This window comes from Antechinus flavipes, chromosome 2 (genome assembly GCF_016432865.1).
Source record: "Antechinus flavipes isolate AdamAnt ecotype Samford, QLD, Australia chromosome 2, AdamAnt_v2, whole genome shotgun sequence".
Taxonomy (NCBI): Eukaryota; Metazoa; Chordata; class Mammalia; order Dasyuromorphia; family Dasyuridae; genus Antechinus; species Antechinus flavipes.
Genome location: NC_067399.1, coordinates 256687408 through 256742890, shown reverse-complemented (window position 1 = coordinate 256742890; position 55483 = coordinate 256687408). Strand labels below are relative to the sequence as shown.

At 34.2% G+C, this 55483-nt stretch overlaps 1 protein-coding gene across 2 annotated transcripts; it reads right to left on the bottom strand.

Moving 5' to 3' along the window:
* Positions 1–341: 341 nt before the first annotated feature.
* On the bottom strand, positions 342–53843 carry DNAJC5 (DnaJ heat shock protein family (Hsp40) member C5). 2 transcript variants are annotated; one of them, XR_007950508.1, is made up of 6 exons: positions 52835–53843; positions 17560–17677; positions 15384–15597; positions 8716–8887; positions 8531–8605; positions 8056–8138 (listed from the first exon to the last, which is right to left on the bottom strand). XR_007950508.1 is itself a non-coding variant. In XM_051976811.1 (5 exons), the coding sequence occupies exons 2-5, from the start codon at positions 17664–17666 to the stop codon at positions 8035–8037; spliced, it is 597 nt and encodes a 198-aa protein (XP_051832771.1). In that variant the 5' UTR covers positions 17667–17677; positions 52835–53843; the 3' UTR covers positions 342–8034. The 2 variants fall into 2 exon arrangements, 1 of the variants encoding a protein (XP_051832771.1); XM_051976811.1 differs by lacking the exon at positions 8531–8605 and having other exon boundaries at positions 342–8138.
* Positions 53844–55483: the final 1640 nt, after the last annotated feature.

Genomic DNA, 55483 nt, shown 5'->3' with positions numbered 1-55483 from the left:
AAAAAGGTATTAAATTATGTTATCTAGTGTGTTTTCCAGTCAGTTCTCTCTGGAATATAAGATAAGCAGTGTAAAGCAATTTGTAAACCAAAGTAGCACATAAATATAAGCTATTATTATTACTATTAACTTTCAGCAGGATTATTTCTACTTATCCAAAGGTATAGGCTAATAGGTCTGGGACATTTAACAGAAGAGAAACTGAGGAATGCCCACCTTATTATTTGTTCAACATTTACTAAGCATCTATTAGGTATAAGGAACTGCGCCACATGATTTCACTTACAACAGAATCTACATGTTCAATAATGTCAGTTTTAAACAAAGACCAAACACTGATATGCATTGAAAACATTTATTTTACAACAGTAATTTCAGATAGATAATTTAGCAATCTTTATTTTAGCGGATATTCAGACATACAATACATAAATTACCATGCTAAACCATAAAATAATTCCTTCGGCTTTAACCTTATGTATGTACAGGAGCTCAGTAGTATCAAGTGTAACAATCCAAAAAGTTCTGACAGCCACATCTACTTACATACAATTCAAATTATGGTCCTTTAGTAACATAACAAAATATATGTCTATATATATATATATAATTGCTTTCCAGATGCAGTTATATTTGGGTTGTTGTTTTGTTTTTAAACATGTTATCTTCCTCACACCTAGAAGTGAAATACAATTCAAAAGCAAAATAGTTTCCCATCACTTATTAATTTGACTCAGGGATTGCCTTGAACTAAAAAATTGAAGTTTTGAATATGTAAAAGATGATGCAACATCTATTTCCCTTATGTGGTCTCTTCCCAAAAGCTGGGGCACTGGACAAAAGGGAGGTGAAAGAACCAGGATTACTTGTTGGCCATCCCACCTAAATCACAAAGAAATTCCAAGCACTTTTATTAAGATGACAAGTTAATTGGCTCATAGATTGTGCCAAGAAAAACTGGTTTTTATGTTTGAGGTATGGGAAGAGGAATAATTGGGAAAAGGGAAGCAGTTTCTTCCCTTCTAGTCTCCCCTATACTTCACATCTTGTGGACCCAGAAAGCAATTTACTTATAACTCAAATGTGTTTTGTGCATGAATCTGTTCACACCAGGAGGAATCTTCAAGGCTTTGAAGCTATTCTGTGCTCCAGACTAAAAGAATAGTGTTAAGTGATAATGACTACTGTGCCCAATGCAATTCATTTCCAGTTCTTAAAGCCTACACTAAACATATTCCAAATAGTAGTTTCTTCCTGCAAGCAGACTAAGCAGCTGGACTATACAGTGAAAAAGATGGACCTGAGCACCTCCTGTCCTGAGATGCATCTATCTATTCTAATACTGGGAAAAAGCCTGAGGAATCTACATGTAAACTAACAGCATGGGCTCTCCAGTTTATCATGGATTTCTCTCACTCAAGCATTCTATTTACACAACAGGATTGACATAGCTGTTTCAAAGGATTCTAATTTTTCTTTTTTTCTTGAAGCTAAAAGAAACAACCTAAAGACAGTATCTTTGCTTCCATGTCAAATCAAAAGTTTGAAGGAATCATTTTAGAATCAAGTTTTATTGTTGCTTTATTACTTATCAGCAACAATATTGACATACCTGTTGTATAAACATATACATATACACACATGTACATACATGACAAAGACACACAATATCACAATCTCACATTTACAGCATGTGATTTGAGCCTTGCTTTTCAAAGACATGAAAAGATATTCATTTTTTTCCAAGTACCACAGGACTACGAACTGCAATTAAGGACATTTCTGTTTGTATGTTCACAGTTCTGAATGTTAGAAGTTGGATAAAAGTTAATTTTTTTATGTCTAGCCTCTCAATTCCATCATTCTAGGAGTTGCCTGCACTAACCATCCAGAATTCTTGTTGAGTTTGAATTGTCAGGGCAGCTGGTGATATAGTGGATAGAGCACTGGCCCTGGAGTCAGGAGGACCTGAGTTCAAATCCTTAGACACTGTCTAGCTGTGTGACCTTGGGCAAGTCACTTAACCCTGATTGCCTAAAAAAGAAAAGTTTGAATTGTCTCTATCTAAATGAAATCTTAAGTTTAGTAAATGTTTCAAGGGAGGCTAAGGGGGTTTAAAACTGGATGTAAAACACCAAAGGAAGCTTTATGCTGAGCATAAAGACACAAGAACAGAAAACAACACATACCCAGATAAATAAAATAGGAGAAAAACACTTTTTAATCTAGATATTACCATTCTTCATCATGTAAACTAATCAATATCTCCCTTCTCAGTATTAAGCATAAACCTAAAGTTGCACAGTTGGTAGGACATTGATCTTTTATTTTAAAGTGATTTTACATTTCCTAAAAGAAAAGTTTCTTTAAAATTGAGTTGAATTGATTATAGATAAACACAGCTCAGGTTCTTGAGTTCATAATACCTACTCTTTTGGGGACTGACAGATTGAAAAAGCTTTTTGTCTTTCCCACATTTTGCTTCAAATTGATAACAAGCCTAATTAATCCTTTCAAAATTGAGGCAACACTGATAAGACATATTAAGTTTCCTTTCATAAGTCTGAAAGATATGTGGATTTCATGAGGCTTCTCTGAGCACTTTTAGTGAAGTTCTGAAAGGTTTAAGGTCCTAGTTTCAAGCCTCACACAGAATCTAAATTGTAGGAAGCCCTAGTACACAGAAGCAATGCCTCTAAGTAAAAAGAGCTCAATCTCAGAAAAGTAGGAAAAGATAGGCAGATGGGCTTTGTAATGAGATATGGTTATTGATAAAAGTGGTCTTTCAGGGAAAATATGTTTTATCATCATCATCATCATGATCCAACCTTTATATAGTTCCAAGGCTTCAATCTTGCTCTCTGAGCAGATGACTGATTCTTGCCCCTTTCCTTCCCCCCACAGGGCCTATGTGTACTGTTAAATGTATCTATGTGATTTCAGAAAGCTTAAGAAAAGTTAAAGAACACAATGAACACAAACATCTAAAGCAGTTTATAAATATTACAAAGCACAAAAATAAAATAGGTTCAAAATATTCCTGTGCAGAAATAGAAAATGTGATCAGCTATTAACAAAATGTTCACAAGTTTTTTAGAAATGGAGAACAAATGGAGAATTTGATATTTTCCCCTATTTTATCAAAATGAAATACAAACAAAAACCCAAACTCCAAAATCTTGTTTTTATTAGGTGCAAAAACTGTTTACTTCAAGAGCAATTTTCTCCAAGATTTTCTTAAAAGCAATGAGATTTCTACTGTAAGAAGAATGAGACTAATATAAGCTACATCAACTTCATCACTATTATGTAAGAAAAATAGCCTTTAAAAAAACAGCTTGGTATACACTCAAGATCAGAATTCTCTTCTTGGTGCTGTTGTCACAGGCATTACAACATCATGCCTGTTATAACGATTATTATATGATCTCAGATCTAGTTCCTCAAATCTGCCAAAAGGCCCAGCAGGCTCATGAGTAAAACAAGTTGTCTAAAGAGTTGATTTTGGCAAGTTCTAATAACGGAGGGTAGGAGGGAGGAGGAGAAAGCCAAGTTCACCCTGTTCCCAAATTCTATTTACTATTGAAGAAATTTTTAATTTTCACCTTTAAGTATACTGTTTTAAAAAAAGAAAAACAAAAAATTAGCAAAGAAACAAAAATTAAATACTATTACTTTAGGGGACATCCCAGGAGTAAATGATCTCAAAAATGTATATATATGTATGCATCTATGTAAAGTGTATATGTGTGAGTTAAAGAAGTCAAATTCGCATCTTCTCAAATCTGACTTCATCTCTGTTTCTAAAATTTCACAAAGATATGCCCATGTCTCAGGAAGCACCCAAGAAACTGTGAGTAGGAAAGAAACTTTTAAAAAAATAAGTGAGAACTCAAAAGTGATGCTGGAGAGATGCACACACATACACAAAATTAGCTCTTATTTCCATTAAAGTTATAGGATTTTGAAGCAAGTATTTAACATGCTTAAGAGGGTTCTCCCCAATTAATGTTGCTGACTCTATCCTAAAACATAAATCTATCTGTGATGGTTCTGAGCTCAGGAATGCTGGGAGAATCTTGGCACACAATGTTGAAGTATAAAAGCCATTATTTCCTTAAAATCCTTTGCAAGGAAAAAAAATTTGGCTAGAAAGTTCTTCAGATATGCCTTCAACCCTGGGGAAAACTACATTTAAAGCAATATTCACATAACCTGAACATATATAAACCTGGCAAACTACTCACTTTGACACAGATAAGAGGCTTTTGAGTCTTCTCTAGCCTTCTTAGGATTATATTAAGAAAGAGAGAGAGTGAGAGAGTTTATGTGTATTTATTTTAAGGGTTGGCTTTCTGGGAAGGAGGAAAAAAGATACTTAAAAATAAAATGATAATAGTAACATTTAAAAAACATTAGTTTATGAGATTCATTTTTATAAGACCCATTAAAGATCATATCAAACATGGATCGAGAAACACAAGTTATCAGATATGTCTCATTATACACACAATGGTTTAGCTTTAACCAACAGGCAGAAAGGCTTGAGAATAGAAGGAAGAAGCCAATCTAAAACATTTTCCAAGTTGTCAATAATATTTTTAAATAAATAAAAGTACTTTCTCCCTCATTACTAGCAATTTGTGGGCTCAAAGAATCCACTTCCTTTGCAGTGCTGTCATCATGAACACTTAAAACAGGGCAGTTTCCTAGTATGAGAGTTGATTAACAATTTTTGAACTTAGTTTTTAGCAGCTCTGGAAGAAAATCACTTCTAAAGCGTTCTTTTTTGAAAACACAAATTTAAGACCATACACACTTGTTATCAACTAGGATTTTAAGTTGAATTAGTATTTTTAATAGCACAGATCACTCTGTTGTTCCACCACACTTTATATTTTCAGAGGGCATGAAATATGAAACAACCACAAAGCACTTTCCACCCCCTACAAGAGTGTTTTAGGGCTTGAATAAAGATGAATGTAAATTTAGGACGAGCATAGGTTTGAGCATTATCCCCTCTTTTATTGTTAATGGAAATATCTATAACCTCAGTGCTGATCACAAAGCTAGATGCCATACATTTCTTCTGCTACTTTCAATTGCTTCCCTCAAGGAGTGTCAGTGGCGTTATTAACAGCCAATAACTATGCACTGCAAACCAGTTCTAAATACAATATTGGCCAGATTTATATATCCTCAGAAATAAGTTTGTGTCTCATACCAGCTATTGATGATTTAAAAATGCAAGGTTGGAGCTTTTTATTAGGCCTCTCTCCTAATAAAGAAGAAAGGAAGTTTACCAAGACATATGGGGAAAAGGGGAAGAGGAGGTAAGCATGAAGGAGAAAAATGTTTAGATCAGAATTTTCTCCGTAATGCTGTTGTGACAGTCATTTCAACATCATGCCTCAATTCTGCCAAGAGAACCAATAGGCTCAAGGGTTAAACAAGTTGTCTAAGAAGTTGATTTTGGCAAGTCTTGGTGAGAAAAAACCAAAAACCAAAAACCAGGTTCACCCTACTTCCAAATTCTAATTAATGTTGAACAAATTTTCCATTTTAAGCATTAGATACATTGTTTAAAAACAAAAAACAAGAAACCATCAAAATAAAAAAAAAATACCTCCCAAAATCTAAAAAAGTTTCACAGATTCAACAAGGACAGTTACTACAATGGTTCTTTTAAATCAAGCTCTGGGGGAGAAAAGTAACCCTGGGCTTTGTAACCTAGTACATACCAGGCATGTAACTAAGGAAACCTATTGTATTTACTTTCCATAGAGAATTCCTTAGATACTTCCTGCAAATGGCACCAATTAAAATGTCTAGCAAAAAGTGATGGGAAATCTACTCCTTACATAAAACAAAGTTCATTTGAAAATATAATAATCAAGACCAATAATTACAAAGTATATGATTATTCATTATATGAAGTTCTTTGTTAATGAAGCATCAGGACCAAACAATTGAGAAACAGGAACTGAGAAGAGTAATTTATGATTTTGTTTGCTGGAACCCAATTCTTAGGTCAAAGTAGAAACAAATGTAATCTTTTCTTAATTCTATCAGTCTTGGTTTTAGCCAACAAAGGTCACTAAACAGGCTTCTCATTAACCTATGAACTCAATCTAAAAGATACCGATTTGCTTTATAAAATTTCAAAATGGGGGCAATGACATGATACCTTTACAGATTTCCATCTGTGATTGTGTCAAGGCTAAGCCTATTTTAAGGGAGAAAGAAAAACAGGATGAAAACAAGAGGGATAAAGGAAAAGATAAAGGCTTATGGGATGGAGGCTTAGTAAAGGACATCATTACAACTAATCCTAGATAACTATAATTTATGTATTGCCATTCTTGACCAAAGAGCTTTTAAGAAAACTTTGGACTGACTTGGCAGAATTACCAACTAGTCCCTTCATAAATCTAAAATCATTTACACAGTGGCAAAATTGAGAGTCGGGTAACTTTCCAGATGATTATTTAAGAATGTTACAATTTTTACAATATCTACGAAAGAGATATCGTATATCGATCAAGCTTTAATAGAAAAAATTCTGTGTGCCTTCAACACTAAGAATCTCAACCATGGAAAGACTTTGTAACTTTAACTGCTGAAGAGGGTCTCCAAAAGGAATGATGACTGAAGGAATGTCAAACAAGAAGCCAGAACAAAACTCAATAGGATAAAAAAAATGCAAGGTAATGAATACAGTGTGGGTCTAATTCCAGGGTACCTGGTTGGAAGTTGACAGCTATTCTGACTCTTTACTCTATTACCCTGTCTTACCCTCACAACCCCTATAGTTGCAGAGTGTGGGAAGAACGAACCACTGCAACCCAAACAATCTGCATCTTCCTTAGCATAGGATCTGTTAAATGCAAAGAAAAGCAAGATGATGATTACACTGTAGAGCAACTGATGGGATAACAGAAGAATCTTAAAAGTAAATTTTAGATACAGAAAACCACTGCCAACATGATTTGGTTTCAATAAAAAAATGAAATGTTTTTCATTTCCACAATAAATTTACCTGAGGAAGAAAAAAAAACAATGATGTAGAAAAACAAAGCTGAAGAAATCAGGTACAAAGTATATACCACATAAACGTTGGGATTATATGTTTTAAGTCATTTTCATATTTCCAGATTCCTTCATAATCACAGAATCTGAAATGGACCTCAGAGGGTCAGAGATCATGTAACAGAACCCCCTAATTTTACTGATAAGCAAACTAAGGCTCAGACAGGTTTAGTGACTTGCCTAAGGTCATATGGAAAAGAGGGGAGTTGGGACCAAAACACAGGCATTCTGATGATGGGCAAGGAGCGCTTCATTTCTGGGGCTCAAGAAAAAAGGGAAGTGTAAGCCGGTATATGAAGGTCAAAAACTGATCCAGAAGGATAAAATTCCTATTTGGAAATATCCTTCCATTTTATCCTAGGTCATCCATTGGCTTTAACCCAAGTAGGGAATGTGAACAAGTACTCTTGGTTGAGATCAATGAATTCCTCTTGCTATTTGTCAAGGTCCTCACAGCTAAACTGTATGGAAGCAAAAGTGGCTTCAGAGCAATTCTCACTTAAAACTTGTAGGATGAAAAATCTACTTAAGCTGGTATCACTGCTTAGAATACAGACTGCTTCCATTATTCACTTAATTCAGTAACTCCTCAATACATTTACAACACAGACATACATAAAACATAAACCCCATACATGCGATTCAAAAAAAACAAAAACAAAAAAAACCCAAAAAACAAAAAAACAAAAACAAAAAGAAGAAGGAAGACCGTAGCTAAACTGCTTTAAATACTGCATGCTACAGCACTTCATGTATCATCAAGATACGACACTGAAGGTGACAGAAAGGCGGAAGGGATTACAAAATATTCTTGGCAGGTCAGTGTCTGCCCTTTCCCTGTGGCAGGAGTTGTTCCCTCCCCGATCTCTATTTCTACTGTTCATGATTCTAATGTTGATTGGCCAGGTACTGATTTATCCATTCTAATTACAGTGTTTTCTTAACTTAGTTAAATCCATCGGTATGGTAGCTGGGATGGGAGTCAGTTGTGAGTTGGGTGGTCTCTGTGGCTGATGCTGGTTGTATCACAATAGGTGTATCTGTAGCCTCTGAAAAAGGGAAAACACACATACTTTTATTGCACTAAGAGAACAAAGGCACACACACAGCTTTTGTTACATGACTAAATTCCTAACCAGAAACACTCCATTCCCTTTATGAGGAAATGGAATAGAATGATCATTTCAACAAGTTACTATGACATATCATAGTAATCTTGCTGTTCTGAGACCAAAAAACTAGTCAATTGTTCCCACCCCAATAAACCTTTTTAAATTTATTGAGTTTTTTTTAGCTACCCATAAGTAGAAGTCCACCTTCTCCATCCCTCCCAACCACCACCAGCTTCCAAATTTTCAACCCCATAATTCTATTACTACAGAGTCAATGGGTGGGAGACAATTATTTATGTAAATCTGGTCATTCTTGTTTCTATTTTTACCTCAAATTTCCATGTTCACACCTCAAACGTCCCAGCTTCCACCAAAAACACTCCAAGCACAGTATCAATGCCCTCCTGTTTGACAAGATAGTTCAACACTGATTCAGGGATCATTCTAGCTATTACCCACACACACACTGGAGGCTGTATCTATTTCATGGTCTGTAACTGTTAAAGATACTTACCCCTCTCATCAGACTGTAACTGTGCCTCCAAGTCCTCTGGGGAGACGTAATATTCTTGGTCATCACCTTCAGGAGGTTTAGGTTTACACTTTCCACAGCAGCAGTTAAAGCAGCAGCACAGACAGCAGCAACAATAGCAGCCAGTAATGATCCCACAAAATAAAAACAGGGCCTGGGTAGAAAAGAGATTATGAATTGTTTCAACTACCAGATTTAACAAATCTTCCCATCTCACAAGAGACAAGAGTTTAATATACTTGCAAAATGGCATTTTAAGATGTAAAATGACAGAGCAGCTAGATGGCACAGTAGAAAGAATACCAGCCCTGGAAACAGGAGGATCCGAGTTCAAATCCGACCCCCCCCCCCACATTTATCCACTTATTTATTTATTTGCTTACTCGTTCATTTATTTATTTATTTATTTGTGGCTTTTTATTGAAAGAACATATGCATGGGTAATTTTTTTACAACATTATCCCTTGTACTCACTTTCTGTTCTGACTTTTCCCTTCTCATCCTCCCCTAGATGGCAGGCAGTCTTATACATATTAAATATGTTATAGTATATCCTAGATACAATATATGTGGGCAAAACCGTACAGTTCTCTTGTTACACAAGAAGAATTGACCTTCCATATTTAGCACTTACTACCAGTGTAATTCTGGGCAAGTCATTTAACCCCCAATTGCCTTGGGATTAAAAAGAAAAAAAAAATTAAGATGATCATCGCTATAGAATGAAAAGGGAAAAATTCCAACACATGCTACCATTCTATTCAAACTACTGCACAGTAAATCTCAAGTTATTATAAGAAATGATAAAAGAAGAAATTCCAAAGAAAGGGAAATAAGAAAAAAATCTCATATCAAGATGAGAATAACTGCTTATGTTTGACTCAAAGTCCATTCATAACATACTGAAAAACATATTTTCTTTAAGAACTCCAATGTTTACCACAGTGCCTGTTTAGTTTTTGATATGAAGATGATGACTCAGTTTTATACTGGTTCCCCCTCATGAGAAAACTCAAGTCTCATTACAGAACAGCTATCACAATAATTCTGAAGAAAATAAATCTCATATATAAAGATCCATTTTCAATTCTGAATATTTCAACCAATCTGTGATTAATTCCAGCCAGCAGTACCCAAAAAAAGCAATCTATACCATTTCATTCTGTGAACTGTACTGTCTCAGAAAACATGCCCATTATATTGGTGTCCTCCCTTAAGGTCTTTTTCCCATTTTGTGTGTTATTAGCAGAACACTTGGGTTGTGCTTGTGATCCTCATTTTTGCCATTTGCCATCACACATGTTATTCTTTTAACATACTCATAGTGCAATGACACTCAAGTCTGTGCCTACTATGTCTAACCATTACCTTTTGGTTTATCTATTACTTAAAAGTGGTGATGTTTTAAAAGATTTAGTGCCATATAGCATGACTAGGAAAATATTTGTGTTAAATATGGGTATCTGCACTGGAATGCAGTTTAGGACTGTAAAAGCATAATGGAATTTTCCCAAAACAATCTCTGTTCCACTAATTCAACTCTGTTGCCTAAGTTATTGTCCTAATAGTGCCTAGACTATTGGAATAAACTCCTATAAAGTCTGCCTACTACAGGTCTCTATCTTCATTCCAATCCATTCTTTAAATAACTGTCAAATAGGTTTTTCCTAAAGTGCAAATCTGATCATTTCCTTCTACTCAATAATCTCCAGAATTAAATATGAAATAAAATTTCTTTTTAAGGGTAGTTAAAGCCCTTTCCAACCCTGCCCCAATCTATCTTTTCAGCCTTATTCTCTGTTATTCCCAAGAACAATATGACCCAGTCATATTGACCTTCTTGCCTTTGCACTGGCTGTCTACCTGGAATGTACCTGGAATGTACTTCTATCTCTTATCTTCATCTCTCAGAATCTCTAGTTTCTTTCTAAGTTGCCTTTTCCTCAAAATCTATTGTGCATATACTCTGCATTTATTTATATCTGTACATCTCTTCTCCCTCTGAGAAAAGGGATGTTTTTCATTTTTGTTTAATAGACTTATTAATTGATGTACTGATCTACTAACTCACTGGGTTGGCCATCTACATGCATGTCACTGTCTGAAAAGTAAACAGTAAGGAATTTTATAGGAACTTAAAATATACACGAGATTTTCCTTGCTGGAAGAGAACCTTTGAGGACAGTCACTAAGCAAATGCTTATTTTTTCTTCTGCTATCAACTAATATATTGCAGGACCTTGTATTCATTTGCTGTACCATTCACCTGTGGCTAAAACGATGTTCTTTGCTGTAGAGAATACTATGCAAAAGCCATCTTGTTTCCCTCTCATTATACTGTCAATGTACCATATATGTCACTGTCATAAAGATGAGAAAAGAAGGCATATAGGTCTGTAGCTATTAACATATGTGCCTACATATCCAGGTAGAGATTTTGAACAGGCAGTTGGAGATGTAGAACCAGAACTCAGAAGAGAAATGAAAGCTTAATGAACAGGGTAGGTTGTCAATGGAATAAAGATTATAGCTGCTGAATCAATGTACGCTTATGACATCATCAAGAAAGTAGAAAGAGAAAAGAAAAGGCCCCAGGACAGAGCCTTGAGATATATTCATGGATAGGCATAAATACAGATCATGAACCTGAACTAAGAAAGATTGATGTGACAGATAGAAAGAAAATAAAAACTAAGCAGGGTTACAATAACTCAAGGAGCAGAGTGAATACAGGAAGAAAGAGTGACCAAACTGCAGAGAGGTCAAGAAAGATGAGGACTAACAAAAGGCAATGAAGAGACCATTGATGACTTTGAAGAAAGCAATTTTAATTGTGTGGCAGGAAAGTCAGATTTGAAGGTGCTAAGAAGTGAGCAGGAAGTAGAAAAGTGGAGAGATAATAAAGGCAGATAGCTTTTTCTAGGAGTTAAAAGGGAGATAGTTATGAGGTAATAGCTTGAGGGAATGGCAGTACAGATATTTTTTAGAGGTTGAGAAAGAATGAGTACATTTGGAAGCATCAGGGAAAGAATCAGAGGATAAGGAAATGTGAATTAGAGCAGTGATGACTGAAAAAGCACAATTCTGGAGGAAACAAAAAAGGTTTGGGATTAAGAGAAGATATTTGGGGGTAGAAGTGGAGAAGGGTTAGTGTTAGGAAACAGGGCTACTTCATCTTCTCCCTTGAGGAGAAAATGGAAGATGATACTGAGGTGATCACCTCATGAGGTACAGGAGTGGGAGGAAAGCTGGTAGTAGATAGCCATAAAAATTTCAGTTTAATGAGGCTTAAGTTTAATGAGTTGAGAGAGAAAGCTGAAAGAAGGTGATGTAGAAAGATTGAGAAAAGAAGACTAAGTTTAGTAGAGCTTCTGTGTGGGGTACATGGCACACAATAATAAAAGTCCATGTGTGAATAATAATGAGAATTCAATGGGTCTCCATCATTATGGTCTTATGACTTTTTTGGGGTAGTACTTAGCAATGTTTGAATAGTAGCAGAGAAGATGGATAATGGGGAAATGCAAGGCTGACTCATGGAAGAGGAAAAATGTTAAGATGATAAGGGGGCAAAGGATGAAAAGCCAAGCCAATTAGTTGAACTGGTCAAGACTTTGCAGAAAAGAAAGAAACAAGAACAGAAGTGAGGAAAAAAGAGAGGTAGATGAGGGCTTTAGCCTAGAGATGGTTTCTAAGGTCCCTTTTCAGTTAGAAATCTGACAGGAGATTATGGCTAGACATACAAATTTCTATAGATTGCAATGGTGCAACACTTGTGGGAGACTAAAAGAGCAAGAGTATCACCATCAATATGAGCACTAAGTATGAGGATAAAGAAAAGGAAATGTGGGAGAGCCTTGAAGGAAATTAGGAATTCTAAGAGGTAAAAATAAGATGGAAACACATTCTAGGCATTCCAGCTTCTGCAAAAGTACAAAGGCCACAGATGGAATACTGTATATAAGGAATAATGGGACCAGTTAGGCTCAAGTACAGTATATGTTAAGGGAGGATAATACATGAAGTATGGTAAAGTAGGTTGAACTCAAGATTGTATAAAGCCCAACTATGGAGTTTATATTTTATCCTAGAGGCCCTAGAGCTGCTGAATGAAGATTCTTGAGATAAGGATAGTAGTGACATGGACAGATCTGCAGTTTAGGAATATTGTTTTGGCAGTTAGGTAAAAGAAAAGGATAGATTTGATACTGAGAATCAATTTGAAGGTTAACTATAGTTCCAAGGAAGGGATAATAGTGGTTTGAATTAGAGCAAGGTCTGTTTGAGTAGAAGAAGAAAATCGGTGGAAAACATGGTATGGACAGAAATAATAAGACTTCATAACTAACTATATGTAAAAGTGAAGGAAAAAAGAAGAGTTAAGGGTTACTGAATTGAAAACTTAGGTGATTGAAATAAACTACTGATGATAGCACATTATGGGAGGAACAAGAATTATAGGAGTGGCTTTAGTGAAAAAGATAATGCATTTTGCTTTTGACATACTGAGTTTGTGATCTGACAGTGGAGTTCAGTAGAAAGAAGTGTAGATTTGAACCTGAACTGCACAGAGAGGAAAACTGAACTGATGGGAGTAGATAAAATCAACGAAAATGGAATGTAGAGAAGAAGAAAAAAACAATGATTATGATTGTTTTACTTGTTTTTGGAGAGAAGAGTGATAATCAAGTTTCACATCTTTTTCCATTCCCAGTTTTAGTCTATATAATTTTATTTTTTGTCAATTTCATTTTTAAAGGCAGCATGCTATAGTAGAAATAGGACTGGAGGCATCTTAACTTGCATATTGTTCCTCATACTATATGATTATGAATAAGTCATTTAATTTCACTGAGACTGAGTCTATCCAGATAGAAAACAGGGATCACCACCTATGACAGGATTGTGAAGATTCAAATGAAATCATCTCAGAAAAGTACTCTGCAAATCTTAAAGTATCAAAAGTATTGGTTGCTACATATTTAACATATATAGGACTGCTTGCCATCTTGGGGGGGGGGGGTGGTGGAGGGAGGGAGGGGAAAAAACGAAACATAAGCGAGTGCAAGGGATAATGTTGTAAAAAAATTATCCTGGCATGGATTCTGTCAATACAAAGTTATTATTAAATAAAATAAAATTTAAATTAAAAAAAATAATAATAAAATAAAAAAGTAGTGGTTGCTATTATTAATGTGGCATTAAGTTGCTATCAAAATATGTTGGTTTGGTTTCAAGAATCTTGTCAAGTTCTTCAAAAAATTTCTCTAGGTCTTTATCCCTTACAATAGGTGTAAGTTTATAAATGTCAATTACCTCCATTTTGGTATTTGTTTATATTTACCACAAACAATGAAAAATAACCTACTGTTCCAAAAAGGTTTTGTTTCTTATTCTCTTCAGACACACAAAGAAACCAACTTTCTTCAATTCTTTAGTCTCTTCAAAGAGGTTGCATGACTCATGTTCCTATTTAACAGTAACTTCCTTTGAAAAGGCTTTTAATTTCTTTTATCATGAGGATATCCATCATAGGATGGTAGTTTTTGAGCTGAAAAGGACTTTAGAAGTCATTTGGTCCAACTCTTTATTTTATAGATTAACAAACTGAAGTCCAAATGAAATTAGATTTGCCTAAATTCACCAAGGCAATAAGAACTAGCCTGGATTTGACTTCTAATCCAATACTCTTGAAGTAATCTAGCTGTTCACTGGACAAAGATTTAATATTTAGAATAGCTATGGTTGAACTAAAGCAAGGATTAGTTCCTTTATTTTAAAACATTTAAGAAACACCTCTTTTAATCAAAAATGGATTTGGCTGTCATTGGGCATTCAAATAAAAAGATAAATATATATATGTGCTTTTCATAATTGTTTATGCATTATTATGGAAAAAGCATTAAAAATTGCTGTAGTTTCTACTGAATTTCACTTGCAACCTATTTTTAATGAACTTTGTATTGAAAAAAAAAAAAAAAAAACACTTCTTGCTTTTAGATCATTCTCAATCCTAACAGGTCCTTCCTCTCTTTCCAAAGAGCCATCCCTTAGTAACAAAATAAAATAAAAATTTAAAAAAGAAAATAATAGACACTCAGTATAACTAACCAAGGCATCAACTGACTTGGACATTACATGCAATAATCCATACCCATAATGAATGTCAATGAATGTCAATCCCAGTCAATGAAAAACCCAAATTTAGGCCCAAAGAAGAAATATGAAAATTCACTTTTCTCCTTTCCTTTCAGAGGTGGAGATAGTGCTGCATTGTTGAATTCAGTTAATATGTTGGTCAGTTTTGCTAAAGTATTTTTCCCCTTCCCGCTTTCATTTTTGCTATATATAAGATGATTTTTCTGAATAAGGGCAGAAATAGATTGGAAAAAAAAGATGTAAAATCAGAAAGTGTAAACAAAAATTTTTAAAGGATGATATAGCATTCTGTTTCCTTTCCTTTCATCTTCCCATTTACGGTTTCCTGTATTCAGTTTTTATACTGTAAAATTCTTGCAATCCAATGTTTTTCAACTAACTATTACAACAAAATGCTAAATTGTACAAACACAATTTTAGAAAATCCCAAAGGACACCCTGAAAAGAAGAGTCTCTTTCACACTTTTTAAAAAGAAGCACTTTCTTCTCACCTTTGCCCACCAGCTGGATAGCACAAAATAGGTATTCACGTTCTCCTCCCCAAACTGCTCAGCTACGTAAAGGCCCAAAGAGCCATACTTGTCATATATGTTTCTTTTTGTGGCATCAGTCAATATTGCATGTGCGTTGTTGATCTCTTTAAATTTGTCTGCAGCTTCTGGGTTATCTGGATTCTTGTCAGGATGATATTTCAATGCAAGCTTTCTGCAAACAAAAAGAATTTTGTCCATTTAAATTTAATTTCTTGCTCTTTCACTTTTCCATTCATCCATGTGGAACAACAGTTAATATAGGAAAATTTTTTTCATTTTATAGTCTCATTCATTCGCACCTACATTTCTACCTTCATATTTTAAATTAAAAAAACAAAACAAAACAAAAAACACAATAAAAACCTCAAAACCACAAGAATTGGGATATAAGAACTATCCTATAATGACAAAGCTAACCACGCTCAAGGAAAGATCAACTGCATGTCTGCTTCGTTATATATACAATTTCTCTTACACTATATAAAATTTACTTATGACAACAGTGCCATAACTTCATTGTTATCAAATACTGGGAGACCTCTCTTTAAGAAACTATAAAGCCTACTACTGACCTCTAGTGTTCCATTTAACTTACTGAATATTGGGGTAAAAAAACCAAAAAAACTTTATACATCATGTTTGCTTGCCATTATCTATTCTAACACTTAAGATGACCAGATGTGAATATTAAGATGCTTGGTTAGTCCAAATGGTTTAAAGAATATTCCCACGGTCCAAGGAATTCGTTAGGTTTAAATGATTAAATAAAATGCACAAAAATTAAGTGACACAGATCAGGAATTTGCTGGCCAAGTAGCACTTACAACCCTCATAGATAAATGGGTCATGCATTTTTTTTTTTTTTTTTTTACTTACTATGGATGACAAAAGAAATCTTATTCGTTGTTTCTACTACTAGGACTATGATTACTATTCCCTAATAAAAAAGTGAGTTTACTTACTTTTTACTGAAAAGAACTTAGTGAAAACAAAATTTTTATAAGTAAAATATGTGAAAACGGAAGCCACATGGAAATGACTAATTTTTTTTTTTTAAAAGAAGCCTATTATGACTAGAATCAAGAGAACATTGTACATAGCAATAACAAGACTATGTGATGATCAATTGTAATGGACTTCACTTTTTTCAACAATGAGGTGATTCATGCCAATTCCAACAGACTCGTGATGGAAAGAGCCATCCGCATTCAGAGAAAAGACTATGAAGACTGAATATGGAGCACAGCAGAGTACTTTCACCTTTTCTATTGTTGCTTTTTTGCTTGTTTTTTTTTTTTTTCTTTCTCATTTTCTTTTCCTTTTGATCTGATTTTTCATGCAAAATCATGATAAATGTGGAAATGTGTTTAGAAGAACTGTACATGTTTAACCTAGATTGGATTACTTGCTGTCCAGGGGAGGGGAAAGGAAGGAAGAAAAATCTGGAACACAAGGTTTTGCAAGATGAATGCTGAAAACTATCTTTGCATGTATTTTGAAAAATAAAAACATGTATAAAAAAATTTTAAAAATAAACCTACTAAAATGATCACACTGTTAAAAGTATACACAGAACATTCTTCTTTTTCATTCACCCCATTCCTCTTTTTCAATGTTTTATTGATACTCTTTTTTTCCAAAGAGCACTCTTACTTTCCAATTATTGTCCCTTCCCTGAAACAAATAAGTACAGTTGAAAAAACCAAATCAATATATTGGTCATGTTTGTAAAGGTATGTGTTTGTGTTCCTCTCCTCAAAATCCTGCATATATATCAAAGGCTAAAAAGATATCTTTAAATATATTCACACTTTCTTTCTAAAGTACTAATGTAGAAATCAATAGTTTTGTATTTTATGTGCAAATTCTGTAAGGTGTTACTTTCCTATTAAAAAAAAATCTAAGAATAAAAATTTTAAATAGTCTAGGAAACAAGCACTTTTATAATTGGAAATACAAAATCTAAACAAAATTATGTCAGCTATAAGTTGCAAATTGTCTCTAAAGAAAAACTGGACATCTGAAGAGCTTTTCATTTACTGAAATGCTGTACCCATCAAAATCCAGATCTAAACATAATGAACAGCATCATGTGGCCATTTAAGTTAATTTTCAAAGGCTAAAATTTTCTTACCTATATGATTTTTTTATATCATCTGAGGTTGCATTCTTGTCCAACCCAAGAACATGGTACAATGATTCTCCAGAGGTAGAAAGTGAACGTTGTCTCTGGTCTGCCATTTTATGCTAATCTGCAAAATATATTTTATTAAAAGACAACATTAAGAAATCATCCAAGTAGTTTGTGATGGTCTGTTTTGTGACAAAGATTTATGTCCAGCTCACTTATAAGATTAAAATTTCAACTACTACAAAAAGCTGATAGAAATGGGTTTTTCTCTTAAGATAATAAAAAGATGTGAAGTCACTAGAAAACAAACTATAAACTTTCAACATTGAAGCTGATTATTTTGCAGTTCCCCTTTTTCCATAAAAAATTTGTATTTACTCCAGCATATCTAAAAGTTTAAGAAGTCATAAATTACTTGAAACCTATAATCTTGAGATAAGAATGCAATGTACAATACAATAAAACTAGTTTGTATCTGTTTAACTCTTTGGATGGCACAAAACTGAAACAAAATTCACATAGCCCTGAACTTTAATTGGGCTGAAGTTAAGCTAAAAGTAGAAAAGTAATATATTTATTTCCTGGAGTCAGAAAGACCAAAATTCAACCTAGGCCTTCAGATACCTAATAACTCTGATCTGGGCAAGTCACTTTTACTTCTGCACGTCTTAGTGTCTTACCTACAAAGTGCTTTGCAAATACACACACATACATAAACACAGGTGTATATGTACACACTATGTTATGATCATTATTATTACCATTATTTCAGTCTGAGTTATTGATATACTGAGAAGTTAAGTTCTTTGCTCAGGGTCAAACAGCTAGTGTGTAACAACAGTGAGGCATGAAGCCAGGTTTTCAGGACTTTCAGGCAAGTTTACTATTCACTGCTGCTTCAAAAACAAAATGGTCTTTGTTCTTAATGTAAAAAAATTTACTAAATTACAAATTCATGGTACATAGTTTTAACCTGGCTCTTTTCCCAATGAATATTTTTTCCTATTCTATCTTCACTAATTATGTCCTTTTATTTTCTATATTAATTGTTCTTAATCCCCCATCAAACCCTTAACCATACCTCACAACATTTAAACACTCAGCAGATAGCCAAACATCCTATTTAATAAGAGATTAAATTAAGGCCCCAAACAGGAAATTTTTCAATTTCCTTTCCCCAAACTTAATAGTATCACGGACTTATTCTCTTCCATCTCTTCTGTTTCAAAAGGGAAGTATTTCCATTCATCCATAGGTTAATTAGTCCTTTCTTCTCTGCTCTTGCACCATTTTTCTTCCCTCCTCTAAAAAGTTTCACCAAGTACAGCTGTCTTTTATAACGTTATTGTCCTCTCTACTAGCAGCTTCCTTTCCGTCTAGGAATGTGTCTACCAACTCCTTAAAAAAAGTTTCATTTAGCCCATCTAAACTGCAATCATACTAGTAACTCCAATCTAAGAAGCATTTATTAAGTACCAACTATATTCAAGGAAGTGTGCTAATCCCAGGAGATACCAAAAACAAAATTAAAAATATATCCCCCCCCAAGGGGGGGATATATTTTTTATATTCCTTAGCAACTGGCTGTCGTCTTCACTATTTCAAAGAAAATTTATAGCAACTTTCCTTGACCCCTCTTTACTGTATTTGGAATCAGGAAATTCTCAAAGTCAATTTTTTTTATTTTTCTAAAGTTTATTATAAATTTCAAAAGTTCATTTCTATATACTATAACTATCCTTTAGCTCCTTTATATTTTCCCCCTTAAATATTACCAAGGACTAAAATACCAAATTCAAAGATAATTGAATTGGTCTTTATCTTCTCCTTGCCTTGTCAGAACATTTAACAGTTGAATTATTCATCCTTTTGGGATATGTTTCTTCCTCAATTTTACTTTCCTTGTTCTTATCCAACCTTTCAAACCACTTGCTCTGGTTCCTCTTCCTGATTTTTTAAGATAAGTATTTTCTAAAATTGTATCCTCTGTCTTTCTCTTTCTGTATCCTGTCCCTCAGTAATTTCATTCAAGCATTACTTTTTTTGGGGATAAACTCAGATTCTGCACTGCCATATGCTTATACAAACAAGTTCTGCCTGCTAGCATTGAAAAACCAACACATTAAAAAACAATCATAACATATTTCCAAAAAATTTTTTGTTCTATTTTCTGATTTCACTATTTCTGTTAATGAAAGAATACAACACTACCTACTGCCCCATGTTTTGGAACTGTGTGTTCACTGATGCTTCATTCTTTTTCACTTCTCATAGCCAATAATTAAATCTTATTTAAGGCAGCCGGGATAGAGTACTGAGCCTGGAATGAGGAAGATTCATCTTCCTAAGATCAAATCTGGTCTCTCAGACACTAACTATGTGATCTGGGAAAGTTGCTTTAACCTTGTTTGCCTCAGTTTTCTCATCTATAAAATGAGTTGGAAAAAGAAATGGCAAACCACTTCAGATCTGTGTCAAGAAAACTCCCAAAATGATCATAAGGAATTGGACATAACTGAAACAACTCAACCAAAAAAATCCTATACACTTTGCACTTATGCCAACATCTTTTTGCTCTTCTCTACTATTCTTAATTTCCACCACCACTACTTTATTACATATTTTTAGGAAATGAAACTTACTTCACTGGCATAAAGTAGTCAGTCTTAATTATGTGCAAGGCATTGTGCTAAATGTTGGGGATATCAAGGAAAGGGAAGAAATGGTCTCTGCCCTAAAGAAACTCATCTTCTAATGGGGAAAACAAAATGCAAATAATTATAAATTTAAGATTATATATATATATATATATATATATATATATAGTGCAAATGGAAGGTAACTTCAAGAAAGGCATTGGAGTTAGGAAAAGAGAAAGACTTCCTGTAGAAGGTAGAATCTGAGCAGAATCCAAGACCAGTGTCACTGGATCAAAATATAAAACTAGGTAGATAAGAAAGGGGAAAGGACTTTAAATCTCAGAGCAGATTACATATGACCCTTGAAATGACAGGAGTCAATGAGCTGGTGTGGGGGGTGGGAAGAGGTAAATATAGATCTGTGGCTTCAGAAAAATTGTTTTGGCAGCAAAGTGGAGAGGGATCAGAGTGGGGTAAGACTTGAGGTAAGGAGATCAATCAAAAATCTAATGCAGTGACTATACATGTATGATCCATATCAAATTTCTTGTCTTCTCAAGGATGGGGAGATGGGAGGGAGGGAACTCAAAACAAAACAAAAAAAAGAATGCTAAAAATTGTTTTTTACAGTAATTGTAAATTTAAAAAAAAGGAGTGCAATAGGAAAGATGGGAAATAATGATACACTTTTAACAGTGGTGGATATGTGAACAGAATTAGGGGATATATAATAGTCTATGAAGGTAGAAATGATAAAACCTATAAAAACACAATAGGAATGTGGAATTACTACAAGAGAAGAATTGAGTAAGACTACTAAGTTGTGAGAATGGATAACATGGGAAGCTATTGGTGCCCTCAAAAGTATTAGGAAAGTTTGAAAGAGGAAAAGGTTTGGAGGGAATGATGAACTGTTCTGAATATGTTGCATTTCAGATGCCCACAGAACATAAAGTCTGAGATAGCCAAAGGACATCAATGATGTGAGATAAGAACTTAAGAGTTAGGGCTCAATTGCAAAAAGATGATAATTGAACCTGTTTCAGAGTTAATGAGATCATCAAGTGAGATGATATGAAACAGACGGTTAACTTTTTATTTTATTTTTATTTATTTATTTTTGCTGAGGCAATTGGGGTTAAGTGACTTGCCCAGGGTCACATCTAGGATGTGCTAAATATCTGAAACCAGATCTGAACTTCAAGGCTGGTGCTCTATCCACTCCATCACCTACTTGCCCCTAGTTAACTTTTTTGTGTCATGGATCCCTGTAGCAGTCGGCAGTACAGACTTTTTCAGAATGTTTTAAAATTAAAACAAAGATAGGCTTAAATCTTTCAACTAAAAATGTGCTCTATAAATTTACCAATGATCTCATTTGCTAACTATAATGGGCACTTCTCAATCTTTGCTGTTCTTGTCCTCTCTGCATCATTTAAGGTTAATTACCTTCTCCAGAATACTCTGTTCTTTTTCAGTTTTTATGACTGTTTTGAGTCCTTTTCTCTTCTCCTTCTTTGCTGATTAGTTCTCATGTCTGCTCATGATTCCCAAGACCTAACTATCCATCTGGGCAGTTAGGAAGTCAGGAAGAGTGGGCCTAGAATCAGGAAATCCTGAGTTCAAATCAGCACTCAGATATTTAACACTGTGATACGGGGCAAGCCACTTAACCCTGTTTGCCTCAGTTTTTCATCAAATGAGCTGGAGAAAGAAATGGCAACCCATTCCCATATCTTTGCCAAGAAACCCTAAAAAGTCACAAGAAGCAAGACATGACTGAATCAACTAAACAACAAAAAATTACTCACCTATAATCTTTCTCAATTTTCTGTACTGAATTACCAACTATTTCTTGGATTTCCTACAGCCATTTCAAAGTGCACATGTCTAAAAGACAACCTGTTCCTGCTAACCCCTTGCCCCCAACTCCACTAAATAAAACACTTGCTAATTGGTAGAAATATTAAGTATTAACTGTTTTAAAATTGTTGTTATTTTTTTTTTAAACTAGAGGTTTGGATAAGATGATCAGTATTAGAAAACTTATTTTAAAAAAATATTTGGAAGAATCTGATTGTTAATTTTCACCTGACTGTACTAATTTGGGACTTTTCACTTTCACACCAAGTCCTCCTCTTTTCTGCCTGCCCTGCTCTACTTCAACTTCCTTTTTGTGTTATTGTCCTTTATTGAACTATAAGCTATTTGAAGACATGGACTCTTCTCCCTCCATATTTGTACTCCTTGAAGAATCTGATTTTTAATTTCTCACTGGCTATACTACTTTGGGATTTCCTTCTCACTTTTCCTTCCCATTTCAGCTTAATTTTTGTGTGTTGTCTTTCCTCAGACTATATATAAGTTCCTTAAGGACAAGGACTCTTATTTTCATACTTGTATCCCTAGTTTTTAGAACAATGTATGGTACATAGCAGGTGCTTAACCAATGCTTATTACACTAACTGAATGAGTGATGAATGATGGAAATTTTCACCAATTTAAATGGGTATGGTAAATGACATGAGAGAAAAAAAAAGAGAGGCGGATTGAGACAGCTGCAGGAAGACCTGCGTTCAAGTTCAGCTTGTGAAACACACCGGTTGTCTGACCTTGAACAAATTACTTAACCCCTTGGTGCTTTAGAAAACTGTTTCTAAGGTTGTAAGCTATAGATAACATGCAGACCTGCTCTGGTGGAAGAAGTTTTCTCATCTGGAAGTTCCCTATAATAAGGAAATCACAGTACTAGTTCCTATTTCTTCAGTAATTTATAGGAGATTACTAAGAGTGTCCTAATAAAAAAAGGTGGTTGGTTTACAAATTAACGCTATAGTTTATTGGTTGAAACTGTAATCAAGAACTAATAGAACATCACTATGACAGACTTGACTCTTCTGAATAATTCAGTAATTCTGGGCAATTCCAATAGACTCTGAATGGAAAATGCCATTGGCATCCAAAGAGAGAACTATAAAGACTGAATATGGATTGAATAATACTATTTTCACCTTTTGTTTTTTTCTTTCTTATGGTTTTTTCCCTTTTGGTCTGATTTTTCTTGCACATCATGATAAATATGGAAATATGTTTAAAAGAACTGCCAATACTTAACATCTATCAGGTTACTTACTGTCTTGGGGAGGAGAGAAGGAAAAGAATGAGGGAGAAAAATTTGGAACATAAAGTCTAACAAAAATAAATGTTGAAAACTATCTTCACATGTATCTGGAAAAATAAAATACTATTGACTTTTTTTTTTTTTAAAAAGATTGTAATCAAAGGACAAGAAACTATAAGAATGTAGTAGAAAATGGTTTAGTTTATATTTCAATCTATATATGTTGCACTATATTTCATTATATTAACATCATTCAATTATCTTTTTTAAGAAAAATGTTTATTAAAAAACCTACAAAAAATAAATCCCTTCTCTACCACCGTTTTATTCTCAAAAATAAAAATAACAAAATGGATGTGAATGATTAAAATACAACAGAGCAACAAGTAGTGTTTTTTAAAGATAATAACTTTTCTTTAACTGAAAAGAAAATAAGGAAAAAAATTTCTGAATCTAAAACCAGTATAACACACAAAAACTCAACATAAAGGTTAATAACCTTATTAACAATCAGTCAACAATTTACATTAACAAAGGAGATTTAAATAAGCATGTCATTCTTGTCTTCCCAGTGTTTTAAAATCATACAAAGGAAAAATGGATTTGAGAATAACCACAAAGACAAGAAAGATGGTTTTATTTTGATACTTTGTAATACTACCTTAGCCTATAGTCTATCCCAGTAACTTTGTATTTCCCATATTTTAACACTACTGTTGAGAAATAGCAGAAAATAACGGGTAAACATAATATATCTATAGCTATACTCACAGTCAATAAAACCAAAATCAATCAAATTTCCCATTTCATATCAGTGAAATATGTCCAAAGAGCAAGAAGATTCTTACAATATGCCTACAATTCAATTTTCTGGACCATTTAAGTAATGGCTTTCTGAATACATTAACTGACTACAAAATATCAGTCTAGCATTTAGGAAAAGGGTAATTAGGTACCTGGACCATGATTTACAGAGTCAACTCATTGTAACCCAATAAGCATTTATTAGGTGTCTGTTATGAGAAGCACCATGGCAAGGCACTACTTTGAGGATATAAAAACAATGTGATTGATAAGCAGTTTACTATTTCTCAGGAGTTCACGAGTCTCTAATGGAAATATATATATAAAAAAGTGATATTATGACATGAACTATTTTTTTCAATATGAAATAATTACAAAACCAAAGTACATGCATTACTCATTATATCATTATATCCATAGTATTTCCTAGAAAGAGAAGTAACTCAAGATAGCATTAAAAAGTGGTGAGTTCCAAAAAAGAAAAATGAATAGTATTATCTTATCATACCAAAGCAACAATAAAAACAAGTATCTTCCCCAATCATAAAAACAGATTTAATAGGTTTGAAATTAATGTATTTTTTCATGAATCTAATAAATGTTTAAACATTGGGCTGTTGCCTTTTTTTGGTTAAATGTAGTTTAGTCTCAACTGATCTTCAGAAATATTTCAGATCTCATCTCAATGACATATAAGATGACTTCATTTTAAAATAATCCTATGATAATTAAATTTCTGTATTATCAACAGACTATCAGAAAAATAACACTGAAAAATAGAAGGCGGCTTAATCCAGTTGTGGAAATCTCTCCAGAACTTTTTTTTTTTAAAAACCAAAATTAACTTTAGAAAAATGCATTTTTCTTTTTGCAAACATTACAAAATATGAAAAGTAGATGACCTTGCTATAAAAGGGCTAGGTAACTGGGACCAAGAGTTGAGGTGGAAAAGGATACAGAAAATGTGGATAATGTAAAAAAAATCAAAAGTGATTAATATATATATAAAAAGTATGAAAATATTTACAATGGGGGCAGCTAGATGGTGCAGTGGATAGAGTATCTGCCTTGGAATCAGAAGGACCTGAGTTCAAATCCAGCCTTAGACACTTAAATACTCCCTAGCTATGTGACCCTGGGCAGGTCACAACCCCAAATGTCTGGCCAAAAAGAAAAGAAAATATTTACAATGTTCTACCATCCTAGCACTGCAAAGGAGATACAATCATCTCACCTTTTAATCTTTTTTGTTATTTGTAATTTTGCAACATTTGCAAATTGTTTTTGCTACTATGTATATTGTTTTTTATGGCTTTGCATATTTCAGTCTACATCAATTCATGTAAATCTTTCCATGCTATTCCATATTCATTTCTTACAGCACAGCAAAAATTTGTATAGTCATTCCCCAAATGATGGGCAACTATATTTCCAATTCTTTGCTACCATGAAACATGTTCAATTGAAAAGTATTTTTTAGCATTTGGAGAGTCTGTCAAAATACCCGTTTTTTAGCTTTCTTTATATTGTATAACTGGGCCCAACTTTATGAAAACTGCCTTGAGCTAGCAATAAAATAGATAACATATTAATACTGTTTTTAGTCCTTAGAAAAAACAGGCTAGACACAGCTATTCATAGGTATTATTATTCAAACACAAGTCTCTGTTATTACACTGAACTTTGGAGCAATCATGGCAGACTAGTTGCTGATAGTTCTCTATAACAATTACCATATTTATCCAAGTCAAATATACTATTTTGAAACAAAAAATCCACTCAGATTCAATGAAAAAGTACATTAATATCATATTTTACAAATGCAGCATATTTTTCTTATGACATCAACTGCTGCTTTTTTCCAGAATGAATGGCATAACAGTATCCAGGCTCTACTTTAGGGAATTAATTTAGTCATTTCAAAACAAAATTGTAGTGATTACATATTTGAAAGGTAAGAAATGAGCTAACAGCCGATACAAAATATCATAGAACGAAATATTTGTTAAATATCTCCCTAGACTAAAGTTTAAGATAATCCATATCTAAAAATAGTAAAACTTCACCTTCAGTTTTTCCCTTTAGATACAGAATATAGTTCATATATGTAAGCCCATAGTCACAGGGAGACAACTCAAATGACTCTTGGTTTTGGATACATACCATGCAAAGCATTCAGGCACTGCAACAAAAACCAGATGCAACATTGTGTACATAGTGTGTATACACAAGTATACAAACTTAACAAAAAAGTATTCAAAATGTAAATGAATAGTGGCAAGAGGCGGCACTGAAAATTCCTTTTTTGATTTTTAAATGCTTCAAAAATGTTTAAAGCAAGAGCGTAATGGGATCATGACTCTAGAGCCTACTCCGAGCATTATTACCTGTATGTCATATACAGGCACTTTGTGTTCTCTAATCCAAAAAGCACATTTTTTTCATTCTCCAAACTGTATTCTTGACTTCTGACTTCAAGATCATTTCTCAATTGCTGTCATATGCTATATAACTTTCTTCAGTGCCTAGAATCCCTCAACATGTATTATCTTGCCATCTCTGTGACCTTCTCATCCTCAAATATCTCTCAGCCAGGACATTTCCCTTCTCCCACTAGTGAGTTTATCCTAGAGCATCCATTTTGTAGAGAGATCCAGGCCAGCTAAGCTTTAATTCTTCTTTGGGTTCTACTTTTGATGTTTAAACTTCAAAACCACCTTGCTGTGCTGGGTATCTTTAACCAGATTAGCTGAATGAAAACTTATTCTGCAAACTACTGACTAGGTGGTATTTGCACAGATTATACCTACCTCCCACCCCCACCCTCAAAAAGCACTCCACTGTTAGTACTTGGAATCCCATAATGAATCTCTTACTACCAAGCTGGCTTTCAAGTAAAAACTCACAAATAATCAACTGGCCTTTAGAAAAGAATAATGTGGTCTAAATTGGCCTCATGGATAAGTATGAGAAGAAATTCAGTGTTTAGCATATTACTATACCAGAAGATCAATTCACTGTTCTAATGATACTGAAGAACAGAAAGATGTAAAAAGCGCTGCTGATTTTACTGATTTCAAAGACTAAGACTGTACAACTTGAGAAACACTTGGAGAAAGAGATGGAGCCAAGATGGCAGAATAAAGGCAGGGATTCACCATGCTCTCCCCCAAACTGATCCAAATTCCTTTAAATAATAATTCTAAAACAAATTTTAGAATATCAGAACACACAATAAGATGGGGGGAAACATGTTCCAGCCAAAGACTACTTAGATGGTTAGCAGGAAAGGTCAGCAGGAAAGTTTAGATGGTTAGCACAGGGTAAGAGTCCAGTGCAGTTCCAGTGCACCAGGCCAGCAAAGTATCATAGGCCTCAGGCCTCTGAAACTGAGGCAGTACTGGAGGTTTCTAGACCTCTCAACGCAGACACACTAAAGGTCAGCAGAAAGGTTTGTCAGTATGATGAGAGAGTCTTGGGAAACCAACAAATCAGGAATGAGCTGTGCTGGTGGTGGTGGTGGTGGCAGTACTTTCCAGAGGCCTCAGCTCACAGGAAATGTCTTTACGAATACTGAGGAAGGACTTTGTTGATTTAGCCCAGTAAATCAACAGTAGAGTGGGGATACTCCTCACATTTCCAAGACAGGTAAGAATGCACCCACCTCCCTGGAAATGGAACCCTACTTTAACAAAGAGTTAAAAGTTGAATAATAGTTTGAGGAAATTAACAGACAATAGAAAACAATTCTGACCATAGAAAGTTATGATGGGGACAAGGAATATCAAATACACATTCAGAAGATAAAGTCAAAGCTCCCACATCCAAACCTTCAAGAAAAATAAACGTTTGTCTCAGGCCCAAAAGAAATTTTGATCAACTGAGAGGTAGAGGAAAAACTGAGAAGAGAATTGAGACCGATGCAAAAGGAAATACAAAAAGTTGATGAAAAAGAATGCCTAAAAAAGCAAAATTGGCCAACTAGGAAAGGAGGTAGAAAAGCTTACTGAAGAAAACAATTCCTTGAAAATTAGAACCAAGCAAATGGAAACTAAGCTAACTTTACAAGAAATCAAGAAACAATAAAAATATAGAAAATAATGTGAAATATCTCACTGAAAAAACAACTGACCATGGAAACTCCAGAAGAAATAAATTCTAAATTATTGGTCTACCTGAAAATCATGATTAAAAAAAAAAGAGCCTCGACATCATCTTTTAAGAAATTATCAATTGAGGAAAACTGTCCTGCTATCCCAGAATCAGAAGGTAAAACAGAAATTGAAAGAATTTACTAATCTTAAGTTGTAAAACAAATACCAAGATGAAAACTCTCAGGAATATTATAGCCAAATTCCAGAATTGCCAGATTATGGAAAAAATATTGCAAGCATTCAGAAAGAAACAATTTGAATATAGTGGAGCTATAGTTCAGGATAACACAAGATTTAGCAGTTTCTAGATTAAAGGACTGGAGGGCTTGGAACATGATATTCCAGAGAGCATGGAGCTAGGATTACAATCAAGAATCACTTACCTAGCAAAAATAAGTATAATCCTTAAAAAAAAAAAAAAAAAAAAAAAAAAAAAGGTCGATATTCAATGAAACAGAAGACTTTTCAAGCATTTGTGATGAAAAGAACAGAGTTTAATAGAAAATTTGACTTTCAAATATAGGACTTAGGAGAAGCAGAAGGAGATAATCAGGAAAGGGATATCATAAAGGATTGTAATAAGGTTTATTTGTTTACATTCCTATGAGAGAGAGACAGAGAGAGAGAGAGACAGAGACAGAGAGAGACAGACAGACACTGACTGACTTGGAATTCAATAAAACTTATGTGCAATCTGCATGTGACTTTTGGTATTGGCTAAGAAATAGATTAGTTGATCAGTGGAATAGGTTAGGTTCACAAGACAAAAAAGTCAACTAGAAATCTAGTGTTTGACAAACCCAAAGATCCTAACTTTTGGGATAAGAATTCATTATTTGACAAAAACTGCTGGGAAAACTGGAAATTAGTATGGCAGAAATTAGGCATGGACCCACACTTAACACCATACACCAAGATAAGATCAAAATGGGTCCATGATTTAGGCATAAAGAACGAGATTATAAATAAATTAGAGGAACATAGGATAGTTTACCTCTCAGACTTGTGGAGGAGGAAGCAACTTGTGACCAAAGATGAAGTAGAGATCATTATTGATCACAAAATAGAAAATTTTGAATATATCAAACTAAAAAGCCTTTATACAAACAAAACTAATGCAAATAAGATTAGAAGGGAAGCAACAAATTGGGAAAACATCTTCACAGTTAAAGTTCTGATAAAGGCCTCATTTCCAAAATATATAGCGAATTGACTATTTTTTAAGAAATCAAGCCATTCTCCAATTGATGTGCCCTAGAATTTGACAACTTTTGTATGTATCCAAGTATGTTAGATTAAAAAGTAAATTGTTTTAGAAAGTTATTTGATTATATATAATCTATCATGTCTATTTTATCATAATGTTCAATTACAGTCTTTCTGAAGAGATTCTTAATAGTAATGGTTGAAGAGTGGATTATTCAGTTCATTAAATAATGTTTAATAAACTGGGGTGGGAATTGAGAGTTAATGTTGAATTAATTTAAAAATGCTGCAATTTTAGTAATTAAAACGGGAACACATATATATAGAAATACCTTAGAATGTGGAATAATAATAAATAAGAATGGACCAGTAGCAGATAGAGAAGTGTTCAATGTACCTATCTTATAGGTTAGGAGTATGTTTCTATATAACCTAGCGACATGTAGAGATTTGCACACTGGACTTAGGCTTTTTTTTTTTCCCCATAAGTATTTTTTCTCATTATCAACTCCCTATAACGCAAACTGCCCTTCAGTACTGTTGATGATTAATGATATTCTTTTTACTGTTTCATTTGGTAATTAAATATGACCATTGGTCAATTGTTTATCACTATTCATGCTGTTGCTGCTGCATGTTTAATAATTAGCATGGCATTATTTTATTTGCTAAATATAATTTTTATAAACTACTTGGGAAAAAAAAGTAGGCCTTCCAAGGTAATCCCAATAATAAATTTTGGATAGAAAACACCATCTGCATCCAGAAAAAGAACTTTGGAAATTGAATGTAAATTAACACAGGCTGTGTTCACTTCCCCACCCCACCCATGGTTTTTCCTTTTTGTTCTGATTTTTCTCTCCTCACATGATTCATAAAAAAATGTATATTTAAAAAGTTAATATACATGTATAACTAGAAAAAAAAATAAAGAAAAAAAAATGTAGGCTCACATGTTTAGTGATATTTTTAAACTGGAAACTCAAGTCTCTTAATAATAGAATTGGATCAAAACAAAAATTAAAAAACAACCTACTCAGACAACATAATGACTTTTAAAAACTCTATGGTTATGGGTAGAAGATAGATGGCAAGTCAACATTGGAGAGGTTGTTGCCAGGTGGGCAAACTAATACACGATGGCGCTGTGCAACAGAACAACCATTTTGGAAATCAATTTGGAATTATAAAAATAATTAAAATATCCATATCCTTTGAATCACAGACTCTATTGCTGAGTTTATACTGCAAGAAAGCTATCAATAATGAAATCCCCCAAATCACCAATATATTCACAGCAGCACTTTAAAAATAACTAAGAAATGGAAACAAAGTAGAGTCCTTCAAATGGAGAATGGCTAAATAAACTGCCACATGAATATAATGGAATACTTTTATGCTTTGAGAAATGACAAATGCGATTATAGGTAAGCATAGAAAAATCCATATGAACTGATACAGAATAAAATTAGGAAAACAACAAATATAATGACTGCAACAATATAAATGGAAAGAACCCCCTCCACACACACACATACACAACAGTAAATGCCGCACAATCACAAAGAATAATCGTAGCTTGAAAGAAAAAATGAGAGAATTCTCCCAAACCATCTAGTTGGGAAGTCCACAAGTGTTGCACATGTTTTCAGACTTTTTCAATGCATTGATCATCTTACTATTTTTTTTCCCTTTCACCTTTTAAAAAACATTATTTGTTATAAGGGATGGTTCTCTGGATTGGGAAGGGAAGAGAGATGGATGCTAAGGAAAACTATGATGATGTAAAAAACAAAAACTTAGCCCCTAGGAAATGATTTACATATCATCCCTTTTTTTCAGGTGAAGGACTTTAGTTGTAAGAATAATGACCCTAATAAGTAAAGATGACCTGGTGGTAAGAATACTATTCTTAAGTCAAACAAAGATAATTCACCTAAGTAAAGGACCTAAAGCTGCATCTTCCACAGAAGATAGTTTAATACTGAATGAAGCAAGGATTAGATCCTCAAAGCTGAACAGAGATGCAAAACCTGTGGGCAAAGTTGAAATTAAATATCATTGTACAGGAATACATACATTAAGCTGAATTTAGAATGCCTTTTTGGCAAAGTACGATGTCCTTCCAGGGAATACACATGGGATGGGTCATTTGGATAAGAAAGATGAGTAGCTTACTAGAATGCCTCAGAGGATCAGTTTTTGGATTTGCAAAGGGTTTGATGATTACCCAGCCTGCACTGAGATGGAAAGCCTGTTAGTAAAAAGCAGACATGACCTAGTATTGGTGGGATGCGATGGCAGATAGAACATTCTCATGTTCAACAATACCAGAAAAGCCTGCTGACTTTGTAGTGCATATAAACAGTAAACTAAAAAAATTACTGTGAATGGAAGCAGTCAAGTCTGAAGAAATAGCTGGAACTAGGTTGGAATAAGAGGGCCACCTTCTTGACAGCTCAGAAGAAAAATGGCATTTAGCTGTTAAAGAACTGTATTGACTGCCACCAAATTTTAAAAAACTCATGGAACTGGTACATAGGACAGAATAAGAGAACAAAATGGCCCAAGAGTACTTGCCCTAGGAAGACTTGGATAAGAGCAGTTATTATGTATTGGCTAAAGAAACGCAGCAAAAAATCACATGGATAACAGCTGACAATACAGTTTGCAGATAATCTGTTACAAGATAGAATCATAGACAATCATTCTATATCTGAAGGAAAAAAGTTATGAAACAAAGTTATTATAGGCATAATAAAAGCAAAACAGTAGAATTATCTCAATTTGTTACAATCAAAGCCCGAATGGACACATGAATGAAAAGTATCAGAACATTCCCCTTGGCTACCTTAGAAAGCAGAATGAGAATGACTAAGGAAAATAAGCAAGATATGACCTGAAGAATAGGGATCTAAGTGTGAACACACATCTTGGTATATTTATAAACTAGGAAAGAATGACTTCAATTTACAAAAGGCATGAGTTTATTACCACAAGTTCTGTCACATTCACATGTCAGCTGTCCAGAGCAGGCAAAAAAGAGATTGAGAAATATACTCATCTTTTTGGAGCCAAGGAGGTGGCTCAGTGGATAGAGCAGTGGGTCTGGAGTTAGGAAGTTGTGAGTTCAAATTTAGCCTCAGGCATTTCTTAGCTGTGAGACCCTGAGAAGTTGCTGAACTTTTATTTACCTTAAACCACTGGAGAAGGACAGGCATGTTATCTTTGCCAAGAAAACCCCATGTACATTATGGTCCATGGGCTCACAAAGAGCCAGATATAATTAGACACTATAAACAACAAATTCATCTGTACAGCAATTATTTCAGAAATATGACTGTTATGAACAATACAACCATGCAGAAACCTCAATTAACTATTACACTTTTGTGAAAAAGGCTAAGGATAAGAAAATACTCATAAAGGATATTTCAAAAAAAAAAAAATAATTTCTAGGACATGTCAAGGAATCAACAGGTTCCCTAATCCAATTTCTTGAAAAGGAGAATGGCATAGTCAAAAAAAACAAAAACAAAAACAAAAACAAAAAACAAAACAAACAAAAAAACCCCACCACTTTAAATCAGCAGAGACTTGGATCTTTATATATAGCTTATCATGGATTTAGTCAATGTGAGAATTTGTTTTGCTGGACTATGAATGTTTGTGAGAGTTTGAGTATACAAAACACACACACACACACACGTTTTAGGGAGAAGACAGTGGAAAGAAAAGGTTATAAATGCATATTAAAAAAAAAAAAAAAAAAAGACATGCACACAAAAAGAGAAGGGCAGGAACCACTCCAGCAGAGTGGTTTTTTTTTTTTTTTTTTTTAAATGATCCTAAAAAACTTGAGCATCTATGTGTAAAAGTTAGTATGAAGAACATAAAAGAGCTATAATATATTTATCTTCCCCTTAAGTAACTAGAAGTCAGAAAAATCCAGTTTACTAGAACATTGTAATAAAAAAAATATGATCAAGATTTTTCACTATAGTTTTGTACAAATGAGACATGTAAGCTTTTAATATGGAAGCTCAGATAAAATGGAAAATTTCCAACAAAGATTCAACTCCTCATCCTTTGAATCCAAACCTCAGACTGTCCCTACCACAACACAAAATCAAATAAGACAATTATGACGAAATTGACAATCTATGTGTATATATACGTATTGTTATTTTTCTAAGATTAAAAATAAATTTGAACAATAAAAGATCTTTACCACTGACAAGGGGGAACAGATTATTTCCTGAGTTTGTTTTTGTTTTTAATTTAATGTGGCTTGAAACCCCACCAAGAAAGTAGGAGAAACTTCCACCATAGGATCACCCAGAAGCTTGTTACCAAGTCCTCATTTGTAAATATGCAGAACAATGTACAAAGTTAGATTTTAATAAGCAGGATTACAGGAAATATAACCCTTGAACAAGTTATAAGAATACACAGGTTCAAAAAATGCTAGGGTTACTTACAGTCTAGCATTGATAACCTTTTTACACCAAAGTCCTCCATATACTGCCCCAAACATTCCAAGAAGCTACTTGGATCTTCCAGTGAGTTTCAATAAGGTGCTAGCTCTCCAGATGTTTTTCAATTCCATTTTCTCCTTATCTTCTTATTACTAGTGTTGGGGGTCCTTTTTTCTTTACCTACTCTGGGCAGAGAAAGGAGGCTTACAAGAAGCAAAATGGTGCTTCTTTGTGTTCAGGTAGGAAGTTAGGATGACTACTTTATGTCACTTACCACAAAAAACCTCTTAGGATTTTCAATTATGTAGTTCCATCACAAAGACAAAGAAATGAAAATTGAGAAGGTATTTATTATCATTGTTCTGTAAGAATTATGAAAAGGTTTCAGAAAAACCTGGCAAGATATATATAAAATGATTTAGAGTGAGATGAGCTGAATCAGAAGAACAATTTATGAAATAACAATATCATAAACAACTTTAAAAAATCAAGGAACTCTGATCATCAAAATGATGAACCACAATTCCTTTGTTTTTTTTATTATTCATATCTAGATACATTCAGTATCTAGTACAGACTGAAGAATATTTTCTTTCTTCTTTTTCATTTTTCTTTCAGCCCAGCTGAATGACCTGCCCAAAAATACTGTGTGTACAGTGGAACAAGCAAAGGAAGAGAAAGAATATAGGATGCTATAATGCTAGAGTTATGAGATGCCTTGGTCACTTGTCTTTCTCCTAGTACTTTATGCATATACCTACTCTTTCCAGTGAACCTGTTTATTTGTGGAAGATTACATTCTATTTAAGTTTAGAAGAGGAGATTTTTGACTACTTTTTGTGCTATACCATTTCAATGTCATCAATATCACCCAATATATGCCTCTGCTTTGAGAAAGAAAAAAAAGACAGTGGCTGGGTTCATTAGCAGTCTACTGTTCGGACCCAAACTCAGACCAGGAACTTATAAAGTTCAGACTACTTTGGGAGCACTGAAAGCCTGCAGGTCCTCAGCTTGAATTGTCTCTAAGAGCTTGGAATAACACAATATTTAATATCCCAAGAAAGCAGCATCAGGACCAACTCATATATTCCCTCTAAAAAGTACACAGAGCCTGGTCCTGAAATTCAAATCCAAAGTCAGAAAGGAGGCTGAAAGAATGAGCAAACACAGAAAAGAATTTCACCACAAAAAGTTATTATGGTGACAGGAATGTTCAAGGCACAAAGCTAAAAAAAGAAAATGACTCTATAACAACTACAATCAAAACCACAAATAAAAACAATTTGGACATAAATTTGACTAGAATTCTGATAGAAATAAAGCAAGTGTTTTAAAGAGATTTAAAATTTTTTTAAATAAATGAAATGAAAATATAGAGGAACAGATGGAAAAGAAATGAGAGTTATGGGAGAAAGAGAATTAATTGCTTGGCACAAAGGATATAAAACTGCTCAGCCAACAAATTGAAAATCAGAAAAGATCAAATAGAAACCAATTATTCTATGAGACATCAAGAAATATTAAAACGAAGTCAAAAGACTGGAACAAACAAAAGCAAGGTATACCAAAAACAACTGATCTGGAAAACAAGATTAGGGAGAAAAAATTTAAGAATCACTGGAGTACCTGAATACCATGATCAAAAAGAAAGAAAAAAAGAGGGAGAGAATAAGAGAGTACTTAGGTATGCCGCAAAGATATCTTAAAGGAAAGCTACCCAAATCTCTCAGAACTAGGAGATAAAGCAGAAATAGAAAGAATCTATTGATTATCTCAAAAAAAAGCAAAACAACAACAACAACAAAAAACTCCAGCAACAGTATAGGCAAAATCCAGAGCTTTCAGGTCAAATAAAACAAAAACACTGCGAGTAGCCAGAAAGAAAGAATTTCAAGTACTGAGGAACCACAGTCAGGATAATACATGATTTATTAGCCAACAATCTAAAGGACTGGAGAAATTTTGGGAGAAAATGGGACTTTTAATGAAAAGAATTTCCAATGATTCTTGAATTGTAAAAAACCACAAAAGCAAGTATCATATGCAATGGGGATACACTATTTTTCAAATAGAGGAGTCAAGCAAGGATGTCCATTCACCTCACTATTATTTGAAATAATTCTGGAAATTAGCAATAGCAGTAAAAGAAAGAAATTAAAGGAATAAAGATAAGCAAAGAGGAGATAGAACTGTGCCTGTTTGTTGATGACTTGGAAATCCTAAGGAATCAACAAAAATATTAATTGGGACAATTAATAGCTTCATCAAAGTTGCAGACAGCAAATAAATACCCCAAAATCAACAATATTTCTATGTAATAACAAAACATGGGGCGCTATGATAGAAAGGGAAATCCCATTACAAATAACTACAAAATGAATAAAGTATTTGGGGATCAATATCCTAAAGCACATAAAAAAACTTATATAGGTTCAATTATAAAGTATTTAAAGAATTAAAGAACAATCTTTAGTGCTCATGGCTGGGCCATACTAATATAATAAAAATAACAATCCTAGCAAAATTAATTTATGCTTTTAATGCTACACCAATCAAATCAAGGGTCAACACCAGTCATCTTGATCTATATCATGCCACTGGACCCAGATGACTCAAGGGAAAGTGAGTCAGGTGACTCTGCACAGACCTCTCATTTAAATTCAATTCACTTACACATCATGGCCATCACTTTCTTGATGTCATAGTCCTCTTCGAGAATGAAAGACAAACAACAATCACAAGAATACTTTATAGACCTTGGTAAAATAACAAAAATTATTTGTTAAAAAAAAAAAAAAAAAAGCAAAGGACCAGAATACCAAGGGAAATGATGAAAAGAAGTAAAGATGATAGGAAAATAAAGCCTCCAGGGCTTAAATTATATTATAAAGAAGCAATTATCAAAACATCTGGTATTAATTTTTTTAAAAAGACATAAATTAATGGAAAAGACTAGATAAGGGAGGTTAAGATCTTAAAGTAAATAAGAGACAGAGATAACTACAAAAGATAAAATATTTAACTTTGATTACTTGAAATGGAAAAGTTTCTACACAGATAAAATTAGTAATGCATCACCCATTTAAGAAACTAAGTACTTTGTAATTGTCTTAGATCATTGTATTGCTGAGAATAGCTCAGTCATTCACAGTTGAACATCATATAATATTGCTGTTGCTGTGTACAAAAAGAGTCTTTTGGTTCTGTTCACTTCATTCAGCATCAGTTCATGTAAGTCTTTCAAGGTTTTTCTGAAATCTGTTTGCTCATCATTTCTTAAAGTACAATAGTATTCCATTACAATCACATAAGTTGTTCAATTATTCCCAATTGATGGGCAGTCCCTTAATTTCCAATTTTTTTTGCCACCACTAAAAGAGGTGCTACAAATATTTTAGTACAAAAATCTCTTCCCCCCACTCCCTACTTATATCTCCTGGGGATACAGACCTAATAGTGGTATTTTGGATTAGATGGAATGCAGTTTTATAGTTCTTTGTACATAGTTACCATTACCCTCCAGGATAGTTGGATCAGTTCGCAAGTCCACCCACAGTGTATTACTGGCTCAATTTTCTCAGATCCCCTCCAATATTTATCTTTTTCTTTTTCTGTCATATTAGTCAGTCTGATAGGTGGTTAAGGATAGATGCTTCAGTTATTGTTGTTGTGATTTTCCTAATCAATAGTGATCTTTGATTTTGTTGTCTGAAACTGCCTATTCATATCCTTTAACCATCTTATCAATTGGGGAAATGACTTATATTCTTCTAAATTTGATTCAGTTCTCTAATTTTTGAGAAATGAGGTCTTTATCAGAGATGCTTGCTATTAAAATGATGCCCTACCAATCCAAGTTAAATTTTGTGTTTGTACAAAATTTTAAAAAATTTAATATAATCAAAATTATCCATTTTACATCTTGTGATGCTATCTCTTCTTTGGTCATAAATTCTTCCCTTCTTTATAGAATTGACAGATAAACCATTCCTTGCTCTCCGAATTTGTCTAGTCCTAATTTGTATCATCCTTATGTTGAAATCATATATCTATTTTGAATTTATTTTGGTATATGGTATAAACTCATGGTTTATACCTAATTTTTGCTATTTACTACTGTGTATTGTATATCCAAACTATTCTATTGATCGATCTACACTTTATTTTTTAACCAGTATCAGATTGTTTTGATGATTATAAAGCAGCAAGGCCACCTTTCTTTACTTTTTCCCTCCATTAATTTCCTCAATATTCTTGAACTTTTGTTATTCCAGATGAATTCTGTTATCATTTTTTCTACTTTTGTAAAATAATTTTTGGTAGTTTTGAGTGGCATGGAACTGAATAAGTAAATTCATTTGTGTAGAATTGTCATTTTTATTATGCTGCCTCAGCCTATGAAAGAGCAATTAATATTTTTCTAATTGCTCAAATTGACTTTGTGTGAAGTTCTGTAATTGTATTCATATAATTCCCAGGTCTATCTTGGAAGAACAATTCAAGTACGTTATGTCTCAATGACTTTAAAAGAAGAAGAGAAGAAAATCATAGTGGGGGAAGAGAAGAAAGAAAAGTTAGGGAAAATGATCTTACATAATGCAGAAGTCCATATCCATAGCTACACAACAAAAGGAGGATAGCTGACAAGTGACCCTCATTCTTATTTGAATTGGTTAAAGGATAGAACAACATGTACACAAATAAATTATTCAATAAAGAAACAGGTCAGAAAGGGACAAGGAAGACAAGGGAAGGGCAGCTTGTTGGCATAGTGGATAGATAGAATGCCATGCCTGTAGTCAGGAAAACTCATATAACTGCCTTCAAATCTAGCCGCAGGCACTTAGTAGCTGTGTGACCCTGAGCAAGTCACTTAATACTGTTTGTCGCCTGTAAAATGAGCAAGAGAAGAAAACAGCAAACCACTCCAGTATCTTTGCAGAGGAAACCCTAATGGGGTGAGGAAGAGTCCATTAGGATCCAGCTGAATGATCAGCAAAAGATTAAGGGAGGCATTAGTTTTAAGCAAAACAAACTAGGGACATGCAAAAATAAGACTTTTTTTCTTGAGTTGGTAAAGAACAGGAATCCAAGAGGGATTCATAATTTGGGGAATAGCTGAACATGATGTGATATATAAATGTCAGAATACTATTGCATGGTAAGAAATTATGAAATGGATGGTTTTAGAAAATCTTGAGAGGCAGCTAGTTGGTGCAGTGGACAAAGCACCAGCTGAAGTCAGGAGGACCTAAGTTCAAATTTGGCCTCAGATTCTTAACACTTCCTAGATGTGTGACCCTGGGCAAGTCACTTAACCCCAACTGCCTCAGCAAAAAAAAAAAAATAATAATAATAGTAATAATAATCTTGAAAAACATGTATGACTTGATGTGGAATGAAGTAAACAGAACAAAAACAACTTATACAATGACAACAATATGATAAAGACAACTTTGAAAGAATTAGGAACTTTGATCATCATAATGATCAACCATGATTTCAAAGGGACGACAAGTGATGAACTATGCTATGATCTTGCTGATAAAGAGGTAAAAAAATTCAATGTGAAGAATAAGACATTTAATATTTTTGGACACAGTGAATATGGACATTTGTTTAGCTTAATTATACATGTTTGCAACAAGGATTTTGTCTTTCTTTTACTCTCAAATAGAGGAGGAAAAGTCTAAGTGGGAGATTTTTAATGATTTAATAATTAAAAAACAAAAAACGCTACAAAAAACCAAATGAAATAACACTTACAAAGCACTTGGCACAGTTCCTGGCACATGCCAGGCACTGAGTAAATGGATTTCATTAATTTAACTTTTATAACAAGGCTTATGTTTACATCAATTTAAAATTTTTTCTCACAGAACAAGATTAGTTAAACAAGATTATGAAAAAGTTAATAAAATACTTGAACTCTTTTCAAGCATTTTACAAATACTATTTCCATCCTACTGTTTTAAAAAATGTTAATAAATTTTCTAGAAATAACTTCTTTGACATCTTATTCAAAGATCCTTTTGTGGAGTCACTACATTACTGCAAATTTCATTTCATTAAGAAGCCTAAAACTTCCTAGCCACTTACACTCTCTGGATCTCAGTGGATTGAATTAAATAGTCTCTATGGTCCCTTACAGCCATGACATCCTGCAATTGTAAGTCTATGAAAACTTCATAGTAAAAATTGAAACTTTAGAATAGTCAAGTTATTAAGGTGTTCTTTGCTTTATAGAAAGATTCACAAATTTCCTTTATATTATGAGGCCCTAGAGTCCATTAAAACATAATGCAATTTATTAAAATTTAATTTTTAGCAAAGTTTTCCAGGAATAAGGCTATTACACTGCTACCATCATAGTGCAAGCTCACACTTAAACTACTTCAGTAGTGCACCAATCACTCTCTCTGCCTTAAGTTTTTCTCCACTCTAGTCCATTCTCCACTGAACTATCAAGCAGATCTTCCTAAAATACAGGCCTGAGCATGCCACCCTCCCAGTTCAATCACTTCCAGGTATTTCTTACTACCTCAAAAACTAAATATAAAACCCTATAAATATAAAATTTTAAAAAGATGCTTCATAACCCGGCCCTTTCTTATGTTTTACTCCCCTCCATATGCTTTGTGATCTAATGATTCTGGCATCTTTGATGTTTCTCACACAGGACACTCCATTTCCAAATGTCATATTTTCACTGGCTTTTTCTCCATGCCTGGGATTCTCTTTTCTTCATCTGCTTCCTGGTTTCCTTCAATTTTAAGCTAATGCCCTATCTTCTGCAAAAAGTCTATCATGGCCTTCTACTTTCACTGCTTTGAGAGTATATGCAATTGATCCTGCCTATATTTTGTTTGTACATAGTAATGTGCATATTGTCTCCCCAATTTAGACTTGAACTTATTGAGAGCAGAAGCTGTTTTTGGCCTCTCTTTGTGTTCTTAGCATTTAGCACAGAGCTGACACACAGGAGACACTTAAATGATTATTGATCTGACTTCTATAAAATGAGGTATATTTGTTTTGTTTTTAAGGAGAAACAAACAAAAAAAATCCTCAACAACTTTTATATTTATAAATTTAATACATAGTTGATCATGTCATCTTTCTTTTTAATGGTCTTGGGAAGAGCAGGAAGGTAAACACAAGCTGCTATTACTAAGTCATAAACAGGTTTAAGTGGGAAATGATAAGATCTAACATTATAATAAAGGTTAATATTCCTTTAAGAAAAATAAAATTAACTGATTCTGAGCAATATGCTGCATATTTACATAAATGTAAATATATTTTAAAAATAAATGCTAAATACATATTTTTCAGACTTTCATGGAAGTAGTTCTTGACATGATACATGTAATCTAGGGGAAGTAGATCACATAGTATTTTAAAACTTCGAATATAGTCTAAAATTGGAAACAGGGAAAATAAAGGCTGTCAGTTTCATTTCAGAAAAAAAAAGTACAGCATTCAAGGTAAATAAAAGATCTGAAATTCTTAAGTTGTTTCATCATAGATTTTAAAGAAGGGAAAAGGACCTGTATATGCAAGAATGTTTGTGGCAGCCCTCTTTGTAGTGGCCAGAAACTGAGGGTTGAGTGGATTGGAGAATGTCTGAATAAATTATGGTATATGAATATTATGGAATATTATTGTTCTGTAAGAAATGACCAGCAGGATGATTTCAGAAAGGCCTAGAGAGACTTACATGAACTGATGCTGAGTGAAATGAGCAGGACCAGGAGATCATTATATACTTCAACAACAATACTATATGATGATCAGTTCGACGGACCTGGCCATCTTCAACAATGAGATGAACCAAATCAGTTCCAATGGAGCAGTAATGAACTGAACTAGCTACACCTAGCGAAACAACTTTGCAAGATGACTCTGAACCACTACATATAATTCCCAATCTCTCTATTTTTGTCTGCTTGCATTTTTGATTTCCTTCACAAGCTAATAGTACACTATTTCAAAGTCCGATTCTTTTTGTGCAACAAAATAACTGTATGGACATGTATACATATATTGTACTTAACTTATACTTTAGCATATTTAACATGTGATGAATGGTTAACCTGCCATTTGGGGAAGGGGATGGGGTGAAGGAGGGGAAAAACTGGAACAAAAGGTTTTGCAATTGTCAATGCTGAAAAATTACCCAGCATGTATCTTGTAAATAAAAAGCTATAATAATAATAATAAAAGTTGTTTCATCATCGGCCTTTTCATTTTTCTTTGCCAGCTAAAATATTTTAAACTAAGACATTAAGTCAATTTTTATCCATCAAGACAATCTGTTTGTTATAAGAAAAAAAAATTCCTAAAAAATCATCATGTGAAGAGGGTTGGAAAGACCGACTGCAATTCAGATCCCAAATAGCTAAAATAGTATCAAAATAAAAACAGTATTAATAGATACATTTTAAAAGCCTTTTTTATTCAAAGAATTGTAGACTTATTTTCTCCACTGGTCATCTGTACTTTTTGACGTAACTTGTTCCTATAACACAACTTCAATGCAAAGTCAGCATCAATAAATTCCTTTACTCTATGCAGATATTTTAAAATTAATTTTTCTTCTTAAAGTAACAAATTAGAATGTTTATTTGTCCATGCATAGAACAGAAGAAAAGAGGACTGTCATGAAACTCAAGGTTTCTATCACATTTAACTTATTTTTCTTGAGCATATAAGAGTAATCTAAAGGAAATATATTCAAAAATGAACTTAAGGCTAAACACTAAAATCAAAGGTAATTATCCAAATGCATTCTAAATCTCAAATATACATCTCAACAATAAACTCTTCCTTAGGAACACAGGATCTGCAATCACTGTGTGCTAAGTAGCCAATACAGTCAAGTGAAATTCAATGAGAATGATTTGTCAAGATCAGATAATATAACATTTGCTATTGATTTCATACCACAGTCTTCCATTGAAACTTTTGCAATTTACAGAAATTCATAAAATCTGAAGTATTATAAAAGTGTAATCCACAACACATAAATGTTGAATTCTCAGTAACAAAAACCCTCTTTCATCACAGTTAAATCAGAAAAAAAAAGACACAGAAGACCAGTATAAGGATGAAATATTATCATTTTATGCTGGACAGCTCCCAGAATAAGGAAAAAACGTAACTGACTAAATTTATTTTTATATTCTAATCTTATGAAAGAAGCTGAGTTTTGAAATATTCTATAAAGGTAAATTAATGTAACCATATCAGAGTTCTCTTATAAATAATACTAATGACAAAGAAACTAACAGATGGTAATGATACGGTAATGTAACAGTTTATTAGCCCTTTGACGTTATAAAGAACTTTCACATATCATTTGATTCTCATAAGTCTATAAGATAGACTATTAATAAAATATTCTTACTTTATGAGGAAACAAAGGCTCAAAAAGGTTCAATGTCACATAATTAATAAATGGCACCATTAGAATGTCACATAAGTGGCACAACCTTCCTGTTTCAAGACCAAAGCTCTTTCTAATACATCTATCATTAATTCCCTTTAAATACTGGTTATGAGGCTAATTTCTCAAAATGAAATGGTAAAACTTTTCTATGAATAATAGGTCTCTGGGTACTGGATGCACATATATTAAATATAAAAATTAATTTTTATGTTTCTATTCAAGGAAAAATTAAGTTTTATTATATCTAATCTTATTATGAAAATAGTTCTCTACAATTAACATCTAAATATATAATTTACAATTTCATACCCTCATCTTAGATATTTTATGTATTTTCCAAAAAGAAAAATAAGCAACTATATTTATTTCTGGCAATTTATTTTATAAATGTGAAGCACTAAAATGTTTGTATGGTTTATAATGCCGAGCCAAAGGTTTTTCTTTGTTCATTAAAAGACTCTAGAAGAAGAAAAACAATATTTTATTGTCTCTGAAGTACTTTCTTGTTTTTAAATTCAAGCTATTGGTAACTGTTTTGGTACATATCCTTTTTACAGAAACAAAACTTTTTAGTGAGGGATTCTTTAATGAAAAATAGATGACTTTTACTTTTATAATAAAGCTTACATTTAAATAGTATTTCAAGATTTTCAAAAGTGTTTTATTTACACTATCTCATTTGATCCTCACAATAACCATGTGAAGAAGGTGCTATTATTTTAAAGATGAGGAAACTAAGATTTAAAGAAATAATTGGCTCAAGAGGGTCACGTGAGGTAAAAAACTTTTGAAGCAGGATTTGAATTCAGTTCTTCCTGGCTTCAAGATCAATGAACTATTAGATAACATCTATTTCTGTGTGTGAGAAGAAAAGTTTGCTCCTTTATCTTCATTTAAAAATCTGCTTTTTCAAAAAGTAGCTTAACTAAATGTCATTATATTCATTAGAATACTTTCCTAACCAAACTTGAATATTCCCATTAAATAGGGTTAATGTCAAGTATTTTAACAGCAAGAGTAAAGAATATTAAAGAATGTCTTTTATATTACTCTAAAAGATTTTGGATTTCCTTAAATATTCAAATTTAACTATCATTTCACTTTTCTTGAAATATTTAAAATTAAAGACTCAAATCCCAATATCAATCATATGATTCACATCTGTAGTCAGGACTCCCTTTTAATGGTGATATGACTATTTTTAAGCTGTGTTGGTTGGATTTTAATTAATAAAAATTAAAATCTGAGGAGTGGAGAAAACCCTAGAATTAGAGTTAGACTGCCTGGGATCTAATGCTTGTTCCACTAACCTGTCTATTTTTGGATTAAGTTACTTTAACCTTTCAGGGCCTTAGTTTTTTTATCTATAAAGTGAGCCAGCAGAATTAATTATGATAAAGCCTTTTAATGTTTTTTTCTTACTCTAAAAATCTTAAGAGTTTATGAACCCACATTTTACATTAACTAAACAATATGCCAAAAACCTCACAAAAAACCTGAAATTGAGTAAGTCACTTAAGTTTCAAAGACTTACACCATAATCTAACCTAAGTAGTTATATGATACAGTAGATAGAAAACTGTGCTTGGAGTCAGGAAGAGGCCCAGTTCAAATCCAGGTTCAGACACTTATTATCTGTATGATCTTGAATAAGTCACAATCTGTTTCAGTTTTCTCAACAGAAAAATGAAATTAATAGGACCAGCCTCACAGGGTTATTGTGAGGAATAATTGAGATCGTATTTGCAAAAGATTTTGCATAATATGTGCACATAGCTGGCATCATATAAATGCTAACTAAATCAACCTTTAAATTAAGGCTTCATTCAGCTGCAAAGCTAGTAAATGACCAGTTGCCAATCATCTTTTGTAATGAACATATTTGATGATGTAATGCCACCATTCAAACACTTTAAAGATTTTCATTAACAGTGGTTTTTCGAAAAGTTTTATTGAGTTTTAAAGTGATAGGGCTAAAAAGGGAAACCAAGGAGAAATATTTTCACAGACAAAAAGGACACAGAAGAAGGCTGTCTCCTTCAGAGATGAAACCTAAATTTCAACTCCAAGGTCTACAAAACTGAAAGTCCAATACACATATAACTAGCAAAAAGGATTTTAGGAGAAGCCTAAGACCCTAATCATAGAGGTAGAATATGATATAATAGAAGTAGAACTATTTCTGAAGTCAGAGTTCTGATTTGAAATCACCGATTTCAACTGAATCATATAACCATTCTGGGTTTTGCATTCCTCAGCTTTAAAATGAGAATAACTTCTAGCATCCTTTTTACTTCTAAACTCTATGATCAAATAAAGATTATCTAGACTCCCAAGCCTCCTTTAGACTTGATATTTTCAAAAAAGATATATATTTTTTTCCTCCTGTCATTTGTTCTATGAGCTGAGCTCCCAGTATAAAATTTTCAGGAATTACCTACATATACAGACCAACCACTAACTAACACAAGCACAGAAAACTAATGAAATCATCCAAACTTCTTAAAATTAAGGTATCTGAACAGCACTGCATAAAGATATCATAAACAAAAGGACATTATAGTTACACAACTTAATACGTTAATAATGCTCTTAACTAGCATCATGGCAGCTTGATGATACAATTCATAGAGTGCTGGGCCTAAAGTCAGGAAAATTCATCTTCCTGAGTTCAAATCTGGCCTCAGACACTTACCAGTTTTATGATCCTGAGCAAGTCACTTACCCCTATTTGCATCAATTTCTTCAATCAGTAAAATGAAGTGGAGAAGGACCACTCCATTATCTTTGCCAAAAAACAAAACAAAAAAACAAAAAGGGTCATGAATAGTTGGATTCAACTGAAAAACCAGTATTGTCACAGGAGCAAATATCAAATTAATTATTGCTATTTTTAAGATTACTTTCAAGACCACAGTATAAAGAATTAGAAGATTCCTTAAGAGATCCCTTAAGAGATCTAATACCTTCATTTAGAGACAGGAAACAATAGCCCAAATAAGTGAAAGTAATTTGTCCAATAGCATGAAGTTATTAAATAGCAAAGCAGGTATTTGAATGGTTTATCATTTTGAATTCAATGTTCTTTCCAGTATATTACTGCTACCTCCAATTATTTTCAAATACTAAATACTTCAGAGGATAAGTGATTTCATTACTGTGAGGATCATGTTTTTGCAAAATATGCAGAGAAGGTGTCAAGTCACACTATAAAGTTCTATAAAACAAGCTCAGTTGTTGTAATGTGATCATAATTGCTACTAGAAATATCACTATAACGAAATGAAGGAAAAGTAAGCATCACATGTACTAAACTTATTTCCTTCATAAGCAAACAGTTTAGTAGAAAGAATAATGGACTCGGGAGACAGGTGAATGGTTAAAATCCAACTGAAGCATTTATTAGCTGGTCAAGTTATTCTCTGACTCTCAGTTTCTCTCAGATGTAAAATGGAGACATTATTATCTGTATAATGCATTTCAAATGGTTATTGTGAGTACTAGAGATAATTTAGTCTACTCTCATTTCTGATACCTAAACTGATGGCATTTCAGTGCTTACTATCAAATATTGTAAGTAAATGTGACTCTAATGAGGATAAAGCTAATAAAAGCGTGAAAAGAAAAAATAGTTATATCTGAAAAAAAAATTTAATCACAAAATGCTTCCTCAAATAATACAACCTTTCTGGAGAAGAATTTGAAACTATGCCCAAAGGGCCATCAAACTGTGCATACCTTTTGATCCAGCAGTATTCTCCACTGATTCTACATCCCAAAGAGATCATAAAAGAGGGAAAAGAACCCACACATGCAAAAAATGTTTGTAGCAGCCCTTTTTGTAGTGGCAAGAACTGAAAATTGAGTAGATGCCGATCAGTTGAGAAATGGCTAAATAAGTTATGGTATATGAATGTAATGGAATATTGTTTTATAAAAAATGATGAGCAGGCTTATTTCAGAAGCCTGAAAAGACTTATATGAACTGATGTTGAATGAAGTGAGCAGAACCAAGAGAACACTGTAAACAATAATAACAAGATTATGTGATGATGAATTGTGATAGGTGACTTTAAGAAAGAGGTGATTTAAGGGAATTTTAATACACTTGGGATGGAAAATACTGTCTGCATCTAGAAAGAGAACTATGGAAACAATGTGGAGCAAAGCAAAATATTTTTACTTTTTTTGTAGTTGTTGTTTGCTTGGTTCCCCCCCTTTCTCGTGTTTTTTTTTTTTTTTTTTTTTTTTATCTGATTTTTCTTGCATGACATGACAAATATGGAAATATATTTAGAAGAACTACATGTCTTTAACCTATATCAACTTACTTGTTCTCTTGGGGAGGAGGAAGATAAAGGAGGGAGGGAGAAAAATTTGGAACACAAAGTTTTTCAAAAGTGGATGTTGAAAACTATCTCTTTGCATATATTTGGAAAAATAAAATACTAATGGAAAAAAAAAAGCTTCCTCAGGAGAAATATGGATAGTAGGGCACAAGATTCAACAGTAAAACTGGGATATCAACAGCTTCAGAGAAAACTAAGGCTCAAAACCAAAAATGACTAAGAACCCCTAGGGCAACAATTCTCAAACTTTTTGGCATCAGGAGCCCTTTATATTTTATAAGAATTATTGAAGACCATTACCTCCAATTTTTGTGTATATGGGTCATATCAATCAATATTTACTGTATTAGTAAGTAAAATATCTTAGTTATTATTATGAAAATAGTTTTGACCTTGCAAACTCCCAAAAGAATTTCAGGGATCCTACAGACATCCCTGGACTATATTTTGAGATATAAGAATACACTGTACTGTTTTAAGACTACACTGCCTAGAGTAACCTATTGGGAACAACTTTTTAGATTGATCATTAGATTGAGTAATGAGGAAATTACTCATTTCCTCCAAGAAAAACCATTATGGAATTATGTCCTGATCAAAATTGCTAATAACTAGTAAGTCAAAATTTCTGCATTACTTCTTCGAAGTGAATTTCTACAAGAACTAATCATTGTGGAGTTCAGACTCATTCAGATGATGGTTACAATCCAGGGTTTAAAGCCTACACCCTTTCCACTCTATAAAAAAGCTATAATTTTATTGGCATGTGTATTGAGTCTAGCTATCCTAATAACAAATGTTCTTAAAACTCTGTGCTTTTTGTTAAGTTTTGCATACATTCTTTATATAAAGGATGTACTCAATATGTTACAAGTTTTTCTTTTAGTATTTTATCAAGAGTATCAATGTATCATTCATACTGTTCAAGCACTGTTTCTTTCTCAATATATGGCTGGCATACTTCTTTTCCCAGACATACAAATTCTCACTATTTTTAAAACTATACTTCAGTTTAAATATCACTAATAATGTTCTACAACCTTCTTAAGCTTGTAATCCATTTTTTCTATCAGTTTTAATTCTTTTGAAATCACTATTTCCTACTGTTTATAACTATATATCATCATTGGAAGACATGTAAACAGATGGGTCAGGAAGAAGCAGTTGGATTACTGAAAGCACTAAACATTTCCCAAACCCGACCTAGTTTTCTCTTCCTCCTCCTGTTCGATTCTAAGCCTAGCTCATAATCTACCTGCAGCATTTCTACTTTATATATTGAGACTAACTGAATGGAATGTTGCATGTTGCAATTTGGGCAATATGTATTTTTCATCCATTTTGCTCTTTTCAATGTGGATGGTTAGTCCAAGCTCTTTGCATTATTGTGAATTTTACTGAGATGGCTTTGTATATTCCAAGATGATTTTAAGAAACTATCAACAGACTATTCTCCCATGGCCTTGGGTTTATAAATACCACTCCTTAAAATGTTTCCACAAATGTTAATGTACTTCAAACCTACCTTGAAAGAGAACTATGCTGAAGAAGTTAAATTTTCTTTATGATTATCTAAAATGTTTAGGAATTCTTTCTAGAATAATTTTTAAAACAGGCACTAAGAGGAAATAAGAGTTCCAAAATATCCCAGTGAAACACTAAAATGTCACTACATTGTTGTTTATGATTCTGTCATGTTCTTTGTATTCAAAGGCAAGGATTCTATAGTGTTTTGACATATATATATATATATATATACACACATACACACACATACATACACATATATGACAGATGTGATTTCTGACCCACTATCCCTTTCAACATTGGGATATCTAAAGAATCTTATTGTCTGTGGGTGGTTTTCTCTTCATCCCATGGGTTGTATAAAGCTTTTGAAAACAAGAAAAGGACTGACTCACTTTGAACAGTATCTATCATAGAACTGTGTACAAATAAGGGATTAGCAAATATTTTGGGCTGATTTTTTTTGATGAACAGGCTACCCTATCTCTGTTGGTTAAGTTGATTATTTTGTAGCACTTGCTTCCTATTGGTCAAACCTATAATACATGGCTTGAAGTTTTTTCTTCATCAAGTCTTTAACAGTGTTCTTCCACAAACTCTATCTGCTATTGCCCCACTTAAAACTTACCATACGGGAGCTATCTGGAAGCTCTCCTGTCACCAAGTCCAACAGTACTGTATTGCAGTTAGCATCCTTATTAGGCTGGTGGACTGACTGTGCTTTAAAGCTCTTGTTGATGGTCCTGTCTTGTCATTCATTGTTGGTTACAGCAGTGATGACAATGATGAGACTTCAAGTAAATAAGATATGTCCTTTCTGTCAGCTGAAGACTCACACCCACACAGAAGGTCAGACGTAATCGGCTCTCCTACAGCCTTTCAGCTTAGTTTGGAACCTAATCCCACACTGCTACACCATTCTTCCCCATCTCCTAGGGTACTGACAGAGATGAAAGACGATAGTGAATCCATTAAAAGTGATCCAGTCTTCTAGGTACACTAATTTAAATAGTTCCACAAATTTTGAAGTTAAGGTTTCTTATTTTTATCTTCCAGGTGAAAGATTACATATGCCTGAAATTCAACTTAATATTAAAAAAAGAAAGCAGCAAAGTAATTAATACAATCTAACCTAATTTCAATTAGCTTTCTATATGGAGTAACATTTTTTTCATCTCCATGAGAGATATAAATAGAACATGACAATGGACAGAAACAGTCAAGGTTTTGCTGTTAAAATAGATTTTAGTGACAAATTCTGTGACTACTGAGATAACTAAAAAATTTAAGAACACCTATAATACTATGTTCCCCTGTTCAAAATATCTAATAAGCAGCTCAGGTTTAAGGATAGACAAAAATGAAGATGAAAACAAAAACAGAGCCTTTATTTCTAATTTCCTTTTCAGGTCTGACACTTCATGCTTTTTCTTATGTGACTGAAGAGATTTGACCCTTAGTATCTCTTAACAAAGATTGCCTCCTCTACTTATTTAATCAAATTTTAGCTGCAATGAACACCTAGTAATCCTGAAACAAAACAAAACAAACAAAAAAAAAAAACGAACAAACTTGATGAAAATAACAAGGTTCTAGTACAAATCTTATCATGGTTATGTGATGCTTTTAGACATTTTTAGATATACTATGGCATAAAAGATAGTCATAAAAGGGTTGGTAGAAGGAGCTCTCCACAAACTGTCAAAACTACAAATTCTTTACAAGTTTGGATATTATATTTTGAATCACTAAATCTTACATTTTAAAATTTACTTAGAAAGTTTGATTGACAGAATGCACTACAACACTAAAGACTATAAAAAATTTTAAAGGAAATTAAATAATACTACAACACAAGGACAGGGATAGGGAGGGACAGACTGGTAATTTCACTGACATAGGCAATTACATTCTTTGAGAGTTGCCTAGGGCATTGAGAAATTAAGTGACTTGACAAATCTAGAAGCTTAACTTTAACCCAAGTCTCTCAGGCCCTGAGGTCTGCTTACATTCACAAAGCTAGATTGCCTACCACAAGGCTCCTTTAATTCAAAATCTATGTAATATACCTAAACTAATGATTTATTAAACCCCAAACTGCTAAAACACAGCCTAATTATTTTTCCATTGTAGAATCTGGTTAGAGCATCCAGTACTCTCAACTTTTTCTAGGATAACAACATGCTCAAATAATTCTGCAAATATATCTGACAACAAATTATAGACAAAATAGAAAAGGAACAAGATTTTTCAGTTCCACTTCACCAATTCTTTCAGTTGCTATTTTGTTTTGAGGCATACTGTTGAAATGAAAAACAAAGCCAAACCCCTCAATCTGAAAACTGGAAAAGACACTTCTTAATATATGACACTTCTAATATATGAGAATATATTCTCCCCCCTAATTCCAGTCATCCAAATGCTTAAAAAAACCCTAATAAATATTAAAATTAGGCAAGTAAGTATGTTTTCCATCAAGAAATACACTTTATAGATTAAAGTAAAATGGCCTTAGGATTCTCCCCACAATTAAAAAGAAAGTATTGAATAAACGTTATACGGGCCTAGTATTAAAAGGAATAGTAAATTGGCATATTCCTTTTGGTTAAAAAGTCTTAGCATCCAAATTCTATAGGGAAAACACCCCCTCAAATGCAACCCCTACAACTATTTATCAAGATACCTCACTAAGGCAACATCAACACAGGACCAATGAATAAGTGACCAAATCCAGGAAATCGCCTCCGTCTCTCCCTTCTTAGTCAAGTCTTTCCAAGGCCTATCTACAATTCTCTTTCCAAGGCCTATCTACAATTCTCATTCTTTCATTGCCCAGGCCTCTTACTATTTCATACCAGATACGTCCCTGGAAGGCTGACACTTTTCCCCCATACGGTTCCACAGGTTCTCTTCATGACTCTATTTCCATAACCCTCTTCCGTTACCTCTTCTAACCCCCTCTTTCACCAAGGCTGCTCACCACCAGCTTCTCCTTATGGACCCCCCTCCCCAATTTTCTTTTCCCCACGTCCATACAAATTCCCTTTCCACTATTCATTTCCCTAATCCAAGTATCACATCCCCTCCCAGCTTCCCCTCCGGTTTCTCCGCCCCACGTCCCCTCCCCCTACTCCTCGTCTCGGTGTCCCCTCCCCCAGTTTCTTCCAATTCCGGTTCCTCAATTACACGTACCCTAAGTGGGTGTCCCCGTACTCTAGACTTCATCCAGGCCAGTGCCGGTGTCCTCCCCTCCAGGCCAGGGTTCCCGAAGCCTCCCTTGTCTCCCCTCCGACCCTCCCTGCCGCGGCGGGGGTCTCCACGCCCCAGGATCCCTCAGCTTTAGCTGCCCCGACTCGCCGCCCTTCCCCCTCTCCCGAGGTGGCGGCGCTGCGGCATCTCCTCTCCCCACCCCCGCTCCCGTGGCTCCATCTTGGCCTTCCGCGGCCCCAACGCTGGCGGGCTACGTGTAAAGGAGAGCAAGAAACCGGGCCTGAGCGCCGGCGCCAGGAACAGGAGGCCTGGCCCGGCCTCTCCTTAGACGCTTACCTGCTCCGGGTACAGCTGGCCGGCCGGCTCGGCTCGGCTAGTCAGTGTGTGCCTCTGGCTCCGCACCCGGTGCTGGGCCTGGGCCGCACAGTCTCCACAGCCGGTGACCGCTCCTCCGTGAGACCCTGGGCGGCGGCGGCGGCGGTAGAGGGCGCGGAAGCGGCGGCGGCGATAGAGGTAGGGGTGAAGGGGGCGGGGTGACGAGCCGGAGGAAGAGAAGTCGCGCGCGCTCACGCAACACGCTGCCCTGCGTGCGCGTTTCCAAAGACACCCCCCTCGCTCGGGAGCGCGCGGCGGGAGGCTGGGAGGAGAAATGAGGCTGGCCATGGGCGCGCGCACGCCGCTAGGAGTTTGATCGGGCGTGGGAAAAGGGGCGGGGCATGCATTAGAACATCCCTAGAGAAGTCTCCTATCCGGAGCAGGCATCAACTTGCCTGTCTTCCTTCAACCTCCCGATTTCTCGGAGGAAGAAACGAGTCTTTACACATTCGCGGCGGTGAGCCAAGTTGCCACCAACCTGCACCGGTGGCGGGTCAGTGGGGCAGCCTGCGTTCATCAATCCAGGGCGGCGGCTTGTGGCCTGCGGCTGAAGGCTATTGCTTTTGGGGAGCGATTTCGGCTTCTTCCGCGTAGACATCGGGCACGCGTTTCTCGCCTTGGGCTTGCCCCATCGGGTTCGGGGCCCTGCGCCGATCCTCTCCCCTGCTCCGGGCGGAGCATCTGACGGGTAGACGCCGGAGGCACGTTTCCACAGATAACTGAGACGGATTCCTTCGATACTATCCAGGACAGGTGACCGGCGAACGCTGCAAGCTGGAGAGATCGACTCATGATCTGAATAAAATTGATAACATTTCCAAAGGTTTGCGGACTTTTTCTTCCAGACAGCCCAGAATAGGGGCAGGGTAGGGAGTTTGAGGGTTGGAAGGGAGCGTAACCTCATTTTACAAGTGAGGAAACAGGTTCTGAATTGAGATTTGGCAAAGGTCACAACTACTAAATGTCAGGGCTGGGAATGAGGTGGCAATCTACCTGCTTCGTTCCCCCAAACCGCACCATAGATATTCCCCCTTCCCATTAAAACTATATCGCTTCAAAATAACGGTTTGATCATGTATATTTATTGCGTATCTAATTTATACATTAATATATTTAACATCTACTGGTCATCCTGCCATCTAGGGGAGAGGGTGGGGGGAAAGAGGGGAAAAATTGGAACAAAAGGTTTGGCAATTGTCAATGCTGTAAAATTACCCATACATATAACTTGTAAATAAAAGGCTATTATAAAAAAAAAAAAAACTATATAACTTCTGAAAATAAAACTTTTAAGTGAGCAAATGGCAGCTCTTGTGATCTTGAATGTTTACATATCGCTATTAGTTTTTCTGTCCTTGAGCCATTTAATTCAATTGACATTTATTAAGCACTTTTCAAGGTCAGTTTCTGTTTTTGGAAAGGATGAAAACAATCCTTTCCAGTGATACTAAGTAAACTATATGGGGAAGAGGATAGAGCGAAATAACTGCTCCAAAAGAATTTGGAGTGAATGCTTTTGGATCTGGGTTTGTGGAGATGTAAACTAGGCCTTGAAGATTATTTCATCAGGTAGAAATTTAGAAAGTGCATGTCAAGAATTAATGAAAAGTCAGGTAACTATTCTGTGTCAGTTTCTTCAGTCTGTAGAATGTAGGGGGTTAGACTGGATGAATTCTAAATCCTAATAAAAGGTAAGGATTAATCATATTCCTCTTCTGATCCTACCTTAGTAGAAGCTGTAGTAATGGTGAGTAGGGGTTATTAAGGACAGACCTCTGAATCCAAATTACAGAGTTAACCATTTGGTATCCTCAGCAAGAAGTCAAGCTGACCACAGGATCAACTTTCAACTATAAATTACTGTAAATTTGTTTTTACATTAAATGTAAATATCTCAAGTGAATTGCCCTGTAACTTACTCATTTGGGGGCTTCTGACACATTTTTCTCCCTTTGTACAAGATTCTTAGTTTTTTTCTATATCCTATTTTGGAATAAACTTCATACATTATTTGACATCTACTTCCATGACTTCTAGACTTAGTTCATCCCAGCAGGCTTAATTTCACAACCAGAGCAACTAATTTTATTTTTACACAAGTTTAAAAAAAAAAAAAAGCAGCAATTTGCAAATTACTTGGAACAAATGGTCATGCCTTTGCTTCTCCTAACATTAGGCAAATTCAGGTCAGACCTTAACCAAATGAAATCAGATTGAACTGGTTTTGCTATCTTTAATCTTCCTGTCCTGAGCCTAAGATGTCAAATATGTTTCATTACCTTCTTTTGTCATATTAATTCTGTGGTTTTTTAATGGATATTATGCTGAGGACGTGCTAAAATTGTAATTTAAAGAACAATTCAGTGACCCATAAAAAATATTGGTGACTATTGGTGAGGGAAATCAGGTCTTTGAAGGATCATTAAAGCCCACAATTAAACAGAATCAGTTGTATTAAAGCAAAAAGGAAAGTTTGGCTGAAGATAAAAATGCCAATAAATTGACAAATTTGCTGCAAACCAGTCTAATTCTCAGAAAACAAAATAAGACTTTCAGAAGGGCCTACCAGCTTGGAAATATTACTGATTCCTCCTTGTGTGACATTGGCTT

Coding starts and splice junctions, on each gene's coding strand:
- DNAJC5 (XM_051976811.1), bottom strand. CDS start 17,666: ATGGCAGACCAGAGACAACGTTCACTTTCTACCTCTGGAGAATCATTG. Junction 8,888..15,383: donor TATCCAGCTGGTGGGCAAAG/GTGAGAAGAAAG, acceptor TTTTCTACCCAG/GCCCTGTTTTTATTTTGTGG. Junction 8,139..8,715: donor GTTACAGTCTGATGAGAGGG/GTAAGTATCTTT, acceptor TCCCTTTTTCAG/AGGCTACAGATACACCTATT.